The 70,343-nt window shown below is 35.6% G+C and overlaps 12 protein-coding genes and 3 non-coding genes across 15 annotated transcripts; 7 read left to right on the forward strand and 8 right to left on the reverse strand.

Annotated features, from left to right (window-relative positions):
• Nucleotides 1-13,234: 13,234 nt before the first annotated feature.
• LOC136412475 (probable chromosome-partitioning protein ParB) lies at nt 13,235-14,086 on the reverse strand. Its single transcript, XM_066395543.1, has one exon. It carries the CDS (start codon nt 14,084-14,086, stop codon nt 13,235-13,237), a length of 852 nt encoding a protein of 283 aa, XP_066251640.1.
• LOC136412476 (sensor kinase CckA-like) lies at nt 14,083-16,191 on the reverse strand. The gene is made up of 2 exons (XM_066395544.1): nt 15,223-16,191; nt 14,083-14,466 (listed from the first exon to the last, which is right to left on the reverse strand). The coding sequence occupies exons 1-2, from the start codon at nt 16,189-16,191 to the stop codon at nt 14,083-14,085; spliced, it is 1,353 nt and encodes a 450-aa protein (XP_066251641.1).
• Nucleotides 16,192-19,752: 3,561 nt separating this feature from the next.
• TRNAE-UUC (transfer RNA glutamic acid (anticodon UUC)) lies at nt 19,753-19,824 on the forward strand. Its single transcript has one exon. It is a non-coding gene; the product is annotated as a tRNA-Glu (tRNA).
• A 121-nt stretch (nt 19,825-19,945) lies between these two features.
• LOC136412477 (succinate--CoA ligase [ADP-forming] subunit beta) lies at nt 19,946-22,411 on the forward strand. The gene is made up of 4 exons (XM_066395545.1): nt 19,946-20,158; nt 20,234-20,375; nt 21,056-21,214; nt 21,282-22,411. Exons 1-4 carry the CDS (start codon nt 19,946-19,948, stop codon nt 22,409-22,411), a joined length of 1,644 nt encoding a protein of 547 aa, XP_066251642.1.
• TRNAP-UGG (transfer RNA proline (anticodon UGG)) lies at nt 20,749-20,822 on the forward strand. The gene has a single exon. It is a non-coding gene; the product is annotated as a tRNA-Pro (tRNA).
• A 1,656-nt stretch (nt 22,412-24,067) lies between the features above and the next one.
• LOC136412478 (putative NAD(P)H nitroreductase SH0546) lies at nt 24,068-24,625 on the reverse strand. The gene has a single exon (XM_066395546.1). The coding sequence runs from the start codon at nt 24,623-24,625 to the stop codon at nt 24,068-24,070; it is 558 nt and encodes a 185-aa protein (XP_066251643.1).
• A 3,312-nt stretch (nt 24,626-27,937) lies between these two features.
• TRNAV-UAC (transfer RNA valine (anticodon UAC)) lies at nt 27,938-28,010 on the forward strand. The gene has a single exon. It is a non-coding gene; the product is annotated as a tRNA-Val (tRNA).
• A 52-nt stretch (nt 28,011-28,062) lies between these two features.
• LOC136412479 (DNA gyrase subunit A-like) lies at nt 28,063-30,765 on the forward strand. Its single transcript, XM_066395547.1, has one exon. It carries the CDS (start codon nt 28,063-28,065, stop codon nt 30,763-30,765), a length of 2,703 nt encoding a protein of 900 aa, XP_066251644.1.
• Nucleotides 30,766-30,857: 92 nt separating this feature from the next.
• On the forward strand, nt 30,858-31,457 carry LOC136412481 (ubiquinol-cytochrome c reductase iron-sulfur subunit-like). The gene has a single exon (XM_066395548.1). The coding sequence runs from the start codon at nt 30,858-30,860 to the stop codon at nt 31,455-31,457; it is 600 nt and encodes a 199-aa protein (XP_066251645.1).
• Nucleotides 31,458-31,475: 18 nt separating this feature from the next.
• LOC136412482 (primosomal protein N'-like) lies at nt 31,476-33,800 on the reverse strand. Its single transcript, XM_066395549.1, has 2 exons — nt 31,787-33,800; nt 31,476-31,510 (listed from the first exon to the last, which is right to left on the reverse strand). Exons 1-2 carry the CDS (start codon nt 33,798-33,800, stop codon nt 31,476-31,478), a joined length of 2,049 nt encoding a protein of 682 aa, XP_066251646.1.
• Nucleotides 33,801-33,962: 162 nt separating this feature from the next.
• Nucleotides 33,963-35,747, forward strand: LOC136412483 (putative leucine-rich repeat-containing protein DDB_G0290503). The gene is made up of 2 exons (XM_066395550.1): nt 33,963-34,790; nt 34,956-35,747. Exons 1-2 carry the CDS (start codon nt 33,963-33,965, stop codon nt 35,745-35,747), a joined length of 1,620 nt encoding a protein of 539 aa, XP_066251647.1.
• Nucleotides 35,748-39,193: 3,446 nt separating this feature from the next.
• On the reverse strand, nt 39,194-41,004 carry LOC136412484 (3-oxoacyl-[acyl-carrier-protein] synthase 2-like). Its single transcript, XM_066395552.1, has 3 exons — nt 40,985-41,004; nt 40,504-40,743; nt 39,194-40,457 (listed from the first exon to the last, which is right to left on the reverse strand). Exons 1-3 carry the CDS (start codon nt 41,002-41,004, stop codon nt 39,194-39,196), a joined length of 1,524 nt encoding a protein of 507 aa, XP_066251649.1.
• A 1,890-nt stretch (nt 41,005-42,894) lies between these two features.
• LOC136412485 (ATP-dependent protease ATPase subunit HslU-like) lies at nt 42,895-44,385 on the reverse strand. Its single transcript, XM_066395553.1, has one exon. The coding sequence runs from the start codon at nt 44,383-44,385 to the stop codon at nt 42,895-42,897; it is 1,491 nt and encodes a 496-aa protein (XP_066251650.1).
• Nucleotides 44,386-56,564: 12,179 nt separating this feature from the next.
• On the reverse strand, nt 56,565-57,224 carry LOC136412486 (uncharacterized). Its single transcript, XM_066395554.1, has one exon. It carries the CDS (start codon nt 57,222-57,224, stop codon nt 56,565-56,567), a length of 660 nt encoding a protein of 219 aa, XP_066251651.1.
• A 4,516-nt stretch (nt 57,225-61,740) lies between these two features.
• Nucleotides 61,741-63,378, reverse strand: LOC136412487 (uncharacterized). The gene is made up of 3 exons (XM_066395555.1): nt 62,613-63,378; nt 62,118-62,417; nt 61,741-61,940 (listed from the first exon to the last, which is right to left on the reverse strand). The coding sequence occupies exons 1-3, from the start codon at nt 63,376-63,378 to the stop codon at nt 61,741-61,743; spliced, it is 1,266 nt and encodes a 421-aa protein (XP_066251652.1).
• Between the last annotated feature and the right edge of the window lie 6,965 nt (nt 63,379-70,343).

Below are 70,343 nucleotides of genomic sequence, written 5' to 3' on the forward strand. Positions count from 1 at the left end.
GTCTTGATTCTGCTTTTTTATTAATTTAGTGATATCTGCTGCAATATTTAATATATTCATTTTCTATTCCTTAGATTTTTATAAAGACTCTGCACCACCTATAACTTCAATTAAATCAGTTGTAATTGCTGCTTGACGAGAACGATTATAAAGCAATGCTAGTTTGTTCAGCATCTCTTTAGTGTTTCTGTTTGCTGATTCCATAGCAACCATCCTAGCACTATTCTCACTTGTTGCACTTTCAAGCAAAGCAGAGTAAAGAGCAATTACAACGTAATCTTGAACCAAAGATTTTAAAATAAATTCAATATTTTGTGGTTCATACTCATAGCCGTAATCTGTTGTTGGACCAGCCAGAGAGCTATCAATCAAGGATGAGTCTTTACTCCGTGGTTTTATTGTTTCCAACATTGGTTTTTGCGTGAAGGTATTATAGAATTTACTATAAAAAACTTTAACTTTATCGTATTTACTTAAATCTATACCATCAACCAAAGCTTCTACTTGCTTTAACGTGATTCCCTTACTATTTTCAATTTTTAAGATACTTTTAGAGTCAAATCTATTTTTACCTACATCAAAAGCTTTTTTACCAAGAAATACAATATCTACTTTTTTGCCATTTGCGATTGACTTATTTACACGCTCTTGACTAAATTTGACAATAGAAGAGTTAAAGTTGCCGCACAAGCCACGATCAGACGCAACAATGAATACTAGGTAAGAACCGTCGTTACTGACATTTAGAATTTTTGCCAGTAATTCTTGATCAACTGATAGCATTAATGAAGAAATAATGTTATGCAGCTTAGATACATATAATTTTGAATTTAATAACTTCTTTTGGCTTTGTAACAACTTTGCTGCAGAAACCATTTGCATTATTTTCGTGGTTTTCTGTACAGATTTAATATTCTTAATTCTTAAGGATAATTCCTTTAAGCTCTTCATTTTGTATACAACCCTGTTTTATTAAAATATATAATTGTTAGTGTCTAAAAGCAAGTTTTTTTGATATTAGAACCAAGTCTAACTAAAAAACTTGCAGGTTTATTGTTTGGAGATAAGGATTATATTAAGAAAGTGCTCTAACTTCAGCAATATCAATGTGAAAGTAGCCTAATGGTAATTTCTACACTTTGTGGAATTTTATAATATATAATAAACACAATTAAAACTATTACAACTTGAACACTTATGATCCCATTGTTCTAGTTCCCTGTTACAATTTTTACATTTCCAGCCTGGATCAGGCAAAGCTTCTGAGCCCATCTTGTTTAGCCAATAAATTACCTTGTCGTGTTCTTGCAATGTAACCTTGAGCTGTATTACAATAAAGTAGATTGACATGTAATTAGCTTTTTTCATAGCAGTGTCTAAATATTGACTTGTAAGATCATATTTACCTGAGCTCATTGAGGACAGAGCAAGTAAACAGTAACTAAAATAATAATCAGGGCGTAAGTTGTATAGTCTTTCAGTACCTTTACTATTTAAATTGATGTACATTCTAGCTGACTGAGGAGTAGGATTTACTGCATATTCTTCCTCTAGCACTGCAGAAGCTTTTCTGATTTTTCCAAGTTTAATATATAATTCTGCTTTTAAATAATTGATGGGCCGAAAGGTTGCATAATAACTTTGCGCTCTGAATAAAGACTTTATAGCCCCTTTAAAATCCCCTTTACTTTCATATTGTTTTGCCAAAGCACAATAAAAAACTGCAAACATTTCTTTATGATCAAAGGGGAGAAAAATATTGGACTTAACTGCTTCCTTCAACCTCAAAATTGCATTAATCCAATCTTCTTTCAATATGCAATGCTCTATTTGAAAGGGAATAGATAGCATTTTATCATTAATTGAACTAGAGCAATATTCTATAAATTTTTGAAAGACTACTTTTTCTTGTTTGAGGTGGACAATCAGCTTATTGGCTAGAAGTAGAGCTAAGTTACGATTTTTATTTGCAATATTTGTTAAACCGTTACTGAAAAAGCTGTAATTTCCCGTCTTACCTGAGTTAAAGAGCTTTATTAAAGACAACCTATCGCTCTCCTCACTCAGACTTTTAACTAGCTTTTGGGCATTCTCTATATTGTCTAAGTCTATGCTAAAGAAAGCTTCAAAGAGAAGCAATTCTTCCCTATCCCTTCTTCTATTTCTTATGTTGGCAAATGTTGATGAAATGGAGGAAAAAAAGCGTACAAGTGTAATTAATAAAAATAATAAAACTACACAAGTAAAAATAATGAAATATAGATCAATACTTATAGTGTAATTGCCTAATTCCAATTTTATTACTTCACCACTTACCTTGACCCATATACCAAATAAAAACGAAAAAGCGAAAATTATAAAATAAATCATGAGATATATTGTAATAAGTGATGATATATTGTTGAAATATTCTTAGAAGCTACAATAAAACCATTCAATTTATTCAGCCATGGCTTGAATTCTGAATGCGTTAAATTGCTTACTGTAACAGTTATATTTTGCCAATCATTATCATTTATTGACTCCTCAATTTCTGCGAATTTTGCCCTTAATGGGTCATTTTTATTTTGTATTCTAATCCAGTTTGAAATGATTTTTTTAGACAATGTACTTTTATTGTAGTTAATAACAGCAATGGTCTTCTCAAAAGATAACTTCAACTCACGTAAAGTATCTACCTCTTTCAAACTTTCCAATTCATTTACTGCATTTTCTATCTCTGGATCATCAAGCTCTGATATCAAAGGCTTTATTGAATTTATATGGTTATCAAATTTTGCTTCTCGCAATAACGAATTCTTCATTTTAACCACAAGTAATAGCAATTTTGCAAGGTTCTTACATCTTGAGTTATTGTCACCTTGCTCACATTGAGTATGCTGACTTCTCTTGAGGTCAAATATCTTTTTTTCTATTCTAGATTGATTAACTTCAAGCAACATTCTAAATTCATCCATGTTTTCCGTTAAAGCTTTCACATTGTTTTCACTCTCTTGCTGATTTATTTTTAAAAAGTTTATGTTATTTATTGTGATGTAACCGGTAAATAACAATACAATTAAGAACCAGCCTATGTACTTTTGCTGAGTATCATTCATAACGTAGTATCTCCGCAGGATCTTGTGCAGCTGCCCGCAACGCAGGAGCAATTGTCGCTAAAAATGATAAGAATAACGCAAGTGCAGAAATATTTACTACGTCTTGGGGTACTAATATCACTGGCAAACTTGAAAAAAAGTATATCATAGGATCAAACAGCTTGACGTTAGTAATGTTTTCTAAAAACACTCTAATACTTTCGATATTGAGAGAAAAAACGACACCTATAATACAGCCAAGACAAGTTCCCGTAAAACCGATTAATAGACCACAAGCACAAAATGTGCGCATAATGCTTCCACTTGTTGCACCAAATGTGTGCATAATTGCAATTGCGGATTTCTTTTCTTGCACTATCATCATTAAATTTGAGATAATATTAAACGCTGCTACAACTATAATCAAAGTAAGAATTAAAAACATCACATTTCTTTCAGTTTTTAAAGCACTAAAATAATGGCTTTGCTGTGATTGCCAACTTTCAGCTTCCATTCCTATTTCTTTTTCTATAGCATCTGCCAGCTTATCAGCTCTAGTAACGTCGTCTACAAGTACTTCTATATTTTTTATGCTATTTTTATAATTAAAAAAGGCTTGTGCTGATTTTAGAGGCATATATATCAAGGTATTATCATACTCAAACATACCCATATCAAATATTGCTATAACTTTATATTTTCTCATTCGCGGCATTTCACCAAGTAATGCATCAAATTCTTCAGATGATATAAACGTAATTTCGTCGCCATAGTCAATGTTCAAAGCTTCTGCCAATCGTGCTCCTATTATTACCCCTTCATCAAATTTTTTTACATCACCTATAATTACAATATTTGTAACGGCAGTACTATCAAGCAAATCTTTAGTTGACACACCTCGCACTACGCTACCTGCAATTTTACCATTTGCTACAATAATAACTTGATCATTGGTCATAGGAGTAGCTTTTAATATACCAGGAATTCTCTCAATAGATTTTGAAACTGCGTAGTAATCTGAATTTATGTTCCTATCAAAATAAACGTTAATATGGCCATCAATGCCAAGTATTGAGTCAAGCAACTTTGCTCTGAATCCGTTCATCACAGACATCACCACTATTAGTGTTGCAACTCCAAGGGCAATGCCGATAATAGAGAACAAAGTCATTATAGAGCAAAATCTGGCATTTTTCGCTCGCAAATAGCAAGCAGCCATAGTAATTTCAAAGGCAATGGACATTACAAAATATTTTGAGGTTAAACATTATATTTTTGAAACTTCATATAATTGTAGACTTTTCTTTATTTGAAAACTAGAGATTTTTGCTTCCTTAAATTTAGCAGGCTTATAGAATATATTCAATACCTTAACACACAGCTATACGAACATTTGTTTTTGTTAAGGTAATTCATACAGTAAATGGTGTCATGCCAGTGCTTGACACTGGCATCTACCGTCTTAAACATCAAGATAAAAATTATTGTTTTTTATCATAGTATTTAAACAAATGATGATTTTTCTCATTACAGCAACTAAAGCGACTTTAGCGGCTTTGCCAGAGTCAACTAAACGCTGCTTTCATTTTTTTATTATGACGCATTGCAACCACAGCAGACATGTATAATGCTTTTCGAGCATAAAATCTGCCACCTATGATCTGGGCTTTGCTCACTTTCCTTCCGCTTTCACTAGTTTTTGGTGCAACTCCAACTAGACAAGCTATTTCCTTATTATCTAACCTGCCAACCTCTATGAGTAGGATACTTGCGGTTTTCCGTCCAACACCTTTATAGCTAGTTAGCAGTTTGCTTTTTTCCTTCAAATCAGGATCAGAGTTTATTATATCTTCTATGTCTTGCCTAATTTGCTCTAATTGTTTTTTTGCAAATTCTATCTGTTTTTCTATATATTCCCTGGCTTTTCCTGTAACCTTATGCAAACGACACTTATTTGCGTGAACTTCATCGTTTAGATTGCGCTCAACTGCTCTTAGCTCTTTTAGTTCTTCTTGCTTTTGTGAAACTATGTATTCTACTACCTCGTCATTTTTTGTGATAAATTCAGCATATTTTTCTAGTAATTTTGCATCTAATTTATCTGTTTTTGCAAAGTGGTTGCAGGCTTTTGCAAATGCATATACCCGATTTGGGTGAGCTCTGTGAACAGCTATGTTATACAACTTTATGACAAGTTTTTCATAACCACCTGTTTACACATAACTTAACAAATACGTTAGCCATTTTTGACTTTATAAACTCAGATATAGCTGTCTCTACATTTTCTATACGCTGATGTTTATTGTTGATTGAGATATCAAGTGTTTCTTTTGAAACATCAATACCAATGAAAACTGTTCTAGCCATTTTTGTACCTATAAATATAATCAAATAATAATGTAACAGGATTGTGATTCGATCTTTTAGATCCCCCTACCGTTCGTACTCCATTTTTTAAAGCTAGGAGTGTACTAAGATGCCTACGATTTCTATCAATCAATCCAATTGATAGCTAGCTCATTATAGTCTTGCGACTTTGACTTAATATACAATCCAGGAAATTTTTGCTTGCAAATAAGTAAACTGATTTGGTAAGCGTAGAAAGCAGCTGATCTTATGCTGAATAAACGTTTTTGATGAGGTTGCATGAAAGCTGGATCCCAGTGTCGAAGCACTGGGATGACACCCTTCCCTGGTAGAGATTTGCCCTCAAATCACAATGTTCGTACAGTTAGTGCGACCCGAAAGTCGTGATTTTGTGATGGTAAAATTCCATCTTCCCTAGACATCGTGGGTAATGTATGTCTCACATTTTAGAGAGTGGCAACCTCTAGGATGCAAGCATGAGATAAAAGCAGGTAACACTAAACCTTATAGTGAATCCCTGCAAACAGAGTTAGATATGGTTACGAGAGGAACCAATGCCTGAATTGTCGTAACGAACGATATGCGAAATAAGGTTGGTTAACGCATAGACCAAAAGGTACGGAGAAAGTGGATAATTAGAACTTGACTGGTCTGATTAAGATGTTTCCCATCTCCCGGCAAAAAGTTGGAACCTAAGTCTAACATGAAACAATTTCATGGAACGGAGTAACATTATAGATGCTCTTATTCTTTAAGCAGGGAGCCACCCGTATGCACCTATAATGAGGGATTGTCTAAGAAGCCAAGGCCTAAAGTAATGTTTAGGATATGCTGACGTGGACACTGTAATTTGGAAGGTAAAGTTGTGAGTAGTGGTTAATATGTTATGAGCCAACATTAAGTGTTAGGTATGAATGAATACGACTTCTCTAGTAATATAGAGAATGCTGTATTTAAGCTATAAAAACAAATTTACCAAGCTTTGAAATGTTAATTACATGGAGAAGTATGTATGACAAACACCAAGTTAGAGAGAAGCCGGATGTGGTGAAAGTCACAAGTCCGGTTTTGAAGTCGAGTGGGGAGAGGTGACTTTCTCCACTTAGATAACTGACCTTAACATTAGAATTTCAAAATCTTCCATATACATCATCCAACCTCACTATATCATTATCAGATAAATGCTCTCCTATCTGAAATTCAACTATTTCAAGTGGAAAGCTTGTGCTTCTATTTTCAATCCTATGGGAAACTTCCCTTGGGATTTCTATCATATGGTCTTTTGCTATAGCATATTCTTTGTCTTCTAAACTAACATACCCAACTCCTGATAGCACTATATGGCATTCATCTCTATAGTGATGGAATTGCTTAGAAGTGCAGCTTAATGGATTGATAAAAAGATATTTTATAAGAAAATTTTCGCTCATTAAAATTATACTACAAAATCCCCATGGTTTAACTTCTTTCCTTATCACCTTTACTTTCTTAACTTTATGAATAAATGAAATTAGACTTTTGTTTGGTTGCTTACAAGCTCCACCCAATAAATTTTTATTACTTTCTGTCGTTGAAACTGGTTCTTTTTCTCTAATCACATGCTGAAATGATGCCGGTTCTTTACTAAACTTCTCACTCAATTCTAAAACTGAACTCCAAGTTCCAACATCCAACCAATCGAAATTAGCTTCTATCATTGCAACGTTTTTTGCTTTCTCCATCACCAAGTAATCAATGGATATGCCTTCAATTCCTGCAAAATCTCGTTGTTTTAAATACAGAAATCTCTCTTGCGGTGTGAAATGTTTAAAACATAAATTGTAAAGATTCGGGGCAGATTTTTTGATCTCATCTATGTAGCGTTTTGCTTTAAACACAAATATTCCAGAGTTCCAATAATGATCGTTACTTAACTTACGCTCGGGTTTTTCTGTAAAATCTTTCACTATATGATATTTTTCTTTCTGATCATAAACTGCATTTATATAACCGTATTCAGAAATGAATTCATTAGGCTTAACCCCAAAAGTGACTATAGAGTTAGTTTCAGAGGCTAACTTAGACGCTTTTTGAGTAGAAGCATAAAAACTATTCAAATCACCTATGAAATGATCTGAAGGCAGAATTAACATTGTCTCGTTTTCATTGCAGAGAAGCGCAGCAATTAATATTGCCGCTGCTGTTCCAATTTTCACTGGTTCAAAAATCACTTTATATTCTTGCAGTGCATGCAATTCCTCCATCACTAATGACTCGTACCGTATATTTGTAGCAATTATGGGCGGCATATAATCGCTTTTTAGCCTCAACAAAGTGTTGTGAAACATAGTGTTCTGACTAAATATTTTCTGAAATTGCTTTGGCTTAGATAAAGGCCAAAGTCTGCTACCACTACCACCACACAATATTACAGGGCGCATTTAGTTAAGATATTAATTAAATAATTAATATCTTATACTGAGGGCAAAATACATGCAAGTTTTTGTTGTGGAATAGTTAATAAAGAAAGTAAATGTTGATTTAAAGTAATTGCTAATGAGAGTGATCATGTGTAGCTCCTTGCCCTTGCTGTGAATTTCTTCTATTTTGTAATTCCTCAACATGACCTTTTCTTTTATCACTTAATATTTCATTACCCTTATTTTGTTCTTCCTCAGGACTCTTTAGTATTTCATTACTCTTACTAACTTCTTTATCATTCCCTTGTTTCTTTGGCCTTCTAGCGTTAAGCTCATCCCATGTGCCCACTAGTGAATCACGATTCCCATGATCCGGCTTTAGCCTTTCTTCATCTTTAATAACATTAAAGTCACTTTTTGCTTCTTCCCAACATTCTTTCAATTGGTGTTTCCACATAGTGAAGTAAGCATCACCATATTTTTTCTCATTTGCTACAAACAATAAAATTGGAGCCTTAAGTATGGTAGCTACCATATTCACTGAATTTTTTACTGCCATTGCAGGAGTAAATAAAAGATAACTAAAAGACTTTGCAATTGGGTTTTGTTTGCTTATTAAATGCTCCCCTAACTTTATAGGAAGAGAAGTCAACAATTTAGTACAAACTTTAGCTAAACTTGTAGCAAAAACGATAGGAACAGATATAAGACTTTTATCTAGCTCTAGATTACCATTCTGATCTCTAATTTCTGAAAAATGGGTGCTTAGCTTTTTGTCATCACTAGTGTATAATAATTCTCTATTTCTTCCTTTTTCATCAACAACTTCCTGAACTTTACCTTCTTTATTTTTTACCTCTTTAGTTAGCACAGAAGAGTTAGTTAATTCAAACGGATATTGAGGATTCTTAGTTTTTTGAGCTTCGAAAATTGGCACGTGTTTTTTCAAATCCATTCTCGAAAAGCCTAATGGCTCAAAGTATGACTTATTTAACCAATCTATAGGAATTTGCTTACCCTGATTGTCTATATAATTGATAGTAAAATAAGATCTATCATTATCTTCATTTTTGGTAACTAAAGATAATCTGAAACTTGGTTGTTTTCCATTCTCATCTTTTTGACCATACAAAAGTTTATAGGTTGGATTTTTATCTTTATCTAGTATAGGATTTCCACGCATATCCCTGTTTTCTATGATTTTAGCAGACTGTACAATTTGATCATAATTTTTTGGATACTGGCATTTCTTTCCATCATACATCATTACCTTTCTAAGGTCTTCGACGTAAACTTGAGATTCAGGTGAAGTAAGCAGACCTTTTGCTTTAAGTGTAAGATCTATTGCACCCTTTTTTAATGCTTCAAACATATTGTCAAACCAAAATCGCTATAATGCTATAGTTCAATAATAAAACTAGTACACTAATAATATATTAACACAGCACCGGTGATTTTACAAGAAAATATGCCTGTAGAAGATAAAGATTGTAAAAGCGAGGGTTATATAAGTAATGCTTGATAAGTACTTTATGCATGTAATTGTAAAAATCCTCAAAGGTACGCTGTGTATATAATCTTCGCATACTACCTGCATTCCAAGAACTGCGTGCCAAAAAATGCAAAACAACAATACAACAAAAAATAAAAGCTCTAAAGGGTGATTAATAAATTTTTCACTAAAAGACAAGGAGCTATCAGTATAAAATGCGCAAGAAAATGAATAGATGAACCAAGGAAATAGAAGCAGCAAAATCACTGCAGAAACACGCTGAACCCACCAATGATGTACTGAATTTCCAGATTGACTCATATAAACATAAATAAAAAAACCATAGTAGAAAGAAGTAGCGTTACTGTCAGCAGTATAGCACTCCTTGAAACGCCAGTAATTTCTAAATTAAGCCCAGCATCCCACAATAAATGACGAATACCATTAAGAAAATGATATACAAAACTTATAAAACATAAGACATAAGCTAATTTAGCAACAGGAGTGAATAATAATGCATTTAAGTACCTTACTATAAGTAACTCAGGAAAGTAAACATGTAATATGAAATACCAAGAAAGTATCATTAATAAAAGGAATAGCAAGATACCAGTCAATCTATGCATAATAGAGAAAAAACTAGTAACTTGTACTTTATATATTTGTAAATGTGGAGAAAGAGGTCTATCACTCATAAAATTCCGTTATCGGGAAATTAAAATAAAGTAGAAGTAAAGACAGCAGTATAGCACATAACAACACCATCATTAAAAATGGTAAGTTATGCGCAAAGCCTAAGGAGGTAATCCAGCTGCAGATTCCCCTACTGCTACCTTGTTACGACTTCACCCCAGTCACTGATCCCACTTTAAATAACTCCCTCCTTGCGGTTAGGTCGTTAGCTTCGAGTGAAACCAATTCCCATGGCGTGACGGGCAGTGTGTACAAGACCCGAGAACGTATTCACCGTGGCGTGCTGATCCACGATTACTAGCGATTCCAACTTCATGCACTCGAGTTGCAGAGTACAATCCGAACTGAGATGGCTTTTAAGGGATTGGCTTAGCCTCGCGACTTTGCAGCCCATTGTAGCCACCATTGTAGCACGTGTGTAGCCCACTCCATAAGGGCCATGATGACTTGACATCATCCCCACCTTCCTCCAGTTTATCACTGGCAGTTTCCTTAAAGTCCCCAGCATTACCTGATGGTAACTAAGGATGAGGGTTGCGCTCGTTGCGGGACTTAACCCAACATCTCACGACACGAGCTGACGACAGCCATGCAACACCTGTGTGAAACCCGGCCGAACCGACCCTATCCCTTCGAATAGGTATAATTTCCATGTCAAGGAGTGGTAAGGTTTTTCGCGTTGCATCGAATTAAACCACATGCTCCACCGCTTGTGCGGGCCCCCGTCAATTCCTTTGAGTTTTAATCTTGCGACCGTAGTCCCCAGGCGGAATGTTTAACGCGTTAGCTGTAATACAGAAAGTAAAACTTCCCATATTTAACATTCATCGTTTACAGCGTGGACTACCAGGGTATCTAATCCTGTTTGCTCCCCACGCCTTCGCGCCTCAGCGTCAGATTTGAACCAGATAGACGCCTTCGCCACTGGTGTTCCTCCTAATATTTACGAATTTCACCTCTACACTAGGAATTCCTCTATCCTCTTTCAATCTCTAGATTAGCAGTTTTAAAAGCAATTCCAAGGTTGAGCCTTGGGATTTCACTTTTAACTTACTAATCCGCCTACGCGCCCTTTACGCCCAATAATTCCGAATAACGCTAGCCCTCTCCGTATTACCGCGGCTGCTGGCACGGAGTTAGCCAGGACTTCTTCTGTGAGTACCGTCATTATCTTCCTCACTAAAAGAGCTTTACAACCCAAAGGCCTTCTTCACTCATGCGGCATGGCTGGATCAGGCTTTCGCCCATTGTCCAATATTCCCCACTGCTGCCTCCCGTAGGAGTCTGGACCGTATCTCAGTTCCAGTGTGGCTGATCATCCTCTCAGATCAGCTATAGATCATTGCCTTGGTAGGCTATTACTCCACCAACTAGCTAATCTAATATAGGCTCATCTAATAGCAATAAATTTTTCCCCCGTAGGGCGTATACGGTATTAGTTGCCGTTTCCAACAATTATTCCGTACTACTAGGTAGATTCCTATACATTACTCACCCGTCTGCCACTAAGTTATACCATAGCAAGCTACAATATAACTCCGTTCGACTTGCATGTGTTAGGCCTGCCGCCAGCGTTCATTCTGAGCCAGGATCAAACTCTCAAATTTAGACTTCAACCTATAAAAGGTTGAGGGTACATCGGATAAATCCGATAAAAAATAATTTAGCTTAATACTGCTGTCTTTATTTCTACTTTAGAAATATTTTAATCTCCAACTATTCAAACAACTTTAAGAATATTATTATGTGATATAATCACTATGTCAATATGTTTTTGCAAATCAAAAGCATTAATGTATAAATATATAACTATTTGGAATATTACCATGAAAAAATACATCTTTCTGCTTGCACTCGCGCCAATGTTAGTTGGCATCACATTATACTTATTGCACAATATTGATAACACAAAACAATCTATAACTGCAGGTGACAAGTTTTACGAAGTATTATTCTTAAAAAAAGATAATAAGCCGCTGCTAGAAGAAATAGATTCAAATTGGGAGTATTTAGCAAATTTTGAACGCGCATCCAATCATATCTCAGATTCAATGCCAACAGACACAGCATCTATTTATAATGATTTGGCAGATGATAAAGATGCTCCTGGTGTTTTGCGTGAGTTAGCACAATATTTAGAAGTAATGAGCTTACTTCACTCCAACGGCGAAAAAATAAATAAAGACAAAATTGATAATTTAGAATCAAGCACAGTATACCCTTATTCAAGCCAAGAAGCCATCGCTATAGTAAAGATACACAATAACGACGTTAAGGGTACAACTGAAATATTGCGTTCCCTATTAAATGATAGAAAATGCCCTATCCTAATCAAAGCTAATGCACAAGAATTACTCAGGATATATGGGAGTTAACTCATTGGACTTTTTGCATAGCTTTTGGCAGCGCATTGAATGAAACGAAAAACTTCCTTGACAAGCCTCGCCAGCTCCCTTATCATAAAACTGAAGCTATTTATTTATCTTCGCAATCTGTGCAGGTTAATGACAAAAAACTTAGGGTATTTGGCGTCTCATGTTTAATTTTTCGCACTACGTGCATCGCATGTCTTTAAAAATTCTGGGTTTTTACCTATATAAGCCGAAACGCGCTTACAAAGCGTTTAAGACAGCAAAAAACGTCAAATTGACAAGGGAGAATTTGAATGCTAGCTACTACGGGGTTTCTTTGCCTTTTTTCCTGCTTAGTAAATTTCTTAAACACTTGCGGTGTAGGTTAGTTGCAAGTTAAAAGCAGCTAAATCGCTCTTAATCAAGCGTTTTAGAATAAAAAAAACGCCGATATTTTAGTACATGGTAAATAGCCAACCACCACGGGGTTTCTTTTGCCTTTTTTTTCATTTGGTAAATTTTTTAAATATTTATGGCTAAAGATTGCACGAATGTTGCAATTACAAAAACGATTTCTACTAGGGTGTCATCCCAGTGCGTGACACTGGAATCCAGCCTTTATTATGTAGCCACTTGGTTGAAATTAAGTCTTCTGGATCCCAGTGTCACGCACTGGGATGACAGCTACCCTGACAATCGTCATCCCGCTGCTTGTTAGCGGATACCGCGGCGGTATGACGTAGAAGTTATACTTTTATGCTTACCAACTTAGTAAAATTCCTGGATTCCAGTGTCAGCTACTTTCATGACACCAACAGTTGATATTGGTTTGTTGCTTTGCTAGCCAACTACTAGCTATGCCTCAAGTTTCCTATTCAAAATTTTCAATATCAAATCCAATTCATTTGGATTATCATACCGTATCATAACTTTACCCTTAGAATTGTTGTCATTAATTTTGATCTTTAAACCAAGTTGAGAAGATATAGCGCCTTCTATTACTGTCATATCTTGATTTCTAGTATATCTCTGCTCTTTTTGATTGTTGTTTTGATGTAGGTCCTTTATCAGTTTTTCAGTTTGTCTAACGCTTAAGCCCTGAGAAACTATTTTTTCTGCAATACTTTCCGCATTTTCAACATTAATCAACGCTCTTGCATGACCCATAGACAATTTTTTCTCATTGATCATTGTTTTCACCCTATCAGGGAGCAACAACATCCGAATCATATTGGTTATGTGGCTGCGGCTTTTGCCTATAGCTGAAGCTAATTCCTCATGTGTATAGAAAAACTCATCTATCAGTTTTCTGTAAGCTTCACCTTCCTCTATTGGATTAATATCTTGCCTTTGTATGTTTTCAATAATGGATACTTCCAAGCATTCCTTGTCGCTCAGATCTTTTATGATAACCGGTGCACTATCAAGATTTGCAATCTTGCTTGCTCGCCAACGACGTTCTCCAGCTATTATTTCATAACCATCATCATTTGAATCTTTGCGTACCACGATAGGCTGTATAATGCCACTTTTCTTTATCGAATTTGCAAGTTCTCTTAATGACTCCTCGTCAAAATGTTTCCTCGGTTGAAATTTGCTTAGGTGCAGTAATGAAATAGGCAAATGCTCTTGTCGATCTTCTTTATTATCATAATTATCGCCTATGAGGCCGGCAAGACCTCTGCCGAGGCGTCTATCATCCTTCATACTACGCCCTCGCTTACTAGTTTCTTCTCCTTACAACTGCTCGCGTGCTTTTTTAAAATTTCCCTTGCCAAACTTATATATGCTTGTGCACCAGGACACTTAAGATCATACACAATAGCGGGTTTTCCATGAGAAGGCGCTTCTGATAACCGTACGTTACGTGGAATAACAGTCTCATACAATGGGATGATAGTTTTGTATACTTTATCATTTAAATACTGGCAAATATCGTTTTTAATCTGTTCACTGAGTTTGTTGCGCCTGTCATACATTGTTAACACTATCCCTTCTATTGCCAAAAAAGGGTTTAGGTTATTTCTTTTTATCAGCTCTACAGTTTTAACTAAATGGCTTAATCCCTCCAAAGCAAAAAATTCACACTGAAGAGGGACAATAATAGAATTAGCAGCAGTCAAAGCATTTATGGTTAGAAGCCCAAGTGATGGAGGGCAATCGATGATTATATACTCATAATTATCGCGTATCTTCTCTAATGCGCTTTTTAGCACAAATTTTCCTCGCTCAAGTTGCGATAATTCAATTTCTGCAGCTGATAAATCAACTACTGACGAAATTAGTGATAAATTTGGAATTTCCTTTATATTGAAAATTGCCGATTCTATCAATTTATTTTCGCTGCTTAGTAGTATTTTGTATATATTTTTTTCTTCCCTACTACGATAAGAAATCCCGAGCCCGGTGCTAGCATTTCCTTGAGGATCAAGATCTACCAATAAAGTGCTTTTTCCCACAGCAGCAAAGGCTGTCGATAAATTTATACTAGTTGTGGTTTTGCCAACTTCACCCTTTTGATTGACTATTGCAATAATCTTGCTCACGCCTTTTATCTTATGTATAAAATAATTCTATTGTATATATGCAAGAAACTTTTGCATTAGAAAATTTTTTTGTTGTTAACCACACTAAAATTAGACTGTCTTTTTTGCTTTGTGTAACACACTTTGAACCTTGTTTCCTAATTCATTCAGAGTGAATGGTTTTGGCAAAAAGTGAAAATCTTCTATATTGATGTCATCACTCTTTAAAAAAGCATCTTCTGCATACCCAGAAATAAAAATAACGTTGATATTTGGCCTATGGATCAATGCTTCTTTAACTATTTCTGGGCCGCTCACCTCTGGCATGATTACATCAGTGATTATAAGATCTATGTGTTGACTTTTTTTACTGATTATTTCTAGCGCCTCGCCGCCTATGCTTGCTTCTATTACATCAAATCCTTTCCTTTTTAGTGCTTTAGCAATGAATTCCCTTACTGAATCTTCATCTTCAATCAATAAAATTATACCATTACCTTTAATTTCACTTACTACCGGTCTTTCTATTTCTTCACTATCTTCCTCTCTCAGATTTTCATCTGATATGTAAACCATGGGCAAAAATATGCTAAATTTAGTTCCATGATTTACTTTGCTAGCAACATAGATGTATCCTTCAGTTTGTTTAATAATGCCATATACAGTAGAGAGGCCAAGACCTGTACCAGAGGTAATATCTTTGGTAGAAAAAAATGGGTCAAATACCTTTCCAATTGTATCACTTGTCATTCCACATCCAGTATCAATTACTTCAATCACAACATAATTTCCATGTTCGATCGTTTCCTTGTCTGGAGAAAACATATCCTGAGATGTAGAATTTAATGAGTCAATCTTTTGATTAAAGGTTCGTATAGTTAATTCCCCGCCCTTTTCCATAGCAGCACTAGCATTGACTGCTAAGTTAAGTATAACTTGCTCTAATTGTCCTTGATCAGCCCTAACAGCACCCAAGTCTCTACCATAATAAATGTTAAATTTTATATTTTCACCTATTAATCTTTTTATCATTTCATAAAGATTAGCTATAGTTCTATTTACATCAATAATTTTTGGCTGCAAGGTCTGTCTTCTTGAAAAAGCAAGCAATTGTCTTACTAAATTTGATCCACGCTTTGCATTTTGCTGTATCTGTATTATATCTCCAAAAGATGGATCACCAGCTGAATGCTGGAGTAAAAGCAAATCGCAAAATCCTATTATCCCAGTCAATATATTGTTGAAATCATGCGCAATACCACCTGCTAACTGCCCTATAGCTTGCATCTTTTGATAATGCTCAAGCTTTATCTCTAGGTTTTTGTGTTCAGTATTGTCAATAAAATAACAAAGTATGAAGATCATTTTATTATGAAGAAACTTATTGAAATATATTTTTATGTTATTACCGCCGTTGAGCTGTACATCAAAAGACGCATTATTTATTCTATTACTCGAAAAATATTCACGTATTTTCACATGATAACTATCCAATATCAACGTAAAGATTGAATTATTATCTGACCCTGCAAGCTTTATTAGTGCCGTATTTTTCTTTACAAAGTTGCCGTTTATGTTACATTGTGCAATAGCAATTGAAGAATTTGCAAAACAAGGGTGTAATTGATAATCAACAATATTTGATTCGGTTGGTGTTATAAAGCCATATATATAGCTATGGTTGTATTTATCACAAAATATAGCAGTGCTCATATAAGCCTTGAATGGAATACCACTTATAGTAAAAAACAAAATTTCATTATCGGTTGTTGTATTGTTATATTTAGATTGAGATATAAAATCACTGATTGAGCTACCTTTTTCCAGTTTTTTCAGTTCAAATATGTCTAAAAATCTTTTATTTACAGATAAAATCACCCCTTTGGCATTTGCAATGTAAGTTCCTATACTGTGTTTTTCTATTAACTCTTCATATATCTGCTCCTTGTTTATCTGTGTTGCTTTTAACACAAAATACCCATCTGGCCTTGCTATTGGCACTAATGATAAATTTAAAATCTTATTACTATTTATAGCAATTTGGGGATTATCTGGTATCGGCTCAAAGAGCAAAAGAAAGTTAGATACTCTATTCTTCTTGTTTAAGGAAATGCATACCTGTACAGAAGAGTTATTTTTTAGTGCATGATAGAGTACTTTTTTGTCTGCTTCTGAAACATCTCCTATTTCAAGAATCTTGTCTAACGTAATGTCATCATCTATATGATCTTTAAACCTTTCGTAGAACCTTGCATCAGCATAAATAACACCCTCATCTTTATGTAAAATAAGGCAAAATTCTGTATTATGATTTAGTGCATTTGCAAATATTGCATTTTGAAATTCTATAGTATTAAGTAGGTATCTGTAGCGTTTTACATTATATATCATAAAGAGAGTTGTTAGAATGCTAACTAATAAATTAATCTCTATATTAATATGCTGACTATATATATCAAAAAAGTAGAGTATCGATATTGCTACTGGAGGTAAGAGCATAATAACTGCCATCACAACAATTGACATTCCATAATTTCTTAGTATGAAATCAACCCTGTTCTCTTTTTTGTTATCTATGTATCTTTTATTCATTATTGTTACTTGGCATTGTTGTACATACGAAAATGTTCTATTATATTGATTTAATTATTATAGATTTATTAACGTCTTTGATAGATAATTATCATCCAAATCTAATTAAGTTCCTTAAATATCAGATATAACAATGTTAATAAGCTAGCAAGAGGATATTATGGAAAAACAAAAAACACAAGCATTTAAATGGTTCTGTGCACTAAGAGATAAGATTATAGAATCTTTCTTATTAATTGAAAAACAATCATCCGCAGAGCCAAAGATCGAAAAGAGAAAGTGGGATCGCCCAGGTGGTGGAGGTGGTGAATCTACAATTATTTTTGGTAATGTTTTTGAAAAAGTTGGAGTAAACGTTTCAAAAGTACACGGAAAATTTGCAGATTCAGCCATTAATGAGATTCCTGGTGCAAGTGAAAGTAACGGAGAGTTTTGGGCAAGCGGTATATCTTTAGTGTCTCATATGCAATCGCCCCTTATCCCTGCAGCACATATGAACACAAGGCTGATATATACTTCAAAACAATGGTTTGGTGGAGGAATGGATTTTACGCCGATATATAGAAATGAAGAAGATTGCAAGTATATTCATGAATCAATCAAAATGACATGTGATAGATTTGATACCGGATATTATCCAAAATTTAAAGAGCAATGTGACAATTATTTTTTCTTACAACACAGAAAAGAGCCACGTGGCATTGGTGGTATTTTCTATGATAATCTGAGTTCTGGCAACTGGGAAAACGATTTTGAGTTCACAAAAGCAGTAGGTGAAGCCTTTTTGGAAATTTATTTGCACATCATACGTAAACATATACAAAAATCTTGGACAAAAGAACAACGAGAAAATCAATTAATAAAACGTGGCAGATATGTAGAATTCAATCTGTTATACGATCGTGGCACAAGGTTTGGTTTAATGACTGACAGCAATCCAGATGCAATTATGATGTCAATGCCACCACTTGTTAAGTGGTTATAGAGAGCTGCTATTAGTAGAAAATAAATCATCATAGTTTAAAATTGTACCATGATAGTGAGCTTTTATATAGGGGGTATAATCATGGGCATAATAGATAATTTTTTAATTAAATCTGTCAAAAACAATAACATAAAAAATGTTAAATTTGCTCTAAGTCTCTACGATATACTAAATAGTTTTAGAAAATTCTTTTCAAAAACTATGTCTTTCAAGAATACAGGATCATTTGATATAAATAATAATCAAGCTTTAAATCAGGCTTTAGGACGTGCTACAGATCACAAAATAATGGAATTGCTGATTAATCGTGGAGCTGATATCCACTCAATAGATGAGAATGGAAAGAATGTTATAATTCGTGTTATTGAGAGTTTAGCAGAATCAAAAAATCTAAAATTGGATAGTGAGAAAAACTTACCAGCAGAGATAATTCTTCACCCCACAGTTTCCTTTTTACTAGGAAAAGGCGCAGAGTATTATTCTACAGATGATTTGAATGTTGAAGCTATACAACAAAAACCTCCTAGAACCTCTGAATATGAGCCAATAACTATGTACGCTGAGGTGAACAACAATGTAATACCACCTCAAAAACCTTCTAGAACTTTTGAGTATAAGCCAAAGAGCACTAATTATGATGCTTTGCCTTCAAAAGAGCCAATTTACGCTGAGGTATATGATGCTAAGGTTAGTAACTCATTAGGGGAGAATGGTTATTTGAGTATATCAGAAGAACCTATCTATGAAACTATAGATAATTTTTCAGAACAAAAAAAGCCTACTAGCCTAAAACAGAAAGAGCCAGAACAATCGTCAGAACCTATTTATGCTAGGGTAGATTTGTCCAAGAAAAGAGCAGAAAGAAAAGCAAAAGACATAAAAGCTAATTCTGGAACTTGCCATGGGTTAGTGCAAGATAAAGTGAATGATTGGCAAGTGAAGCTAAATGAGCTAAGTGCTAATAAGTCGATAAGTCAGCAACAGACTAATGATCAAAAAATTAAGACCAAGGCTGGCTTTAGTGTAGAAGAAATAAGGCAGAAATATGAGCGTAGAGATTCTGGCTACGATTCTGGCTATGATTCCGATACAAAAGTTGAACAACAATTAGAATTAGCTCCTAAATCTGAGATAGGTTCAGTGAGTATTGAGCATGGAGTAATAGGAGGCTGTCGATATAAGATTACTGATATATCCCTCTAACTATGTGATTCAAAATAATTGAATTGACTTTATATATGTAATCGATATAACCTAGTTAGATTCAAGTTGACTCTTTCGTCTAGTGGTTAGGACACCACCCTTTCACGGTGGTAACACGGGTTCAAATCCCGTAAGAGTCACTCAAGTAGAATATAATTAAAGTTTTGAATGGGAAAAATTAGGCTCTATGTTGAAGAAGCTTTATCACAAGGCGTGAGTTTAGCACTTAATCCACAACAAAGTCACTATATTTGCAATGTAATGCGGCTTAAGAAGTATGATAATCTCTCTCTTTTTAATGGAAAAGATGGAGAATGGTTAGGAGAAGTAGTTAATATATTGCGTAAATTGACAGAGGTTACACCCAAAGAATGCACTAAACAACAGCAATATGAGGAAAATTTATACCTGTATTGTGCCATGGTAAAAAGTGCTGCTTTGAACAACATAGTAAGACAGGCAACTGAAATGGGAGTAACCTGCATTCAATTTATTTCAACGGAACGTACAGTGGTAAAAAATATTAACCTAAGTAGAGCAAAATTACAGGCAATCGAAGCTGCGGAACAATCCGGTAGGATAAGTATACCAGAGATTTTGCCTCCTATTAACTTTTGTGAGTTACCTGATTCCCAGAGTAAAAATTTTGTTTTATGTGATGAAACAGGTAAAGCTGATAAAGTGCTGAAAGGTAAGAAAAATGTTGCTATTATTGTTGGCCCTGAAGGTGGTTTTTCATCTTATGAACTTGATCTTGCCGATAAGTTTTGTCAAAAATTGAGTCTAGGAAAAAGAATTTTAAGGGTCGATACCGCTGTGGTTGCTGCACTCACTTTCACCAATTGGTGTAGCTAGATTTTTAAATATGGCTAAGATAAAGAAATCTGGTTCAGTGTTGCGCGCACAAAAACTCTGTAGACTTTCTACGAAGCAGTCTGTTGTTAAAGAGGAGCTAATAAAAAACATATTCTAATATAATATTAAATCTCATATTATATTTTTTCTAAAGTAAACAAATGAACCTTGCATTTTGCCTGAGTTATTGATACTCTGAATAAAGAAGTCGGGGCGTAGCGCAGCCTGGTAGCGCATTTGGTTTGGGACCAAAGGGTCGGGAGTTCAAATCTCTCCGCCCCGATGTTAGTATAATTGTAAGAACGCTGTAACATAAGAGCAATCTCCATCAGTAAGCAAGTAGCTGACACTGGAATGACATTATTTACTATGTAAATTATGGCATGTTACATTTTAACGCTCAAGTTTATAAAATAATTGACAATGTTAATTTTCTAATTTATAAATAGATTTTGAAATGATTACCGAAGGAGGTATAGAGTTTGATAGAAGTATCAGTCCATTATGGTGATGTAGACAGAGCTCTTCCAGTATTGAAAAAAACAATTCAAAAGGAAGGAAGAGGGTTGAAAATGAAAAAACAATATCATGAAAAAAAATCAGAAAAAAGAGCTAAAAAGAAAGCTGAAGCTAAAAAAAAGAGATACCAACAAGAGTGCAGAAGGCAGCGTTATGGTTGGTAGTTTGTACTCAAGTTAATAGTTTATCATTGGTTATTTTATGAATATTCACGAATATCAAGCGAAAGAAGTTTTGCATAAATTTAATGTCCCAGTGCCAAAAGGTTTTGTTGCTACATCCGCGGAAGAAGTAAAGACTCAAGTAAGTCAATTAAAATCTGAAGTGTTTGTAGTTAAAGCTCAAATTCATGCAGGTGGTAGGGGTAAAGCCGGTGGCGTAAAGCTAGCAAAGTCAGCTGAAGAAGCTCAACAGTTTGTAAAGGACATGATTGGTGTGACTTTAGTTACTCATCAAACAGGGCCAAGCGGGCAGCAAGTAAGAAAAGTGTACGTTGAAGAAGGCTCAAGCATTAAGAAAGAGTATTATTTAAGCCTGGTAATCGACCCGAAGCTCAGTAGGCCAATATTCATATTTTCCTCAGAAGGTGGAGTGGACATCGAAGAAGTGGCAAAAAATTCTCCTGCAAAAATTGTGAAATTTGATATTGATTCTGCTACAAGTTTTGATAGCAGCAAGTTAAGCAGCAGTTTTCATTTGAGTCCAGAACAAATAGAAAAGATATCGAACATTGCAAAAAAAATATATGATGCGTTTATTGCAACTGACGCGAGCCAAATTGAAATTAATCCACTGGTTGAAACAAATTCTGGAGATTTTATTGCGCTCGATGCGAAAATTAATTTCGATGATAATGCTTTATATCGTCACCCAGAAATTATGGAACTTCGTGATTATGATGAAGAAGTGAAAGAAGAGATAGAGGCTTCAAAGTATGGGCTCAGTTACATCAAAATGGATGGCAGTATTGGTTGCATGGTAAATGGTGCAGGTCTTGCTATGGCAACAATGGATATAATAAAATACTACGGAGCAGAGCCTGCTAACTTTTTGGATGTTGGTGGTGGAGCGAGTAAAGAAACTGTAACTGAAGCATTTAAAATCATATTGTCTGATAGCAACGTAAGAGGAATTTTGGTTAATATATTTGGTGGTATAATGCGTTGCGATATTATCGCAAGTGGAATTGTTGCGGCTGCAAAAGAAATGAGTATTAAAGTTCCTTTAGTGGTTAGGTTATCAGGTACTAATTTTGAGGAAGGAAAAAAAATCTTAGAAGAGTCAGGATTAAATATTATTGCTGCAGATGAACTGGGTGATGCTGCGCAAAAGATAGTAAAAGAGGTAAAATAAAGCATGTCCGTTTTAGTAAATAAAGATACAAGATTAATATGCCAGGGTTTTACTGGTGCACAAGGTACGTTTCATTCAGAGCAAGCTATTGACTACGGGACGAAAATGGTTGGCGGTGTAACTCCTGGAAAGGGTGGTAGCACTCACCTTAATTTACCGGTTTTTAATACTGTAGTAGAAGCCAAAGAAAAAACCGGTGCAAATGCTACAGTTATATATGTACCTGCTAAATTTGCTGCTGCTGCAATACTTGAAGCAATAGATGCAAAAATAGAATTGATAATTTGTATTACAGAGGGCATTCCTATACTTGATATGGTGAAAGTTAAGCGTGCGCTTATCGGCTCAAAAAGTCGATTGATTGGTCCCAACTGCCCGGGAATTATTACCCCTGAAGAATGCAAAATAGGAATTATGCCTGGCCATATCCATAAGCGTGGACACATAGGAATTATGTCTCGCTCCGGAACTTTAACTTACGAGGCAGTAGCACAAACAACCGCTGTTGGTCTTGGTCAATCCACGTGTATCGGAATTGGGGGGGATCCAGTTCATGGTATAACATTTGTCGACTGTATGGAGCTCTTTTTAAAAGATAACGATACTCATGGTATTGTAGTTATTGGTGAAATAGGTGGAAACGAAGAAGAAGATGTATCACATTTTGTGAAAACAGAAAAAACTAAAAAGCCAATCGTTGGTTTTGTAGCAGGCCAAACGGCACCTCCAGGAAGACGTATGGGACACGCTGGAGCAATCATCTCTTCCAGCGGTGGAAGTGCTGGTGCAAAACTAGAAGTTATGCGAAGCGCTGGAATTACAATTGCAGAGACTCCTGCGGTGATTGGTAAAAAAGTTTTGGAAGTAATGCATCACTAGAATTAGGGTTACAAAAACCCTATATCACCGGTCATGAATACGTTATTTGCCCATTCGATTAATAACTTTCCTCCTGGTAAATTTACTGAAGTCTGTTGGGTAGCCAGATATCCACGTAGTGTGGATGCAACAAGCGTTGCACAAGCTGCACTACCGCATGATGCAGTAATGCCTGTACCTCTTTCCCAAACTCTTAAAGCTATTTCTCCAGACTTTTCAACTTGTGCAATACTAATATTAATTTTCTGAGGAAATAATTCGTGATTTTCCAGCTTTGGTCCTAAACTTTGCAATGGTATTTCATTTACGTTATCAACAAAAAAAACTATGTGAGGATTACCAATATTTACTGCAACTGGCTCTTTCAGCATTTCAAGCTCTATAGGTAGATAAAGGGGATCGCATTCACAAGAAAGAGGAATTTCATGCCATTTAAGCAGTGGTTTACCCATATTGACCTTTATTGATTTATCACCCACTTTAAAACACTCTAAAATGCGTTTGTTTACCAGCTCAATAGTGATATACTCAGTACCTTTTTTTGACATTAGCAAATATCCAACGCAACGTGCTGCATTTCCGCACATTTCAGCTTTGCTACCATCAGCATTATAGATATGCATAAAGCAGTCTGCAGCATTAGACATTGTTATAATTATCACTTGATCACAACTGCTTTGATCAGCAATTTGTCTATGGTTCCAGTCTAAATTGTTTGTTGAACGTGAGTCTATGATAACGAAGTTGTTACCAGTGCCGTGCATTTTGATAAAATTTTCAGGACCTTGGCCACTCATCACAAAAAAATATTTCTTCTATTGGTCTCCTTTTTTTCTTACTTGTTTCAGCGCCCTCTTCTTCGTAACCAACCGCTATCACTGACATTACATTAAAATCATCGGATATGTTGAATCTTTCTACTATTTTATCTCTATCAAATCCACCCATTTGATGAGCCATTAAGTTCATAGCTGCAGCCTGTAGCATAAGTGCATAATTTGCTGCACCAGTATCGTGATTAGCCCAAAAATTTTCACCTTTACCTTGTTTGCGGAAGTTTTTAGCACTTAAAGATATGATTAACACTTGTGCATCTTTTGCCCATTTTTGATTAGATTCATCAAGGCAATTGAGCAATTTTCCCCATGCGCTTTGATTGTTTTGTTTGTTGCATATCACATATCTCCAAGGTTCATCACCAAAACATGAAGGAGTCAGCCTTACAGCTTCTATTAAAATATCCATTTCTTCCTGAGATATTGCCCTTGTAGGATCGTATGAACGTCCGCTGTGTCTTGCTTTCATCAACAATAATAGATCTTGTTTACTCATCATTTTTAATTTAATAGTGCATAAATAATTCATTGTAGCACAATATGAGCAAAATTTAAATTGCAAAACCTCTTATACACATATATTATATTTATAAGTTATTTTTATTGGGAAAGTATGTTTATAACACAATCTAGCAGCAGGTCAACACTGGCTGAAATATTGTCTTGCGTTTTACTTTTATTCTTGATGGCTCAAATAAGCATACCATTGCAGTCTGTGCCTATCACATTGCAAACTTTAGGAGTGATGCTTATTGGGCTTAAATTTAACTGCAAAACAGCATTTTATTCTGTGCTTACATATCTATCACTTGGTGCAGCAGGATTGCCTGTTCTTGCGAATTTTTCTGGTGGTTATCACATTTTTCTCGGACCAACAGGTGGATATTTAATTGGCTGTTTAGCTGCTGTTATGGTAATGAGCAAAGTAAATGAATTACTGAACTCTAAGTATAAATCATTTGTGTGTAATTCTTTAAGTTGTCTGGCTGGTACAGTTATAATCTTTATTTGTGGTGTTAGTTGGCTTGCTGTTTACTTGGGTCTGGAACAAGCAATAATGGTGGGTGTTTTGCCATTTATCCTTCCTGGTTTGGTAAAAATTTTTCTACTTGTAGCGGCTTTGCAATATTTGAAAAGATGATAAAATTTCGCCCTCATCATTTTATGTGCACTCTCGCGTTTCGGGGATATGGGTATTCTCAGGGTTTTGTAGAAAATTATAGGAAGATAGCAAGTGAAGTGGTTAGTACTCAAATCAAAGTGGTCGGCAATCTTGATAGTATTTGTAGTGCTTGCCCAAACCAGACTAAACAAGGTAAATGCACCGAGCAAGCTAAAGTTTTAGAGCTAGATAGAAGGCATATGGAAATTTTAGGAATTAAAATTGGCGAAACTTTGACCTGAAGTGAAGCGGTAGAAAAGATTAGAGAGAAAATGTCTTTAGAGAAATTCGAGTACGCATGTGAGGGGTGCAACTGGCAGCCATACGGAATATGTAAAAATGCCCTTTTAAATCTACAAAGGTAGTTGACAAAATGTTAAGATAAATTGAAGCATTTTTGTGGAAATAAAGCGAAATATGGAAGACAAAAGATAAATGCATTCTGAAAAGCTACACAGCATGTTCGTCCCGCTAATTAATAATATCTTTATTATTGTATGAGATAGGTAATTTAGCATTTATGAATTTGTAATGTGTTACGCATAGCTCAAAGAAATAAGGTTTACTGGTTACACGCTGCAGCCAATGCCACAACACTAGGACCTATGTTTATCTGCATGTTAATTTGCGTTGTGATTTTATGGAGGTCTTCTGTTACCTATGCTAGTGAAAATTTGGAGATACAAAAGGCCTTCGATAGTGTTGTCAAGCATATAAAAGCTGATAAAAAATATAAAGATCTTGATGTTATTGAGAGAAAAAGTGACAAATTTAATATCAAAATTTCGCAGAATTCTGGCAAGAGTTTTGACATATACTCTACTTTAAAAAAAGCAAAAGATTTCTTTGAATCAGGAGATAATGAAGCAGCTATTTCTCTCCTTAATCAGATTATCGCAAAGTTTCCTTATCATAAAAATGCTTTAATTGGATTGGGAAATATTTATTACGCTAATAAAGAATACAAAAAAGCTGTAGAGATTTACACAAGACTGTTAAAAGAACACCCTAGTAACCCTTACATATTAAAAAATTTTCTGACGATAATCTCACAATATGATCCTGATCTGGCGTTGAGTGAAATGTTAAAATTGTATGATATACATAAAAATTATGCTCCTTTATTAGCAAATTTAGGTCTGATCTATATGAAAAAGGAGGATTATGTAAAAGGTAAAGAGTATATGATAACTGCTATTTCCCTCGATGAAAACAATATTTTTTATACTTATAATTTAGCTGTTATTTTAGATAAACTTTCAGATTTTCAAAATGCTACAATATTCTACTTAAAGTTGTTAAACATGGCTACAACTTCGAAAGATGTGAGTGAAAAAATACCTTTATACAAAGTGACAGCAAGACTAAAATTTATAAAACTTCACAGCACGCACCCAAAGATTTCATAAAAGCTTATAGCTTACCTAAAGCTAATTTATCGTATCTGTTCAAGGGAGTGGCTAATGTGCAAATATTGAAGCAAAGTGTGTGACACACAGCTGTACGAACATTTGTTTGCAAAGGTAATTTGCACAACAAATGCAGTTATCTAAGTGGAGAAAGTCACCTCTCCCCACTCGACTTCAAAACCGGACTAGTGACTTTCACCACATCCGGCTTCTCTCTAACTTGGTGTTTGTCATACATACTTCTCCATGTAATTAACATTTCAAAGCTTGGTAAATTTGTTTTTATAGCTTAAATACAGCATTCTCTATATTACTAGAGAAGTCGTATTCATTCATACCTAACACTTAATGTTGGCTCATAACATATTAACCACTACTCACAACTTTACCTTCCAAATTACAGTGTCCACGTCAGCATATCCTAAACATTACTTTAGGCCTTGGCTTCTTAGACAATCCCTCATTATAGGTGCATACGGGTGGCTCCCTGCTTAAAGAATAAGAGCATCTATAATGTTACTCCGTTCCATGAAATTGTTTCATGTTAGACTTAGGTTCCAACTTTTTGCCGGGAGATGGGAAACATCTTAATCAGACCAGTCAAGTTCTAATTATCCACTTTCTCCGTACCTTTTGGTCTATGCGTTAACCAACCTTATTTCGCATATCGTTCGTTACGACAATTCAGGCATTGGTTCCTCTCGTAACCATATCTAACTCTGTTTGCAGGGATTCACTATAAGGTTTAGTGTTACCTGCTTTTATCTCATGCTTGCATCCTAGAGGTTGCCACTCTCTAAAATGTGAGACATACATTACCCACGATGTCTAGGGAAGATGGAATTTTACCATCACAAAATCACGACTTTCGGGTCGCACTAACTGTACGAACATTGTGATTTTGGCCCATCAGATCCCAGTGCTTGACACTGGGATCCAGGAATTTTATTAAGTTGGCGAGCATAAAAATAGCTGTTTTATGTAAAAATACAACGTTTTAATGATTATGAAAAAGCTGGATTCCAGTGTCAAGCACTGGAATGACACCATTCTTTTTTCTGGATCCCAGTGTCGGCTACTTGGATGACACCATTTATTGTAAGGACTTACCTCACATTTACTCTATGATTATCTTTTTAGATCACCTTGTCTACCTATTTTGCCACTCTGCTGAACGGATACAATTTATTGCTATTTTTGTTTACAATAATAATATTGAGCTATAGAATTAGATCTAAAGGGGCAATTAGCTCAGCTGGTAGAGCATCTCGTTTACACCGAGGAGGTCGGCAGTTCAAGTCTGTCATTGCCCATTTGCTTAACTGAATGTTAGTATTATTAATTACTTCAATTAAAGTATAGAAAATGCAGGATAATATAGTACCAATCTCAATAGTAAAAGAGCTGGAAGATTCTTATCTTTCCTACGCAATGAGCGTTATCATAAGCCGGGCTATACCTGACGTGCGGGATGGATTTAAACCTGTTCATAGGCGCATATTATATGCAATGTCAAGAGCTGGATTCGATGCCGGTAAGCCATATAAAAAAGCGGCTCGTATAGTTGGGGACGTAATGGGGAAATATCACCCACATGGTGATGCAGCTATTTACGATTCCTTGGTTAGAATGGCCCAAGATTTCTCTCTTCTTTTACCACTTGTTGATGGGCAAGGTAACTTTGGTTCGATAGATGGAGATCCACCAGCTTCAATGCGATACACAGAAGCAAGACTTCAAAAAGTGTCGCACTTTTTACTGAATGATATTGATGAAGATACAGTTAATTTTAGGCCAAACTACGATGGAAATGAAACAGAACCAGTTGTGCTGCCTGCAGAGTTTCCGAATCTATTGGTAAACGGTGCAAGTGGTGTTGCAGTTGGTATGGCAACCAATATTCCTTCTCATAATCTTGGAGAAATAATAGATGCTTGTATATTATATGTAAATAATCCTGAAGTTACTTTGGATGAGTTACTTGAAGTGATGCCAGGGCCGGATTTTCCAACTGGGGGAACAATTCTTGGAAGGTCTGGAATAAGATCAGCATTTGCAACGGGTCGTGGATCAATTGTTGTGCAAGGCAAGACTCATATAGAAGATCTGCCACAAGATAGGCAAGCAATAGTGATTGATGAAATACCTTACCAGGTAAATAAAGTAAAATTAATTGAGAAGATAGGTGAGCTTGTAAAAGAAAAAAGAATTGATGGCATAACAGAAATTAGGGATGAGTCCGATAAGTCTGGTATTAGAGTAGTAATTGACCTCAGAAGAAATGCTGAAGCAAGTTTTATACTTAATCAAATATTGGGACTAACTCCACTAAGAAGTAGTTTTAGTGTTAACACTTTAGTCCTCAACAACAACAGGCCTGCTTTGATGTCATTAAAAGAAATCATAGCTGCTTTTGTTGATTTTAGAAAAGAAGTATTAATCAGGAGAACAGAATTTCGTCTAAGAAAAACGAGGGAAAAAGCTCATATATATATAGGGCTCTACATTGCGGTCCTCAGCATAGATGAAGTGATAAAAATCATCCGCGGTGCAAAAGATCCTGCGGAAGCAAGTAGAAAACTTTTAAATAAAGAATGGAAAACTTCGAATGAAATCAACACTATTATTGAGTTGATTTCAGATAGCGCAAGCTTTTTGAAAGACGGAGTGTATAGATTAACTGAGCTACAAATTAAGGCTATCCTTGATATGAAACTGCAGCGTTTAACAGGCCTTGAAAAAGACAAATTAGAAGCTGAGCTAAGTTCAATGATCAACCTGATAAAAGAATATATCGCTTTTCTTGGCTCAGGAGAGAAGTTGATGAAAGAAATAAAAAACAATCTACAAGAAATAAAGAACAGATTTGCTGTGCCGCGAAAAACTTCAATAGAGGAATCAGATACGGACATTGAAGCTGAAGATCTAATTCCACAAGAGGATATGGTGATAACCGTAACTATGAATGGTTATATCAAGCGTGTAAAACTTTCTCACTACAGAACTCAGCGTCGTGGTGGAAAAGGAAAGCTAGGACAGGGATTAAAAGAAGAGGATGTAATCACAGAATTATTTGTTGGAAATACCCATACTAGCTTTTTATTCTTTTCTAACATTGGTCGAGTTTATAGATTAAAAGTTTATAAGTTACCTCTTGCAGAGCCAACCGCACGTGGAAGAGCACTTGTTAACATATTTCCGCTTAGCGATGGTGAAACTATAACTAATATCATGCCATTGCCAAGTGAAAATGACGAAAATCAAAACATAGTTTTTGCTACTGCCTATGGAAACATAAGGCGTAACTCCTTAGCGGACTTTCACTATATTCCAAGCAATGGAAAAATAGCAATAAAGCTCGATGAAGGAGACAAATTAGTATCGGTTAAGGTATGTAATGAAATTGACCATGTTTTACTTTCAACAACGCTTGGAAAAAGTATCAGATTTGTTGTAAGTGATGTGCGTCAATTTAAGAGTCGCAATTCAGATGGCGTAAGAGGTATCAAACTTGTAAAGAATGACAGCGTGATATCCATGACCATATTAAATGGGATAGGTGTAGCAACAGAAACAAAAGAACTTTACTTAAAAGTTCCACTTGCAAAAAGACTGGGGACTGCAATTAATAACTCCATTGATTCTAAATTGGAAAAGACTTTGAATGATTTAGGAATAGATAACGAATTATTCTTAAAACTTGCAGTGAATGAGGAGTTTATATTAACTATTACTGAAAATGGCTTTGGTAAAAGAACTTCTGCGTATGAGTATAGAGTAACTAACAGGGGTGGTGTTGGTATCACCAATATTCTTACTACTAGCAGAAACGGTAATGTTGTTGCTAGTTTTCCAGTTGAGCAGGGTGATAATATAATGCTTATTACAGATAAAGGAAAGTTAATTCGCATTTCGGTCAATGAGATTAGAATTGCAGGACGCAGCACTCAAGGAGTCACTCTGTTTAAAACAGAAAGTAGAGAAAAAGTGGTGTCAGTAGCGAAAATTGAAGATCCTGATTCCACTGAAGATAGTATTTTTGAAGTTGAAAACTCTATCGCTTCTTAACCGTAGTATAGGTTAAACAAAAAGCGCAAGTTTTTGTTGATTAATACGCAGTATTTAAGTTAAAATATATACTTATGGCTAAGTAAAGATCAATGGACAAAAAATTAACTAAAAATAAAAAACCACTGGCAGACAAAGAGGATAAAAAAACACCTCCTGTTAAAGATCTTACTAAAAATAAGAGTAGGAGAGATTTTATAACATTAACTACATGCGCTATGGCAGGTATAGGAGCTGCAAGCGGACTTTGGCCACTGGTTAAATCTATGAATCCTTCTGCTGAAGTTCTAGCAACTTCCACAGTGGAGGTGAATTTGTCTGGAATTCAGGAAGGACACGGAGTAAAAGTAAAGTGGCAAGGTAAACCAGTATTCATTCGTAGACGCACAAAGCAAGAAATTGAGGCTGCAAGAGCTGTGAATGTGAAGAGCTTGAGGGATCCTCAATTAGATGAGCAGAGAGTATACGAAGGAAAAGACGAATGGTTAATTATGCTTGGAATATGTACACATCTTGGGTGTGTACCGGTTGACCACGCTACAAGAGATGGTAATGGTTGGTTCTGTCCTTGCCACGGTTCATATTATGATACATCAGGTCGAGTAATTGGGGGTCCTGCACCGAAAAATATGGCTGTACCTGATTATTTTTTTCCCAGTGAGAATGTTGTGGTAATTGGCAAGAAGGCTTAACGAATATAAATAAACTCATTAAAAAAAACTCACAGGATCAACATCTATTATCACTGCAATACTCGAATTCAAGTTACAATTTTTAATCCAATATTTCAGCTTTTTTTGTATGGATAGACTATGCTTATTGTGTATTTTTAATAATACCCTATACCGATACTTATTATTTAAAAAATTTATCGCTGCTGGTGATGGGCCAAGAATTTCAAATTCCTTTTTGTCTACACCTACATTTTTTTCCTGGATACAAATAGTTGAGCTACTTGAATGACAGGGAAGAGATTTTACTATTTCATTCGCTGCTTTTTGTGTTGCAATCTGATTCTTACCACAGATTATAAGCGCTATTAATCTGCTAAATGGTGGCATTTTGGCTTCGCGTCTTGACTTAAGTTCGATTTCATAAAATGAGTCTCTTTTTTGATGCAGCAATGCTTTTATTATTGAACTTTCAGGATTATTGGTTTGCACTATTACCATTCCTTTTTCATTAAACCTTCCTGATCTGCCTGCAACTTGGTGCAATAATTGATACGTCTTTTCTGCTGCTCTCAAATCAGAATTTTCGAGACTCAAATCTGCATTCATTACTCCAACCAAAGTTAATTTGGGAAAATTGTGCCCTTTAGCAATTATTTGTGTGCCGATTATAATGTTCACCTCTTCTTTCAATATCAAGTCAATTACGTTACTAACCGACTTCTGATCGCTGCTTATCATCGCAGTTTTTGCGTTTGGTATTAATTTCACCATTTCTTCAAGCAACCTTTCAATTCCTATGCCGTAGAGGGACAATGGCTGTTCACTTTGGCAATTAGAGCATTTCTCTGGAAGTTTTAATTGATAAGAGCAATGATGGCACAAAAGAGCATTTTTTTTCTTGTGATATGTAAGCCAAACAGCACAATTTAAGCAGGAAATTTTATATCCACACTTTTTACAAATTGCCAGTTGTGCATACCCTCTGCGGTTTAGAAAAAGCATAACCTGCTGTTTTTTCTCTATGGTTTGTTTGATGCTTTCAAAAAGCTCAGAGGAGATCCATTGCTTGTTGTTCCTCATATCTACTACTTTAATGAGTGGCAATTCTGCACCACCAAATCGTTTAGTTAGCTTTACATGATTGTAATTCCCGTTTTTAACATGATGAATCGTTTCAAGCAGTGGAGTAGCTGATGATAAAATAATCGGAATATTTTCAAATTTGGCTAAGATTATCGCCATATCTCGAGCATTATATATAATTCCCTGTTCTTGTTTAAAAGATGAGTCGTGCTCTTCATCAACGATAATCAATTTTAGGTTTTTATAAGGCAAAAAAAGCGCTGACCGTGCACCAATAATTATCTGCGCATTTCCATTTGCTATATTGAGCCAATTATTCCGGCGAGTTTTTGGAGTGAGCCCTGAGTGCCATTCAACTAAGTTTTTTGATATCTGACCGCGAACACGATTTACCAATTGTGAAGTTAAAACAATTTCAGGTAGGAGGATTAAAATTTGTGTATTACCTTCTCCTGATGTCATTTCAACATATTCTGGTGTCATACTAGTACGTGGCAAAGACGGTATGCTAAATGTTACAGTGGGTTTTGCCTTGAGTATAAAGGTGTCATTCCAGTGCTTGACACTGGAATCCAGGAATTTTGATTGTAAATTAGGTATTGGTTTTAAGTTAAAATAAACATTTGTAATGAGGTTATATGAAAAACTGGATCCCAGTGTCAGGCTACTCGGATAACACCCTCTTGGTAGACCCAAATCATAATGTTCGTACAGTTGTGTCTCTGGGCACTGGGATGGTAAAGTCTGAGCAGCATTTGGAACGGCAGTGTAATTCTTAATCAATTGTGCAATCACAGAGAGATAAACTTCGGTTTTTCCAGACCCGGTCTCACCGTCAAGCAAAGTCACTGAATATTCGTTCAAATTGCTGATTATTTTATCACTAGCTACCTGCTGTTCAGGGCTCAATTGGCAACTTATTTCACTTATTTCCTGCTTCTGCTTAGCACAAACTAATTTATCTATGTGATTTACTTTTAACACTCCCCCCATTATCACTTTGGCAAGCATACCAACAGGTATTAAGTTGTATTGCGCAACCCACTCTGCAAATGCAATCAATTTTGGTCTAATATTTGGTAAATCGATTTTTTGCTCAATAAATTTTAATTCTCGGTTACTTTTATCACTGTATTTCCAAACTATTCCGATTAAGCGTTTTTTGCCAAATGGCACCACTACGTAATCTCCAAGTAAAATCTCAGTATTTTCCTCAATTGCATATGAAAATAACTGATCAATTGGAAGTGGTAGTAATACGTCAACTGTTTTTGCCATAGTGATTGAGTTTAACATTGTTTTAAAGAGCTTGTAACTTTATTAAGCTTGGCAATATAGATGAATCGGTACAGAGAAAATCTTAACGTTTAACACATTTTTCATAGTACAGACCGTATGATTGATAAATGAAATGATTTATAGAATTTGTGGAGGCTACCAATGGTCAACGACAAGATTACTTTGAACTTTGAAATAGAAAAAGGCGAACCTATAGATCGATACTACTTTTCTGCACATATAAAGCTTACAGATGAAAGCAAAGATCTTTTGCGGGAGAAGCTTGGCAGTACAATTCAATTCGATAATCTAGATGATCACTTCAATCTTAACCATGAGAATTTTTATATCTACTACAACAAATATAGTGAGCACAATGGTAGAAGTGAGCTACACGTTAGGGATGATAACGGTAAATATTTAACCTCCAATCTTCCACTTAATTACTATGGATTCTCAATGGAACTATCACCTGACGGAGCGTCAATTGCAGATTATGGTTTTTATCCTCTGTATGCAATCTATAACCCAAATCACTATGATAAAGCAAAGGAAAAAGTATTTGATGATCACGGTGAATTGTCACCAATTGCATCAAATGTGTTAGATAATTTTTTAAGCAACACAAATAGCTTAACCACACAAGATATATTACAAAATGTATTCTCACAACTGCAGAAGAAAGCTGATGAAGAAGCAGAAAGATTGGCAAGAGAAAGAGAAGCAGAAAGACAAAGGGAGGAAGAGTTAAATGAAAAGAACGAGGAGTTAAAAGAACTTGTAGAAAAGGATGAGATTAAAATATTCAAAGTGGTAAAAGGTAATGATTTAGGTAATGGGCATTCAGCAGTAGTTTTACAACTTGATGGGGAAGAAGGTGACAAGATACCTCTCGACTCTAGTAAATACTACATAGCAGAGTATAGACACCACCCAGAATGGGAAGGCGATGAATATTTAAATTTTGTTAGCCCTGATAGTGATATACTGGTTAATTATGAAAACTTATTTTTTGTGCTCAATCAAAGCTCCTACTCAGACTTTGAAAGTGGGTTTTATTCAGAAAACAGAACCGATCCCCATAATTATGCTAAATATTCAAAGGAACCATATTTGAGTGGTGACCAGCTATCTGAAAAATTATCTAATGAATAGGAGGAAGATAGCAATCAGATAGGTACTGAATTTACAATTGATGATGAGCAAGTAGACGAAGAAGTTGTGGTAGAGAGTGAAGCCAAGTCTGGGGAGAAAGGAACGGTTGGTGAGGATAACGCAAAAAATACTATACAGGAAGAAGAATCTAACTATATAGATCAAATGCAAGCGGATGATAGCAGCAGTTATAAACCAGCTTTGCAAAGCAATCGTGATGATTATGCTGATACGAAAAAAGCTCTGCAGGAAAAATTACATGGAGATGAAATACACAAGCAAAGTAATGAGAAAGCTCAAAAAGATATAGAAGTAAAAAAAGTAACTATGGAAACTGACAGTAGCAGTAATAAGACTGAAAAACAAACAAAACCAACAGAAGATGAACAAGAAACTGTTATGGCAAGTGTGATAGAAAATATGGATAAAAATTCTGATATTGAAGCAGAAACTTCTAACAGTGTTGCAAATTCACAACATCCCTTAAAAATAAAGACAGGAAGTCCTCTTGAAGTGGGAAAGTATAAGGTGGAGCTGCAAGTGACATATGATGATGTAAAGAATTTTTATGATACTGTACGTGGTAAATATCATGCTGGCGATGGATATAACTACGAACAAGTAATGGTTTTATATAATGAAATTGTTAGGCCCGCTCACAATCATCATTACGAGCTGTTTACTCTTGATGAAGCACATGTTGCTAATGATCACCTGTTTATCAAGGGTCAGGATTTTGGAACTCTAAATGATTTTAATGAGATGTTCTATAAAAGTGATGAGTTAATGTGATGTAAAAAGCAAGATTCAATCTGGTGAACGAGAGTTAACTGACAGAGGAGATTGACACGTATGCCTTTATCTTTAAGATTGTTTATCAAGTATAGACATCAGCTCGCCCCATTCTCTTTTACCAATATTACTTTCTTCTCTAGTAACGTTTTCCCCTTTAATTAATTTGCGAATTATTTCTAGACCAGTTCTTGAAATACAGGCTGATTCTAGGCAATATTCAACAAAGGCATTGTAGGCCAGTGGAACCCATTTTTTTATTATATCCAGCATAACTTCTGCATAAACTCTGATTTCATATTGGGCATGCTTATCAGCTCTAAGCTTCAAAAAATGAAGGAGATTATGCAGATCTATTTTCCAATAAAATTGCGTGTAGTAATTAAGCATTAGGTTAGTTCTGGCAATTTCTCTTGCAAGCCCCTGCTCAATAAATTTTTCATAATGAGAATATACTAAATTAGAGTCATTTGTTAGAGAATCTATTATTTCCTTTGAGGTATCTGGATCAAAAGCTTCCCCGCTACCTTGTTTATTATTGTCAGATTGTTTTGCAACTTGTTCTGGTTTAGGTGTATAAAATTCATTATCAAGTATTGAATACCTTGCTGAATATTCATTCACATTTGCAGTTCTATGCCTTATCCATTGCCTTGCAACAAAAATTGGAAGTTTCACGTGAAACTTAATTTCACACATTTCAAATGGAGTTGTATGATGATGTCTCATTAAATACTTTATAAGTGCTTCATCCTGACTTATCTGTTTTGTTCCCTTGCCATAAGAAACACGAGCAGCTTGAACTATAGCGCTATCAGAGCCCATATAATCCACTACTCGAATAAATCCATGGTCTAATACCTTATGTTCTTCATATAAGATTGCATCTATTTCTTTTACTATAGTTCGTTTGGTTGCTTCATTCATAAAATATCCTCAAGACGAAATGGAGATATCAGCTCCACATGAATTGAGTTTTTCATGCATTGCTTCATATCCTCTCCATAAATGATGTGAATTGTTTATTATAGTTTCTCCACCGGCTACCAAAGAAGCAAGCACCAAAGCTGCTGTTGATCTTAAGTCAGTAGCATATAGATTAGCTCCAGATAAGCTTTTTATTCCACTTATAGTAGCTTTGCTTTTCTCGATGCTGATATTAGCACCTAACTTTCTCAATTCATCTGCATGTGTAAATCTGTTTTCAAAAATGTTCTCTTCAATTACTGATATCCCATCAGCAATGCACATTGCAGACATCAGTTGTGGTTGCATATCACTGGGAAAATTGGGGTATGGATCTGTCGCAACGTTAGCAGACTTAATAGAGCCATTTTTTCTGGAAATAACAATGCCTCCATCATACAGTTCAACCATAGCTCCTATAGTCTCCAACTCATTTGTAATACACCTTATATCAGATAGATTTATTCCTTCCAACTCCAACTTACCACCGGTTATTATAGCAGCTAGTGCATAGGTGCCTGCTTCTATGCGATCTGGTATTATTTTATGAACACATCCATTTAGTGCTTCAACTCCTGTTATTATGACCTTTGTATTATCAATTTCAATATCAGCACCCATTTTCTTCAGAAAATCTATTAAATCAAGAACTTCCGGCTCAGTTGCAGCATTGTTTATTGTTGTCACTCCTTCTGCAAATGTTGCTGCCATTATTACATTTTCTGTTGCGCCAACACTTATTTTCTCAAATGTGATTTCTTTTCCTTGTAGCTTTCCTTTCACTGTTGCAATTATATTATAGCCGTCAATTTCAATTTTAGCTCCCATTTCTTCTAATGCTTTAATATGCATATCAACGGGACGCTTTCCAATGTTGCATCCACCAGGAAATGCTGTTCTCGCTTTGCCAAATCTGCTAAGCATTGGACCCAATATTAGAAAAGAAGTTCTTAGCTTACTTGCGGTTTTATATGGCATCACGTGATTGTTGATATTGCTGCAGTCAATTTTCAAAGTATGGTTCGCTTTATAATTTTTATTGTGCATAAAGTTCACTTCTGCTCCAAGACTTTCAAGCAACTTAGACATTAGATGCACATCAATTAAATCAGGTACATTATGCAAAATTACCGGGGAGCTACTTAATAGACTTGCTGCCATTATTGGTAAAACAGCATTTTTTGAGCCATTAATCTTGATTTTTCCGACCAAAGGTTTGTAGTTATTTCTTATTAATATCTTGTGCATTTAATTAGATATAAAGTATAATTCATTAGTTTATTGAAGTCTTACTAAGTATAATAGATTGACCGTAAAAGGCAAAATTTGCTTTTTCTTCCTCATCATCCCAGTGTCATGCTGCCTGCATGACACCTGATGCGAATTGCCCCCGAAATTTTATACTATGAATTACTCAAATGACGCTCTCGAGCTTTATCAAACCAAATAACACCAATTGCAACAATGAAATAACCAGCTGCTCCTAATGTAAGGCGAATTACTGCATCGAAAGTTGACAGAGGAGGAGACGGCATTAGAATGCTTAAAACACTATACACAAGATTATTTGTTGCATGAGCAATAGTTACTGGCCAAATCGAGTTGTCTTTTTCAAACAACCAGGTAAACATTATAGACATTGCACAAATATAAAGGGTATAAGCACAAATAGTCGGGAATGTAAAGCCATCCTTCCACAAAGCTGAGCCAGCAACCACATAAGTTGGTATGTGCCATACTGACCAAATAATACCGACAATAATTGCTCTGATATAAAAATTTGATATTTTGCTTTTAAGATTTTTCAAAAGATAGCCACGCCAACCGATCTCTTCACCAAGAGACATAATGATCCACATCACAAAGGTTGATAATAAAACAAATAACATCACTAATGGACTCAAAACTGCACTCAAATCCTTTACACGGTCTAACGTAAAAGACTCTCGGAAAAATGAAAAACCGCAGTAAATTGACAAAAGACCATTGGAAATTAGCATACTTACCAGAATAAGTATAAACCCTAATAGACAGTTTTTTTGGCGAACTAAGTTTAAAAAGATCCCTTACCTTCTGTTTATTATAAATGGTTAGCAAAATTGCAACTGAAGCCGGAACAAATGTTGTTAATAATGTTATGTCTTTGAAAGGTAAGCACCAAGCTATAATGCACGTCAAAAAATATGTAATTACAACAAATAATGTACAATTAATAGTGGTTAAATTCATGCATACGCCTATCAATTCCTTTTCTGCATTATTGATCTTTATTCATAAATTGTCAATAAAATACTTCTTCAGGGATGAATAGAATATTTTTTCTTTTTGAATTGCTATTGATAGTTTAATTTTTATATGTATTCCCTTTCACAACCGTTTGTCATCCCAGTGTCACGTGCTGGGATGACAGTAGGAGAGCTGCTTGCATGACAAGAGGAGGGTACTGGAATGACAAGAGGAAGACACTGGGGTGACATCAACTAAACTTGTCCAAATATGAGCGATGCATTAGTGCCACCAAAACCAAACGAATTAGAAAGTGCATATTGAATTTTATGCTCCTGAGCTTTAAACGGTACAAAATTTAAATCACATCCTTCTGAAGGCTTGTGTAAATTTAAGGTTGGCGGAATAATTCCATTATTTAACGCAAGAATACTGAATATTGCTTCAACGCTCCCTGCAGCACCAAGTAAATGTCCTATAGAAGATTTAGTTGAAGAAACAGGTATTTTATAAACGTAGTCACCGAATAACTGTTTCATTGCTATTACTTCAATTTTATCTCCAAGTGGCGTTGAAGTTCCATGTGCATTGATATACCCTACTTGATTGGGATTAATTTGTGTGCTCTTTAAAGCAAGCTGCATTGCCTTAAATGCGCCTCTTCCTTCTGGATGTGGTGCTGTAATGTGGTGCGCATCTCCTGTGAGTCCGTACCCAACCAGTTCAGCATGTATTTTTGCCCCCCTTTTTTTTGCATGTTCGTATTCCTCCAGCACCAATATACCTGCTCCTTCACCCATGACAAATCCATCGCGTTCTTCATCCCATGGCCTTGAAGCTTCTTTGGGTTTATCATTGAATTTAGTTGATAACGCTTTCATAGATGCAAAACCTGCAATTCCAACTCTACACAGTGCACTTTCTGCTCCACCTGCAATCATAACATCTGCTTCACCAAGTTTTATAGTTCTTGCTGAGTTTATGATTGCATGCGCACCTGTTGCACATGCGGTTACTGCTGAATCGTTTGGACCTGTAAATTCGTATTTAATAGAAATATGGCCAGATATCAAATTTATTAGACTTGCAGGGACAAAAAATGGACTGACACGTCTGGGCCCTTTTTCCTGCATGGTAATAACATTTTCCTGAATTGATGGTAGACCACCTATACCAGAGCCAATAGTCACACCAATACGCTCCCGATTGATATTTTGGCTTTCCAAAATTAATGAATCATCTACTGCCTGAATAGCTGCTGCAATACCGTAATGGATAAAACGATCTGTCCTTTTTGAGTCTTTCTCAGAAATATAATCTAGTGGATTGAAATGGTGCTCAATGTTGTCTGATTGTAACGGCACCTGCCCTGCAATTTTGCAAGCAAGATCAGAAGAGTCAAATCTATCCGTATTGATTGCTTTTATGCCAGACTCACTTTTTATTAGCCTTGACCAAGTGTTGTCAACATCTGCCGCTAGTGGAGTGATTAAACCAACACCAGTGACTACTACTCTTCTGCTCATTTAACACTAACTATTAGCCTTTTTTATTATTAATGTACTCAACTATTTGCTCCATAGTTTCCATTTTTTGTGCGTCTTCATCTGGAATTTCTATTCCAAACTCTTCTTCTGCTGCCATGATGATTTCAACTGCATCTAAGCTGTCTGTACCATGCTCCGAAAGCTTTGAAGAGCTGTTGAATTTCTCTACATCCTTACTAATGTGCTCTAGTATAATCTTTTTCACTTTTTCTTCTATGTCTTCTCTAGTGCTCTTTGCTAGTTCGCTATTCACATTTCTTACCAAAAAAATAACCTATTCTTTGATGTTATAAAAAATTTTTATGTTTGCAATATCTTTTATAACTGGTAAACTACAGTAAAGTTTTCTACTGCCCTAGCTGGCTAGCGTTACGTGCTAAACAATTAACAATTCAAAAATGCTAGACGAAACAACAAAAAATTTGCTTATTGTAGAAGTAAATAAACTCTTACCCGAAAATAGCGAGAATAAGCTTATATCAGCTATGCGTTATATACTCCTTGCTCCTGCAAAACATATACGCTCCTTTTTAGTCGTAGCTTCATCGCGAGTGTTTAACGCGGAAGCTAAAAAAGTAATATCAGTTGCTGCAGCAATTGAATTTGTTCATGCTTACTCTCTAATTCACGATGATTTACCGTGCATGGACAACAGTGATACTCGCAGAAGCCAGCTAAGCTGCCATAAAAAATTTGATGAAGCAACAGCAGTGCTTGCCGGAGATGCACTACTTACTCTGGCTTTTGAGGTATTATCTTCGTTAAATGAGAAACGCTGTGAGATCATAAAAGTTCTTTCTCAGGCAATAGGAATTAGGGGAATGGTGGGAGGACAGGCTTTAGATATTAACAGTGAGCATATAGATTTTAGCCCCCAACCCTCTGTCATGCAAGTAGCGGACACTGGGATCCAGAAGGCTTTGCCTACAAGCATTTCGTGCAAAAAGCCATGCGATGGTGGAGCTGAACATGAAATGGATTCCAGTGTCAGCTACTCGCATGACACCCTTTCTACCTTAAAACTACAACATTCGTACGGCTGTATGTATGACGCTGGAATGACGTCGGGCCAAGCTGATAAAATAAAAGAAATTCATTTGATGAAAACCGCAAAACTATTTGCAGCTTCATGTGAAATAGGTGCTATAATAGGGGATGCTACAGACAAGCAACGTAAAGCGTTATATAACTATGGAATAAATCTAGGGCTTATCTTTCAAGCTAAGGATGATATTGAAGACTACGAACAAGATAAAACAAATAACCTAATGTCTGTGCTTGGTAAAAGTGAAGTAGAGGACTATATAGACGGCCTCTTTAAACAAGGCTTGGATAATTTGAGTGCGCTTTCAGGGGATACTAATTATTTATATGATTTATTGAATCAAGTAAAGAAAGATGGTTAGAAAAATTATATTACAAATGCTTATTTCCGTAGTAACGATTCTCACTTTAACTTCTACTTTTGTGTTTACTATTGTCTATATAAACAAAGGTAAACCGGAAAAAAAAGACAAGCTTTATGAGATAAATGCCACGCATGGTGGTTTGATACAGACGATAGCATATTACCTAGTGAAGCCAATACTTGAATCAGCACTTGACCGCTATATTGAAAAGCATGGGCTGACAGAATATTTAGAAGAAATGACGCAGCAAAAAGAAGAAGATTCAATAAATTTTTATGAAATTACTGAAGGCAGTGGCAGCAAGGCTTTTTGTGGCCTGGAAGTCCTATTGCAAATATATAAAATTTCTAATAATAACTTAGCAACACTCCCTAGCAAAGTTTCTGATGTTACTTTGAAAATAGGTCAAGATAACCTAAAAGAAGTGAGTTTAGGGGTAATAGGTATGAAAGAAGGCGGAGAGCGTGTAGTTACTATTGCCAATGATAACAAAATGAATTTTAATTCTTATTACGTCAAACTGATCGAAGTAAAGGATAAATATCCCGACTCAGTAAATAATCTGATGGTTTTTAATGACTTAATTAACAAGACTGGAAAACAAGTAAGGTGCGGTGATGAGATATCGGTTAAATATAGCGTAAAGGAGCATAATGGAGAATATATAGCCAAAGATCAAACAGTGCAATTTAGGGTTGGCGATAAAAAAATACCACTTGCTATAGAGCTTGGAGTTGTGGGAATGAGAGCTGGTAATAAAAGAACTATTCTTTCTCCGCCTGACCTTTTGACTATTACTGACGATATGTTAATAAAAGACATAGATTATGATGAAGAAAATATCTCAATAATTGACTTAAGCTTAGATGTTAAGCAAGAGGTCGCAGCACACCATTCTACTATTGAAAAACAGCCTAAAGAATATAGCTGAAATTTTAGGTCTACTGGCTGACCTTCTGAACACTTTCTATACTACTTAAAGTAGGCTTTTCGTTTTTTCTAAAGTATAAACTTAGATAAATCCAACTGCTTCGAAATTGACTCAAGTTTATCTTTCACATACTTGCTGTCTATAATGAATTCTTCGCTATTTTTCTCAGAAGCAATGAAACTTATTTCATCTAAAAGCTTCTCCATGACAGTGTGAAGCCTTCTTGCACCTATATTTTCCACTTGCCTATTAACTGTAAACGCTATTTCAGCTATGGTTTTTATACCATCATCAGTGAACTTAAGCGTCACATTTTCTGTTTTCATTAAAGCTATGTACTGCTTTAACAAACTAGATTCTGGTTCCTTTAATATTCTTATTAAATCCTCTTGAGTAAGTGCCTTAAGTTCTACCCTGATCGGTAATCTGCCCTGCAATTCCGGTAAGAGGTCAGATGGTTTAGACTGATGAAAAGCACCAGATGCAATAAATAATATATAGTCTGTTTTTACATGGCCATACTTAGTTGTAACAGTTGTTCCTTCAAGTAATGGTAACAGATCGCGTTGCACTCCTTCTCTGTTTACTTCACCTTTTACTTCTGTACGCGCTGCAATTTTGTCTATTTCATCCAAAAATACTATACCGTCATTACTAACAAGATCAATGGCTTCTTTGATTATCTTATCTTCATCCATTAGCCTTTCACTTTCTTCATTAATTAATATTTCACGCGCTTCTTTTACCTTCACCGTAATAGTTTTTGTTTTTTTGCTCCCGTTAAACACCTTGCCCATTATTTCTGTTACATTCATCACACCAACTTGCCCACCTGGCATGCCTGGTATATCGAAAGTAGGTAACATACTCTTGCTCTCTCTGACGTTAATAGAAACTTCTCCGTCCTCAAACTCTTTATTCCTCAACCTTTCTCTAAAAATTTTTTTACTCTCTTCGGTTGCATCTTCGCCTACCATAGAGTTTACTATTGTTTTCTCAGCTAAAATTAAAGCCTTTTTAGCTAAGGCTTTACGGGCTTTCTCTTTAACTAAAACTATTGCTGCATCAACTAAATCACGTATTATCGAATCAACGTCACGTCCAACGTATCCTATTTCAGTAAACTTCGTTGCCTCAATTTTTATAAACGGTGCACCGGCAAGTTTTGCTAAGCGGCGAGCTATTTCAGTTTTACCAACCCCTGTATGACCGATCATCAATATATTCTTAGGTATGATTTCATCACGCAATGGAAATGGAACCTGATTGCGACGCCAACGATTTCTGAGCGCAATAGCAACAGCACGCTTTGCATCATCCTGTCCGATTATGAATCTGTCCAATTCTTTAACTATCTTCTGTGGTGGCAGGTCATCTAACAAAACTTGAGTACTGTCATTAACTTGAACATCGCTGTCATTTGAATCAAAACCACTCTTAGTATCTTTATAGAGGTCATTTTTTTCATCGTAGGTGTCACTACTACAAGACCGTCCTTCTGAAAGGGTTATAGGCTGATTGGAAAAATTGGTGCATAAAGTTTTTTGCTTGGAAGACATATCACTCCTCTATTTTTTCAATAATCACATTATGATTTGTATAAACACATATATCAGCAGCTATCTTCATAGCCTTTTTCGCAATTTCCTCTATTGATATTCCTTTAATGTCAATTAAAGCTCTTGCTGCAGATAGAGCAAAATTTCCCCCAGAGCCAATAGCTGCGATTCCATCTTCAGGTTCAAGAACATCACCTGTTCCCGTAATTACTAATGAAATAGATTTATCTGCAACAATCATCATAGCCTCTAATTTTCTTAGATATTTATCCATTCTCCAGTCTTTTGCAAGTTCAACACATGCCCTCATTAATTGCCCTGGGTGCTTGTCAAGTTTAGATTCTAATCTTTCAAAAAGAGTAAATGCGTCGGCTGTTGCCCCGGCAAATCCAGCAATTACGGAATCACCAGAAAGACGCCTAACTTTTTTTGCTCCAGATTTTATAACAGTGTGGCCCAGTGAAACCTGTCCATCACCTATTACTACTACGCTTTTATCTTTTCTAATTGACAGTATAGTAGTTCCATACATTTTATTGTTATCGTGTTGAATCATTTTTCTATCACTTTAAATAAGAATCCCATTATACTTTAATCTTTAGTCAAATTTGCTAAATATGTTTAATTATAGCTTATAATATAATACCTTCCTTATAACATTTAAAGTGTAGATGCAAAACATAATTCACCCAGATTTGGAAAAAAGTATAAATAATTGGTTCGAAGCAAAATTTAATGGCCTTACATCGCCATTTTATAGCTCTATAGATCTTAGAAACTCCAGCTACAAAATTGCCCCAGTGGACGCTAATTTATTTCCTGCAGGATTCAATAACTTAAGTGAAGAATCAAAAACAATGGCAGCAAGATTGATAAAAAGCTACTTTAAAAGACACCAATACAAAAAGGTTCTTATAATACCGGAAAATTATACACGCAATAAAATGTATATAGAAAACGTATTTGTTATAGAGAAAGTACTGCAACTCGCAGGTTTTGAAACTAGAATTGGCCTTTTACATAATGAAGTATACAATTTAATAGAACAGTATGAAACTGTTGTGAAAGAAAACTCTCTGCTAAAGACAACTTCAGGATTTGTGCCTGATGTTATTATACTGAACCATGATATGACAAGCCACATTCCAGACACGCTGAAAGACGTAAAGCAAGATATAGTACCAAGCCCACTATACGGTTGGCATAGCAGGCAGAAATTTAAGTATTTTGAAATCTATCAAGAATTAGCATCTGAGTTTTGTGGCGAATTTAAAATAGACCCATGGCTAATTTCTGTGCTTACAGAGAGCTGTGATGGAGTTGATTTTGATGATGATTTGTCACTAGGAGCAGTAGCAACTAAAGTTGACCAAATATTATCTCTAGTGCAAAAAAAATATGAGGAATATGAAATAAAAACACAACCTTACGTTTTTATCAAAGCAAGCAATGGCACATATGGGATGGGCATTATAACAGCAACAAGTGGAGAGGAAATATTAAACCTCAATAAAAAAAAGCGTCATAAAATGAAAAAGATAAAAGAAGGAATAGCAATCAATAGCGTTATTATACAAGAAGGTGTACCAACCATTGACATGTTTAAAAGCAGTTCTGCAGAACCGCTAATATACTATATAGGAGATACTCCAACATGTTACTTATACCGATGTAATAGCAGAAAAGATGTATATTCTAGCTTGAATGCCACTGACTGTGAGTTTCATGATGTTAGCCAGGTTGTGGAAGGTAAAATTCTGTCACTTTGGAGTATTGTTAGCAAATTAGCAGTACTAGCGTTGGCAGTAGAAATAAAATCTTTTCACCTCTAATCCTTACATTCCCACAGCGTTACCATCGGGCAGATCATTACCATCATTACCGTGCTGAATATGGTTATGGCCAGCACTATCAAGTTCAGTGGAAGGATCATCATTGACAGGTTGTTGAAACAATTTGTCAAGCTGAACTGCCAGAAATACTGCACTATATATTATGCTGACTGTTACGCTTGAGTTGAAATTATAGATTATACCACTACCCAAGTTTATTGGTATAGTTGGAGTCTCTATCCTTCTTAATATGAAGTTTAATAAACCTAACGACAAAGTTAATGTGCTGATAATAAGGTCCTGCTTACACTTAGCAGACTTTTCAGGATCCTTATTATCTAGGTATTTTCTCCATGAATAATAGTAACTTATAGGTTCCGAAATAAACAGAAATAGGATCGTTGATGTTAAGTGAATGTGACTTATTACGTCTGCATTACTCCTAGTAAAAAAATAGATGACTTTCAACATCATCAATGCTTCTATGATGCTGCTTGCAAGATTAGCCGATTTACCCACAATTTTTGCCAGCTCTTTTTTACTCTCAGGGTTTCTGTAATCCTTAATTAGATCCTGTAGAGTAAATGCAGAATGGGCAATGTATAGAATAGATGTCGGAAACTTTACTAGTCGAGCAACATTCCGTATAAGAAAGATATTGGATCTATTATTGTCAATGAACTCGCAGCAAAATTGCAGTGAAATCTTACACAATAGGGCTGTTAAACCTGTTGTGATGCAGATTACCTTCCTGAAATCATGATCATAAATATCATGCACCTTTTGTGCGAGTATGTTAGATTTCTTTTTTAGCTTGTTTGGCATGAAATAGTTAATAACTTTCTGTTATTCTATCACATAAAATCCTAAAAGAAAAGCCGTATAAATCAGGACTTTAAGGGAGATTTATGCACAAATCGGCTAAGCATTTTATAAACAAGGGATCGGTACTGAGAGTTGGCACACGAAAATAATATCCACCCTTGATAATTGCTTTATATTCTACATCAAGTTCCACAAGTGTTTCTGAATGCTCAGAAACAAAAGACATAGGTGATAGAACTACAGGTACACCATCAGCTTTTGCGCGTAATAGCTCACTTCCAGTGCTTGGCTCTAGCCATTTTACAGGACCTATCTTACTCTGATAACATATTGACCAATCTAAGTTATTGATAGCTAACTTTTCTACTATTAACTCTACGCTTCTTTCTACCTGTGAAGCGTAAGGGTCGCCTTTTTTAATAATACTAAGAGGTAAGCTATGGGCTGAAAATAGGACTCTTGGCTTATCGATTCTGCTGGCTAATTTGTAATGCTTAGCTATTAAATTAGCGTGAGCTTTAATAAAGTCTTCGTTATTATAATAATGGTGAATTATTTTTATATTGCACTTTAGACCATGGTTTTTAGCATTTTTTTGCCAATTTTCGATGGATGATAAAGTTGTGGTAGTTGAATATTGAGGGTATAGTGGCAGCAAAATTACTTCATCAGGATCAAATTGTTTTACACTTTTAATAACTTCGTCAGCAAATGGATGCCAATAGCGCATGCAGATGAATACTTTTGTTAGTTTTGCAGCGCGTGACGCTGGAATCCAGTTTTTTTTTCTAGATCCCAGTGTCTGGGCACTGGGATGACAAAAGACAGGTTTGTTAAGTTCTTGTTCAAGCGCTTCAGCTTGCATTTTTGTATTCTCCAGAATTGGCGATTTACCTCCAATTTCCTCGTATATTTTTTGTGCAGTATTTTCTCGTTTTGCAGATATAAACTTTGCTAAAAGAAACCGAAAAGGGTTTGGTAGACTTATTATTCTTCTATCATAAAAAAGGTTGAATAAAAAAGGACGGACCGCATTCAGTGAGTCAGGTCCACCAAGGTTAAATAAAATGACAGCCTTTTTCATTTGGTCTTTTGCAAATAATTGTTAAAACTACAAGGTTACTTTTTGCCGTCGTTCCAGCGCGTGATGCACAACAACATTGTGATTTGAGGGCTATTTCTACTAAGATGGTGTCATCCCAGTGCTCCGACACTGGGATCCAGGATTTTACTAAATTGGTAAGTATAAAAGTGTTATGTGAAAACAACGTCCTCGATGAAATTGTGTGAAAGTGCTGTATTCCAGACTGGAATGACAAAATAGAATACACTTAAATAACAGAAAAGAGGCACATTCAGGCTCCGCAACAAGTTTCTTTTGGGGTGCCTATAAACTCATCAAATTTAGTTATAGGCACTAAATTTCTTACACTTGCATACAATAAATGACCTGATCTCTGCAGGTTACTCTTGGTGAATGTGAAGCTCCAATCGAAAAACGTATCGACAAGAAGACTTGGCACTACTTCAAGAAGTTCAACAGCAGCTAAAGATAGCATTATACAACTTTGCAGGACCTTCAAAAGAACCTTTAGAGGGAAAAGTAAAACTTTAACGAAAAGAGAGGTGCTACTTGTTTCATCCAGTAGTCGCCCTGAGTTAGGCGAATTATACTCGGTGTGTTTTCTATTTTGATCAAAGATAGGAAATTTTATAGTATCTTTCTTAAATTCCGCGTCTATTTCTCCTCTACTATGGTTGGTGATTTTTTCCATTAACTTCTCACGCACATGCCAAGTTCTTACAACAAAACATGTAGCAACCATCAACGCAGCGCATATAAGTGCGCATTGCATGAGGCTCATACTGCCTAGCATAGCTGGCAGCGCAAAACAAACAAATGGCACTATGATAGCCATTTCAAGCAATGGAATAGTATTCCTTTTCATTGCAAAGGCAGCAGTATCTCTTAAAAATTTGTGTTGCTGGTTAAAGTTTTTTTCTTTTTGCTCTATTTCTTGTGTAGCAAAATTGCCATCTGTATCCTCAGCAAGTGCAAGCTTGGAAGCCTGTATGTTGTTACATCTTTCAATATTTTCCTTTTGTTGTACATGAGCAGATGAAGTGCATTTATATATGCTATATTCCAAATAACTTAAAAAGGCCAAATTAAAAGTTAAAAATCCTTTTGTTCCACAAAAAAGTGATGACTTAAAGTTACTTACTAATTTTTTAGTAGTAGATTTAGCTTGTTTTTTAGTGGTAGGCTCAGCTTGTTTAGTAGTGTTATTTTTACAACATTCACCCATACAATACCTCCTTGATGGTTTATTCTTAACTATAAATAAAAAACTACTTTTATCAAATCAAAATTTGCAATAAAATGAATCCATAAATATACAATCTTATATAAGGAAATAATATGGCAATTGAGAAGACACTTTCGATATTAAAACCTGATGCAGTAAAAAATAATATTACAGGCAATATAAATTCCTACATCGAACAATCTGGGCTGAAAATCACAGCACAAAAAATGATGTTACTAACAAAAAAACAAGCAGAGCTGTTTTATGAAATTCATAAAGATAGGCCTTTTTTTGGGGAATTAGTAGAGTTTATGACCTCTGGTTCTGTGGTAGTTCAAGTTTTAGTTGGTGAAAATGCAGTAAGTAAATACAGACAAATCATGGGAGCTACCAATCCAAAGCAGGCAGATAAAGGCACAATCAGGGGTGATTTTGCTGATGATATTAGTGAAAATAGAGTTCACGGCTCAGATAGTCTAGAAAATGCTCGTAAGGAGATAGCTTTCTTTTTTGCTGAATGTGAGTTGGTGTAGTCAACTCAGATTGGCGTCATCCAAGTAGCTGACAACATAGAAACGAAAAAACTTCCTTGACAAACCTCGCCAGCCCCCTTATCATGAAACTGAAGCTATTTATTTATCTTCGCAATCTCTGCAGTGGATTAATGACAAGAAACTTAATGTATTTGGCGTAAATCATGCTTAATTTTTTGCACTATGTGCACCTCATGTCTTTATAAAACTTTTAGGTTTCTACCTATACAAGCCGAAACGCGCTTATAAAGCGTTTAAGACAGTAAAAGACGTCAAATAGACAAGGGAGAATTTGAATGCTAGCTACTACGGGGTTTCTTTGCCTTTTTTCCTGCTTAGTAAATTTCTTAAACACTTGCGGTGTAGGTTAGTTGCAAGTTAAAAGCAGCTAAATCGCTCTTAATCAAGCGTTTTAGAATAAAAAAAACGCCGATATTTTAGTACATAGTAAATAGCCAACCACCACGGGGCTTCTTTTGCCTTTTTTTTATTTGGTAAATTTCTTAATATTTATAGCTAAAGTAATTTAAAAGTCCGTGAAGGGTGTCATGCCAGTGCTTGACACTGGCATCCAGTTTTCCATATAATCTCATCAAAAATGTTTATTTTCTAGCTACTTTTATACTTATCAACCCAGTATGCTTACTTACAATTAAAATTTCTGGATCCCAGTGTCTGGGCACTGGGATGACAGCTAGCCTGACAACCGTCATCCCGCTACTTGTTAGCGGCCGAGATACCGCGAATGAATCGCGGTATGACGGTTCGCGGCAGTATGACGTAGAGCTCACGTTAGCTATACTTTTATGCTTACAAACTTAATAAAATTCCTGGATCCCAGTGTCTGGGCACTGGGATGACAAAGGAGAGCTACTCGGATGATACCTTTTTCTACTTAGTTTGGGTTATGCAAGAAGTCTATTATAATCAGGCTTTAAGTGTGCGGAAGTAATTTTTTGCGTTAGAGTAAAAAATTTTTTCTATAGCTAATCAAAGTGGATCAAGAGAAACTTACCACTTTCTTTACAAAGGGTTTGATGTTACCATTTGACTGCCTATTCTGAATTTATTGAATGAACGTTAACATAAAGAATCTAGTTCATGCTTTCTCTAAATTGCCAAGTTTAGGGCCATCATCATCACGCAGGTTAGTTATACATTTACTTCAAAACAAAGAAAAAGTTATGCTACCACTTGCATCTTTGATTAAAGAGCTAGCAGATCTTATAATAGAGTGTGAAGTTTGCGGAAATCTAGATACTAAATCACCTTGTTCTATTTGTACTAACCCAAAACGTGACACTAAGTTACTGTGTGTAGTAGAAGAATTGGGAGATTTATGGGCGTTTGAAAAAGGAAATATATATTCAGGTTTATACCATGTTTTGGGGGGCAGATTGTCTGCGATAAATGGCATAGGTCCAAAAGAACTCAACCTTGATACTATTCTGAAAAGAGTGACAGAGTCTAAAATTGAAGAGATAATTATCGCAATTAATCCGACATTAGAGGGTCAAGTTACTGCACAATATATAATTGAATTGCTAAAAAATTTGGATGTGAAAATATCACGTCTTGCTTGCGGCATACCAATGGGCGGAGAAATTGACTATCTTGATGAAGGAACGCTGAGGATAGCACTTACTTCAAGACAAGAATATGAGTTAAATATAAAATAAGACATGTGCTTAAAAAAACTTATATCGCTAATAACATTCAAAAAGAAAGGAATAGCGCCACCACTTAAAGTGGTGGCTTGGAAAAATGACCGCCTAAACTATAAGCAATTTACGAATAAGTTCAGCACTATAGTAAAAACGATGGATCAGTCTTTTACAATAATATCTTTGGAAGGATATAGTGGATGGGGCAAGACGTTTTTTTTGAAAGAATGGGTAAAAGAGTTAAAACAGCAAAATGAAATTGCAGCTTATTATAGCGCATGGGATATCAATGCATTGGACCAACCACTTCCTTCTTTTTTAAATTTTCTATTTGAAGATTTATTTGCATCGTATGAAGTAAAAAGAAGCGTTATACAACAGTTCAAGAACATAAACCAAGAGCTATTTTCTCTAAACACACTAGGAAAGCTGATCAGTAAATCTCCACTTGCTATGCTTTCAGTATTTCTTGATGCTGCAAAAGAGGCTGATAAAAAAGACATAGGTTTTGTCTTGAGTGAATTAAGTCTTCTCCAAAGAAGAAAAGAGAGTACTAGAGATTTTAAAACACAGTTAGCGGATGTGGTTAATAAAATCAGAAAAGACAAAAACATTTATATAATGGTGGATAATCTTGATGTGTGCCGTCCTAAATTCGTTGTCGATTTTTTGGAATCTATAAAGTATATGCTTGATGTGGAGGGGCTGGTTTTCATTATTCCTGTAAGTAAAGATAAGAGTAATGTACAAAGAGCAATCAGCACAATACTTGGACCAAATTTTGACCTAAAATCTTTTACTGATCTCTCTTTACATTTGCCAAAACAACCGATAGAAAAATTTACAAAAGAACTATTTGAAAATATTAAATTACCGAAAAAATCAAAAAGTTTAATTATAGATAGTTTTATATTTTATGCAGAAAGTCTATTGCTATCGCTGAAAACAATAGAATACTGCGTGAAAAAAATAAAACTATGTCTTCTGAATTATGTAAAGGAGGAATTACCTGATCCGAATTTGTTTTCATTTTTGGTAATACTGCAATCGATAAATATTGATATATATGAGGAATTAGGTTTTTCATATCAAACAGCATTGGAAAAAATTGAAAGTGGATATAAATCTTTAGTTCTAAATGGTCAAGAAGAATGGGAAAAACTTAAAACCTCTCTAGAAACTGCTTTTGCAGAGAGGGAGTCAAAAATTAACAAAGCTATAAAGGATATACTATTTTGAAAAGATAGGGAGTGTTAAATAAACTGTGTCAAACCGAAAAACAAAGTAATAATTGATATAAAAAAATGGAGGTTTGACATGAGTCAAAAAATAGCAAATAGAACTAACGGATTGGTAGATTACAAAGAACTAGAATCAAATATTTTATCATCTATCAGAGAAGGTAAACCGCTAACAGGAAGGGGTGGAGCATTAACACCATTGATAAAAAGGCTGTTGGAGGCAAGCTTGGAAGGTGAAATAGAAAATCACTTATCAAATGAAGATGAAGAAATGCGAAGACTTTGCGCACAAGTGCAGGGTCGTTTGAGCTTTTAACGCCAAGAGATAGAGAAGGAAGTTTTGAACCGCAAATAGTCAGAAAAAGACAAACAAGCCTACATCCAGAGCTTGAAGCAAAGGTATTAAGTACATTTGCCAGTGGTATGGGCTATAGAGATATAGCGTCACATGTCGAGGAAATTTATGATCACAAAATATCGGCAGCAGAGATATCCAGCATTACTGATAAACTGCTACCAGTAATCAATGAATGGCGCAACCGTCCGCTGTAAGCGATTTATCCAATAGTTTTTATGGATGGAATGTTCTTTAAAGTGAAAGAAGATGGACGTTGTGTAAGTAAATGTATGTACAATATATTAGGTATAGACCAGAATGGCAGAAAAGAAGTTTTGGGCTTTTATTTAGCTGAAAGCGAAGGAGCTAACTTCTGGTTAGGGGTGCTAAATGACCTCAAAGAAAGAGGGGTAGAAGATGTTCTAATTGCATGTGTTGATGGTCTAAAAAGCTTTCCTACAGCAATAAACAGCGTATTTCCTAACGCAGAGGTACAGCTATGTATCGTGCATCAAATAAGGAATTTACTAAAATATGTATCGAGCAAAGATGTAAAAGTTTTCATGAATGATTTGAAAAAAATATATCGTGCTACAAGTAGAGAAATTGCTGAGAATTACTTACTTGAGCTGGAAGAAAAATGGGGAGAAAAGTATCCATTGGTTGTAAAATCGTGGCAGAACAATTGGGAAAATTTGTCTGGTTATTTCAAGTATTCTGGCCCTGTTAGAAGCCTAATTTATACTACCAACCCAATTGAGGGGTTGCATAGACAGATCAGAAAATTCACTAAAACTAAGGGTTCATTTACCAGCACAAATGCCTTGTATAAACAGGTATATTGTGCTATAAAGAAAGCAGAGGAAAAATGGACTATGCCTGTACATGACTGGGCGTTAACCATCTCTCAGCTTGATATTTTCTTTCCTGGTAGATTGAAAATTGAGTTGAATTAAAAATGCGGTTTGACACACTTTATTTAACACTCCCACATGTTTTTAAATTTTTGCCAAAATCCTGATTTATTATCATTAACCTTTGTAAATGTTATATTTAAACTGTATTTCGGATCATTTGGCACGTCGTATTTTATGCTAAATGTTGAAACTTTATCGTTATTGTAAATATGCACATCATCATATGATAGCTTCGTTGTGTAACACTTTACATGCTGTTGCTTATCATACACTAAATTGCCTGACTCCCTTTCTAGTTCCACAAATTTCGTTTTTTTCTGACATTCCTTTATTTTTATTAAATCCTTATCTAGTGATATTGAAACTGGCAGCGTACTTCCAGCATATTCTTTAGCTAAAAGTTCACTTCGAGGATACATTTTTATTTCCCTTCCAAAATGTGAGTCTATAAAATTATTACTCCAAAATTTATCGCCAGAATGCACGTACTCATCAGTAGCATACGGTACCCCACCATAACTGCATTGAACTTTGTAATCTCCAACACCATTGTTTTGAAAAAAATCATGAACGGCAGTGTAGCTACCGGCAGCATCATTTGTATAATCCATTACTTTATTCCTTAAACTTTTGGTTTATTATATCATAATCATTATGCCAGTCAATCAAAAAAGCTCTCTCTTGCTGTTTTTAGAACTGATTTTAAGCAAGTGCTTTTGATTAGTTGGGAGCATATTTATAAGACTGTGACATTCGTGCCTCCCAGTTTTTCACATACTGCTGAATCAATTCAGGATAATCTGTAATAATTAATAAATTTTCAGCATTTCCTTTTTTAGCTGTCTTACTCAGGTTAAACGACCCTGTGATAACTTTTTGATTATCAACAATCATTATCTTATTATGAGCAATTTTTGGCTTATCATCGATCCAAACTGGTACTCCACCTGAAAATAATTCATTTATAACACTATATTTTGAGTAGAGTTGCGATTTATCTAAGATGACTTTAACATCAACGCCACGTTCTTTAGCATTGATCAAAGATTTTGCAATTGTTTCAAGAGTAAATGTATATTCTTGAACTAGGATAGATTTTTTAGACTGATCTATTACACTGATTATCGGCACAGCACAATCTTCTCCAGGTGAAAAGCAAACCGTAGCTTTTGGGCAGGGCGAAAATATAAAACCCGCATAGTAATACAGAGAAAAACACATTAATAAGAATAAAAAGTGAAAAAGCCTCACAATAACCCACCCCAGGATATATGGCGATAGGCTACATTATAGTTTAATCACCTGTCAATAGACTTTTTGCATAGCTTTTGGCAGCACGTTAACAGCTGTCAGAAACGAAAAACTTCCTTGACACCCTTCGCCAGCCCCCTTATCATGAAACTGAAGCTATTGTATTTGCTTTCGCCAATCTGCAGATTAAAAGGTAAGGATTACTTAATGTATCGGCGTCTTATGTTCAATTTTTTGCAGTATATAGATACTGTATGTCTTTACAAGACTTCATCTACATCTAGATTTTTATCTAAATAAGCTGAACGCGCTTATAAAGCGTTACAAGACATCAAAAAATGCCAATACTCGACAGAGATAGTAAAAGACTAGCTAACTCGGGGATTCTTTGTCTTTTTTTCTGCTTAGTAAATTTCTTAAACATTTGCAGTGTAGGTTAGTTGCAATTAAAAGCAGCTGAATTTCGCTTGTCAAGCGTTTAAAACATAAAAAACGCCAATATTTTAAAGCGGATAATAACCCCAGGGCTTCTTTTGCCTTTTTTTTCATTTGGTAAATTTCTTAACGTTTGTAGCTAAAAGAGCCCAAGAGAGGTCAGTGCTCCTTTTTTTGTCATCCAAGTAGCCTCCTATGGTGTCATCCCAGTGCCCAGACACTGGGATCCAGTTGAGCTATTTCAACAAAAATACTGCATTTTGAGATGAACGTTTATTTTCACCAGATTATTTACAAGTATAACAATTAAAGTCTGGATTCCAGTGTCAAGCACTGGAATGACACCGTCTTGGATGGAAACCAGTGTCGGCTACTCGGATGACATCATAGGGGCGCTGGAGTGACAACCGTCATCCCGCTACGTGTTAGCGGGATCTAGAGATACCGCGAAGGGATACTGCGAATGAATCGCGGTATGACGGGCATGACGATAAGGTTTATACCTTGTCATCCCAGTGCTTGACACTGGGATCCAGCTTTCTTTATAAATTCACCAAAAGTGCTTCATTCTATAACGCAAAACCCATACTCACCAAATCCAATGCATTACTTGCAATTAAGTTTCCTGGATCCCAGTGTCTGGGCACTGGGATGACACCATCATAAAGGAATCAGTGTCAGCTACTTTCATGACACCATTCTTTTTCCTGGATCCAAGTAGTCGAGCTACTTGGATGACAGCTAGCCTGACAATCGTCATCCCGCTACTTGTTAGCGGATGAGATACCGCGGCGGTATGACGGTTCGTGGCGGTATAATGAAGCTTGAAAGCGGATCACCTTTCACGACCCGTGTTTACTTCATTCACTTTAGGAGTATTAACAGGCGTTATTGCCGGGTTCTCAAGCTTTGTTGCCTGCTTCAAACCCTCGCTTACACTTTTGTCCTTTGAAATTTCATCAAGCTGCTTACTCTTTTGTTGCTCTTCGTTATTTGACGTATCTCTTTGAGCATCTTCTTTCATGCCACGAGCATTCTCTACATCCTTTTCACCTTTACCTAAAAATTTTTCTAATATTTTCTTAACAAAGCGCTTCAGAAGACTCAAAAACCCTTCTTCTTTTTGATTTTCTTGTGGTTGAGGCGTGGTATCTTTTTTGTCCGGCTCAGTGTTGAGCTTCTCTTTTATAGAACTCTTGCTCACTGAGGGATTAACGGTTTGTGAATCGTGCTCTGATGCTGTTTGCACAGAAGCTTCAGTAGTCTTTTTTTGTGTATTATGTTCAAGGTCTTTAACTGCTGTTGTAGTTTTTCTCGGAGTGTCTTGGAGTTTTTTGTCACTTTTTGGCTCTGCAACTTTTTCATTTGTGAAGATGCCCTTCCCTTTATATTGTTGGTCAAGCTCAGCAATTCTTTCAAAATCTTGACGTACTTTTTCATCTGCACGTCCTTTTTGACTTTCAAATTTCTGACTCAATTCTGCAACGTTTTTCATTTTGTTCTCAAGCTCCTTACTTTTCACAGCTTTTAGAGCCTCTGTTCCTTTTGCGATATAATTAACCTTCTCTTCTAAGAAACTCTTTCTGCTAGTAGCTCTTTTTTAATCAAGACATAACCAAATTCACTAGCTTTCTTGCTTAGAGTCTTCACTATTTTTTCCTTATATAACTTTTCATAGTAATCAATGCCCTTCTCTACATATTCCTGTCCATACTTTAGCATACTATAAAAAATGCACGCCAATTTCCTAGCCGTAGCGGTAATCGCTTTCGGTGCTCCTAGTCGTTTTTTTAACCTTCTGCAATATGCACCAATCCCACCGTTGCTTCTTGACACACACTGGGCAGCCATCCTAAAAGCATTTGCAGCACGAGCAATAACTTTGCGAGTTCTCGTCCCAAATACTTTTTCCCCTGTAACTTTATTAGCAGGACTTAGCCCCAACCAAGAAGTAAAGTGCTTCTCTGATGGCCATTTATCGTGGTTCAAACCAACTTCTGAGATAATTGTTTGTATAGTTAGCACATCAAGCCCAGGAACTTTAGTAAAATCAATACCGGTTACTCTATACAGTTCTTCGTGTAAAGGAAAGTCTGGTCTGTTTTTTGAAAACCTATTCTTTATTTTGCTGCATCGCTTATTCTCGTCAGATTTTGTTTCAAATGTTTTGTAATATTGTTCGATGCTTTTGTCGCATTCTGCTATTTTTTCCTGATAAATATTATACAATTCAAATTCTTGCTTTAACACAAATAAGAGTTCCTTTCTGTAGTCGCCTTTTAGCGCTTTTGCCATGGTAGATCTATCATTTCTTATCCGTACATCTCTCAATTCTGATAATTTTTCAGGATTCCTTTCACCTTCAATTATTGCTTTGATAATTTGCATACCGGTCACTCCAGTAATATCACTTATGACTTTGTGTAATTGAACGTTCATTTGAATTAACGCTTTTTGCATACGTAGAATATGTGTGGATGCACTTTCAATCAGGTTGCTACGTTGCCTAACGTAATTACGCAACACACACATTTGATCATCAGGTCTAAACGACCCATGGAGTAATCCATAGCTGTGTAATTGTTGTAACCATTGACAGTCTTGAACGTCGGATTTTCTACCAGGCACGTTCTTAATATATCGTGCATTTACCAATTTTACCTCAAATCCATATGACTCAAGTATTTGAAACAAAGGAATCCAATATACTCCTGTTGATTCCATAGCTACTGTTCTAACTTTACATTTCTTTAACCACCCTGCTAAGTTATGAAGATCAACTGTAAAGCATCCAAATTTTTTGACACGTTGTTCATCTCTTCCTTCAGGTACACATACATAATGTACAGCTGAGCCGATATCAATTCCTGCTGTATCAGGATTCACTATTTCTAGTTTACTTTTTGCCTTTATCATGGTAATTATCCTACTATAACTTATAATGGAGAAGCACTTAAGCTTGGGACGGTTAGATTATACAATCTTCTAATCGAGGTAGTCATAATAGACTCCATCAGTGGTTTAACCGTTCCTCCAAAACCACGCTCCTAAACGGGCACTTAAACACCATTGATCAGTCGGTTATAACTGCAGAAGTACTTCTTGATAAATTATATATAAAAATTGCTATGGAAGTGAAGAAATAGTTTCTTTCCGGTTTAACAAGATTTTTTTCTTGTTCGACGCTTCTAATGAGGTACCTTCTGGAAAAGCACCTGGAGAACGTTCAAAAACATCTTTAAACTTTTTTTCAACACTTTCTTTAGATGTCTGGGCCATACCTGTTACCTATTAAAACATATCATATAACCAGTATATTAGCTAATTATATAAAAAACAGTTAACATAACTTGTGGTAAAAAGTGTTTATCAAGGGCGTCCTATTTATATCTTTTTCATTAAAATGCTATTTACTTATTAAGTTAAAATGTATAATTATGTAAGAAATGAAAGATAGCCCATTAGCAGTAGTATTCGATTGGGATAATACCTTAGTTGACACTCAAGATAACATTTTTAATGCTATTAAGCATACCATAAACTCAATGGGGTATAGTAATAAAGCTGCTGATAGAAATTCCCATGAGTCGAGAAAGAGCTATAGGGTCAATTTGTTTGGCGATCAGTGGAAAAAAGCAAATCACATATATCAACAATACTTAGATAATGCGCTATTACAAAACATTGCTCTGAATCAAGGAGTAGAAGAAATGTTGCAGACACTGAAAAGCCACAATGTTTATCTAGCAATAGTAAGTAATAAGAAAAATACTAATTTACGTGAAGAAGTTACCTATTTTAAACTAGATTCTTACTTTGAAAGAGTGGTTGGGTCATGCGATACTGCAGAAGATAAACCATCTGCAACCCCACTGCTATTTGCATTAGAAGAGAGTACGTTGCCTATAAATAGAGAAAATGTGTTTTTCGTTGGTGATAGCATCACAGATGTTCTGTGTGCACAAAATGCCAATTGTTTACCTATTATATACGGTCAATCAATAAGCGGTTATGAAGATTTGTTATGTTTTCAACATCTTGATAAACTTACAGATTTTGTAATAAAGTATTTAGAAGATAGGTAATGACCGCTGTTACAGAGATTGCCAGTATAACAAGACGCTTTTGCGCGTATTTAATAGATGTAGCAATTTTATTAATTCCAACTTTATTAATTATACTGCTATTAGAGGATTCTCCGTTGATCTTACATCTATCATACATGTGTGTAAATTGTAGTTACTTCACATATTTTATATCTTCAAAGGCCCAAGCAACTCCCGGTCAACAGTTAATGAATATGTATACTATCAATTTAGATAATTCTAAAATAGACTTGCATTTAGCGTTTGACAGAAGCTCTTCCCAGTTTTTTCTTCCTTTGTTAAACAGTGTAGTAGTTGTCCTTACTGAATTTTTGCGAGATCAGGAAGTATTAGTGAATGTCTTGAGTGCATTGAAAGTAATTATAGTGCTACTCACTCTCTGCTGGTATCTAGTTGCTTGCTTCTCTAAGAAAAAACAGACATACCACGACATGCTATTTAATACGGTTGTTATCAAAGGAACTATTAAATGAGTTGCTATAACTATCGTTATCATATAAATTATGCTGATGAATTGAACTAAGGGAAGATTATGAATGAAGAGATAGTAAAACATTTGAACAAATTATTGACCAATGAGCTGACTTCTGTACGCCAGTATCTTTTGCATTTTGCGATTCTCAAAAACAATGGAATTAATAGACTTGCAGAAAAGGTAAAAAATGAGCTTAACGAAGAACTTGAACATGCAAACAAGTTGGCAGAAAGAATTTTGTTATTTAAAGGAGTCCCAAATTTTCAGGATACAAACGAAATATCAAAGTATGATGGAAAGTTTACAAAAGACACAATACGGAAAATCTTAGAAGCTAATTTGAAATTAGAGGGAAAAGGTATTAAGGATATCAAAGAAACGATTTCTATCGCTGAGAAAGAAAAGGATTTTGTTAGTGTAATGTTATTAGAAGAGATGTTAAAAAATGAAGAAGAGCACTTTCATTGGATTGAGAAACAGATCGATCTTATTGAACTAATGGGTGTTGAAAACTATTTAAGAACACAAATATAGAGTGTTAAAAAAGATAGTATTTATTTTAATTATACCTTGCTCACTTCTTTTTTTATTAGGGTTATGGCAAATATTCAGATTGAACTGGAAGAATAATATTATTAAAAGTATGAGTCTTCCAGTGGTTCATCTATTGCCCAATAACGACCTTGAAAAATTTAACTATAGGCATGTCAAGATTGATGGGATTCTAAGTGATATAGAACTATATGTTTTTGCAGGGCAACACGGCTATCACGTGCTGTCTCCTATGTTGCTTACCACTGGACGTTACATGTTGGTGAATAAAGGAATAGTCAGAGAAAAAAAGGAGAAAAAAGTAAAAATTGAAAAAGTAGTTGCAGATGGAATTTTATATTGCGATAGCAATAAAAGTAAAAATTGGTTTATCAAGAACGATACTGCTTCGAATACATGGTTTACCCTGAGTACAGAAGAAATTTCCAATGAGTTAGGTATTAAGCTAGAGAAGTGTGTATTGTGGCCGAACAATTTTGGCAGCAAAGTAGCTATACAGCCAATGAAGCATTTGGAATATGCAATCACTTGGTTTGCACTTTCCTTAACTTGGTTGATTATGTGCGTAATTTACTATAGGCAAAACCTCAATGTATCTGTTCAGCAGGGTGGCAAAATAAGGTAGACGAAAAAAGACAACTATAGGAACAAATGGGTGTCATGCCAGTGCGTGACACTGGCATCCAGTCCTTTTGCACAGTTCCATCAAAAACGTTGTAAAGCGCTTTCGTGTTTACCAACTTAGTGCCCAATCTGGATCCCAGTGTCACGCACTGGGGTGACAAGAAAGGGAGCACTAGAATTTTTATTTCAGCATTAGCCATGCATCTGACCTCAACAAAGCTTGAAGCTTTCTGTACATAAAATTAGAGAAGTAGTTATTCATCTTTATCACTACCAAGGTCTTTTAACATACTATAATTGCCTTTTCTAAATCTACTTTTTAAAGACGTAACTCCACTTTCGCTAATACCACTAAGGCTCAGTGCAGCTCCACCTAGCTGCAATCCTATCTCAGATGTTTCAGGAATAATTTTACTAGCTCCTAGATCTCTATAAACCTCCACATTACTCAGATCTGGTAAGCGTATTACAATATTTACATGCGGAAAATTTGCTGCAACTAAAGAAACAACTTTTTTTATAGTAACTTCATTCTTTATTGAAATAACGAGAGCTTGAGCTCTTTCTATTCCTACCGATTTTAAAATTTCACATCTTGTAACATCTCCAAGATATATAGGAAAACTATCACTTTTTCCTTCTTTGACTATTTTCGATTGAATATCTACAACAACGTAACTTAAATGCTCTGCAGTAAGCATTTTTGTTACCATATATCCCACTCTACCAAATCCAGCAACTATCACATGGTTATAAAGATCTTGTGTATCTGTTTCAACAGCTACATCATCTAATATTGTTTTCTCAGTGCTAAATGAGTTTGCTATCCAATCTCCAAGCCCCGATAAAAGAGGAGTGAAAGCCATGGTTACTGTAGTTACCATCATAAGTACTTGAGCGATTTCACTTGGTAGCACATTTAGCTCATCTGCTAAGCGAAATAAAATAAACGCAAATTCACCGCCTTGTGAAAGCAGTAACCCAGCTTGTATAGCAGGTGCACTCTTAAACCCAAAAAATCTACACAATATATATATGATAGATGTTTTTAAAACGATAAGGATAATCGATAATAAGGTGATTAGTGGTAACTTATTGAGTAAAAGTTCGGTATTGATGGACATACCAACAGTCATGAAAAATAAGCCAAGAAACAAATCTTTAAATGGTAGTACCGCGTGTTCCACTGAGTGTCTGTATTCTGTTTCTGCAACTAACAATCCAGCGACAAATGCACCTAATGCCAACGATAAATGGAATTGCTCAGTAATAAATGCTGCTCCTAATACTATTAAAAGCGTTGTTGATATAAAGACCTCATTACTTTCCATTTTAGCAATAACCGAAAATAAAGGTCTAAGCAATAATCTACCAGTTATAAATATCAGCACTAATGCAATAGCTGCTTGCACCAATGAACCTGCCAATGAGCTTATCAGGCTGTGCTCAGAATTGCCAGTAAGTAAAGGTACCAATACTATTAATGGTACCACTGCAAAATCTTGCATTAATAGCACTGCTATCGACAATCTACCAACCTGACTTGCTTGAGAACCTTTTTCTTGCAGAACCTGCAACACTATTGCTGTTGAGGATAGCGCAAGCCCACCACCAATAACTGTTGCTATATTCGTATTCACTCCGAAAGCAAGAGCGATGCACCATATTGCTACCATGGTAACTATAACTTGAAGAGAACCGAACCCAAATACATGAATACGCATAGCGATCAGGCGTTCAAATGTCAATTCAAGGCCTATAATGAATAATAGAAAAACTACACCAAATTCTGCAAGATTATCCATTGCTTCAGCTGAGTGTATCAGATTAAATCCGTGAGAACCAATAACTGCACCTGCAACGAAGTAACCAAGCACTGGACTAATATTCATTTTCCAAAATGCTATGACTATAAACACAGCAGCAGAAAGTAAAATTATAATATCAAACAAATGCTGAGAGCCACTGTGCATGATATTTAACCTGTAGAATTAGACCATTTAATTGAGCAGCCAATACTTGATTTTTGGTCAATTGGAGAATTACCAGTTTCTGCAATAAATTTCATAGCTTGAAATAAGTCACTACTTCCTACTTCATAGCTTTGAACCTTTTCTTTTTTTGTGTCGTTAAAACGTCCACGATAGCAAAGGTTTAAATTGGAATTAAAGCCGAAAAAGTCAGGAGTGCAAACAGCCCCGTATTCTTTAGCTATTTTCTGTGTACTATCAATTAAATATGGAAATGTAAACTTATTTTCCTTGGCAAAATTAATCATATTTTCAAAGGAATCTTCTGGATATTCATTTACATCATTTGGCATTATTGCAATGGTGTTTACCTGATAATCTTTTTTCAATTGATCAACATCGCTTACCAGATTGCTAATAATTGACTGAACGTAAGGACAGTGATTGCATATAAACATTATAATAAGACCATTTTTTCCACAACAGTCACTTAATGCATAATATTTATTGTCTACTCCCAAAAGATTAAAATCTTTTGTAGTAAAACTAAAATCGACTTTAGGAGTATTCAGAGCAACCATAGACTATTATTATACCACATGTAATTTACGGTCTTATTATTTAAATGTCAAACGGTTTCTATGTATACTGTTTGCATATTCTTTTTTAGTATTATAATTATAAAACTTATGTTCATAACTTTCGAAGGAATAGACGGCTCTGGTAAAACAACACAATCTAAGCTACTTGCAAATCATTTTAAGCAAATTCGCGGCGAAAATAATGTGGTATTGACTCGAGAACCAGGTGGCACTAACTTTGCAGAGAAGGTAAGAGGAGTATTGTTAACGAATAATATTGATTCTATTTCTGAACTCTTGCTACTTATCTCGATGAGGCGCGAACATATGAAAAAATTAATATTACCAGCTCTTGCAGAAGGAAAAATAGTGATTTGTGATCGGTTTATTGATTCAACTATTGCATATCAAGGATATGGGTTTGGAGTTGACTTAGGGCTAATAAGGGACATACATAAGCTAGTGGAAATTAAATGTCCAGATATTACATTTATTCTAGATATTGATGTTAAAGTTGGGTTAAATAGAGCAAAAGACAAGAATAAATATGAAGAAATGGATGTTAATTTTTACAATAAGGTCAGAAAAGGATTTCAGGAAATAGCCATAAAAGAGCCCGTTAGGTGCAGTGTTATCACTGGAATTGAAACAAAAAATGATAATCACGTACACAATGAAATTATTGATAAAATCACCTAGCTTGTGATAGAAAATTATCAATTTCAGGTAACATTATTTCATATGAATAACTTTTTGTTTGAGTAGCTAAAAAATGGGAGTGTTAAATAAACTGTGTCAAACCGAAAAACAAAGTAATAATTGATATAAAAAAATGGAGGTTTGACATGAGTCAAAAAATAGCAAATAGAACTAACGGATTGGTAGATTACAAAGAACTAGAATCAAATATTTTATCATCTATCAGAGAAGGTAAACCGCTAACAGGAAGGGGTGGAGCATTAACACCATTGATAAAAAGGCTGTTGGAGGCAAGCTTGGAAGGTGAAATAGAAAATCACTTATCAAATGAAGATGAAGAAATGCGAAGACTTTGCGCACAAGTGCAGGGTCGTTTGAGCTTTTAACGCCAAGAGATAGAGAAGGAAGTTTTGAACCGCAAATAGTCAGAAAAAGACAAACAAGCCTACATCCAGAGCTTGAAGCAAAGGTATTAAGTACATTTGCCAGTGGTATGGGCTATAGAGATATAGCGTCACATGTCGAGGAAATTTATGATCACAAAATATCGGCAGCAGAGATATCCAGCATTACTGATAAACTGCTACCAGTAATCAATGAATGGCGCAACCGTCCGCTGCAAGCGATTTATCCAATAGTTTTTATGGATGGAATGTTCTTTAAAGTGAAAGAAGATGGACGTTGTGTAAGTAAATGTATGTACAATATATTAGGTATAGACCAGAATGGCAGAAAAGAAGTTTTGGGCTTTTATTTAGCTGAAAGTGAAGGAGTTAACTTCTGGTTAGGGGTGCTAAATGACCTCAAAGAAAGAGGGGTAGAAGATGTTCTAATTGCATGTGTTGATGGTCTAAAAAGCTTTCCTACAGCAATAAACAGCGTATTTCCTAACGCAGAGGTACAGCTATGTATCGTGCATCAAATAAGGAATTTACTAAAATATGTATCGAGCAAAGATGTAAAAGTTTTCATGAATGATTTGAAAAAAATATATCGTGCTACAAGTAGAGAAATTGCTGAGAATTACTTACTTGAGCTGGAAGAAAAATGGGGAGAAAAGTATCCATTGGTTGTAAAATCGTGGCAGAACAATTGGGAAAATTTGTCTGGTTATTTCAAGTATTCTGGCCCTGTTAGAAGCCTAATTTATACTACCAACCCAATTGAGGGGTTGCATAGACAGATCAGAAAATTCACTAAAACTAAGGGTTCATTTACCAGCACAAATGCCTTGTATAAACAGGTATATTGTGCTATAAAGAAAGCAGAGGAAAAATGGACTATGCCTGTACATGACTGGGCGTTAACCATCTCTCAGCTTGATATTTTCTTTCCTGGTAGATTGAAAATTGAGTTGAATTAAAAATGCGGTTTGACACAGTTTATTTAACACTCCCTAATCAAGTATGCCACACTCAGTAATACACCCTCCTTTTCTTATAACACAGCAATTGAGACAACCATGATACATTGATAACAAAGAAAAAAGACGTATTATACTTGTACCTCTATCTTTCATTTCCTCGAAAAGCTTCCTATCATTTATTAATTTGTGCAAAATGTAATCCATAGCAGGACCTGATTTGCGGAAACGAAACATATTATTCTTTTCAAAAATGGCCTCAGCTAATTCGATAGACTTTTTATCCTCATCTATGAAAGCCTTTTCGTTTCTATTTAACTTTATGATCTCAGCTTTGCTATTGCTGCGTAGACTAGTTTGCCCTATTAACCTCTCAAATATTTCTGTATTCATATATATCTTATATTAATTAAAGTAAATATTAATGATATTTACTTTTTAAATAAAAATAAATGAAAATTTTAATAAATATTGTAGCTTTTTAATAGAATGAAAGTATCTGTTCAGATGCATGGCTAATGTACAAATATTGAAGCAAAGTGCGTGATACAGTTATCTAAGTGGAGAAAGTCACCTCTCCCCACTCGACTTCAAAACCGGACTTGTGACTTTCACCACATCCGGCTTCTCTCTAACTTGGTGTTTGTCATACATACTTCTTCATGTAATTAACATTTCAAAGCTTGGTAAATTTGTTTTTATAGCTCAAATACAGCATTCTCTATATTACTAGAGAAGTCGTATTCATTCATACCTAACACTTAATGTTGGCTCATAACATATTAACCACTACTCACAACTTTACCTTCCAAATTACAGTGTCCACGTCAGCATATCCTAAACATTACTTTAGGCCTTGGCTTCTTAGACAATCCCTCATTATAGGTGCATACGGGTGGCTCCCTGCTTAAAGAATAAGAGCATCTATAATGTTACTCCGTTCCATGAAATTGTTTCATGTTAGACTTAGGTTCCAACTTTTTGCCGGGAGATGGGAAACATCTTAATCAGACCAGTCAAGTTCTAATTATCCACTTTCTCCGTACCTTTTGGTCTATGCGTTAACCAACCTTATTTCGCATATCGTTCGTTACGACAATTCAGGCATTGGTTCCTCTCGTAACCATATCTAACTCTGTTTGCAGGGATTCACTATAAGGTTTAGTGTTACCTGCTTTTATCTCATGCTTGCATCCTAGAGGTTGCCACTCTCTAAAATGTGAGACATACATTACCCACGATGTCTAGGGAAGATGGAATTTTACCATCACAAAATCACGACTTTCGGGTCGCACCAACTGTACGAACATTTATTTGCAAAGGCAGTATGTTAAGTGTTATAGCCGATTTTGCCTCAAACACAAAGGTGTCATCCCAGTGCCCAGACACTGGGATCCAGAAAAATTGTAAACAAATGCACTATACAACATTTTCGATCAAAAGCTGGATCCCAGTGTCAAGCACTGGAATGACACCATTTATTGTAAGGACTTACCTCACATTTACTCTATGGTCTTGCCGCTATCCTGAACAGATACGAATGAAAGTCTTTTTATATTTGTCTGAGCATCAAAGAGGTTTGATTGGTGTGATACGTTTTCTATCGTGCCTGGCTGCAGTGCCCAGCGTCAAGATCTGATGAACAATGTTCGCTTGCCAGCTTTCGCTTCAATATTTGCACAATTGTGCTAGATCCCCTGCATAACCTGCTTTAAAATTTCCTCCTGCTGCTGAGTGTGAACACTAACATAACCACATGCAGGAGATGCAGCAGCAGGTCTTGCGATACACTTAGGTCTTTTTGCTTGAATATTGAGATTGGATAACACTTCCTCTATCAATGGGTTGACAAAAAACCATCCTCCCATATTTTTTGGTTCTTCTTGACACCATATAATTTCAGCGTTCTCGTATTTCTCAAGTTCACTGCTTAGTTTATTGGCCGGAAACGGATAGAATTGCTCCAAACGTATTACTGCTATATCGTTTATTTTTTGTGCTTCACATACTTCAATTATGTCGTAGTAAACTTTACCACTGCATATTACAACTTTACGTATTTTATCATTTAGAACCAAATCTGTTCTATATTCTGGGATTACCGTGAGGAATTTTCCTTCAAAGTCAGATAGGTTAGAAACTGCTCTTTTATGACGCAATAGTGATTTAGGTGTAAATACTACTAAAGGCTTGCGAAAGTCTCTGTGGATTTGCCTGCGTAAAGCATGAAAATAATTTGCTGGAGTAGAGCAATTAACAACTTGCATGTTATCTTCTGCGCAGAGTTGCAAAAATCTCTCTATACGCGCGGAGCTATGCTCAGGTCCCTGTCCTTCATAACCATGAGGCAGCAACAAAACTAGACCGCTTGATCGCAACCACTTTGTTTCTGCAGATGCAATAAACTGGTCGATCATAATTTGTGCACCATTTGCAAAATCACCAAATTGTCCTTCCCAGAGCACCAGTGAATATGGGGAATCAAGGCTATATCCATATTCAAAGCCCATTACAGCATACTCTGATAAAGCGCTATCTATGACCTCAAAGTGAGCTTGCTTTTCATTTATATTGTTTAGCGGAATAAACGCTTCTTCTGTTACCTGATCAACAAGCCTTGAATGACGGTGCGAGAAAGTTCCACGACCAGAGTCTTGTCCTGATAAACGCACTCCTATTCCTTCTGTGAGCAGTGATGCAAACGCAAGACTTTCGGCAGTTGCCCAGTCTATATTACTACCGGAATTTATGCTGTCTATTCTGCCATCAAGTATTTTTCTAACCTTATTGTTAATGTTAAAGCTACTTGGGATGTTGCTATTTATATGTACACCTAATTTTTTCAACTCATCTGGCGGAACACCAGAATCTGTATAGTATTCGCTCAAATCGTTCAACCTTGCCTTTCTTAATTTTGACCATACTCCACAAAACCAGTCAGCTTTTTTTGGAGTATAAGCCGCTGATTCAGCAAGACTTTTATCCAATCTTGCCCTGAACTCACTGCGCAATTTATTTACCTCATCACCACTTAATACTTTCTCTGCGATCAACTTCTCTTCATACAGTGTTCCTGGAGTTTTATGCTTTGATATTACCTTATACATGAGTGGCTGAGTGAAATTCGGTTCATCACCTTCATTATGGCCATATTTGCGGTAACATATTATGTCAATCACTACGTCCTTTTTAAATTTCTGCCTATATTCCATCGCCAGACTTGTAGCAAAACTCACAGCTTCTGGGTTATCTCCATTAACGTGAAACACTGGAGCTTCTATTGATTTTGCTACATCAGTACAGTAAAAAGAGGATCGCGCACAACACGGATTAGCAGTAAAACCAACTTGGTTATTAATAACAATGTGCACAATGCCATCTACCTTATAACCTTCAATATTGCTTAAGGTTAGAGTTTCAGCAACCACTCCTTGGCCGATGAAAGCCGCATCACCATGAATTGATATGCCAAGCACAGATCTTATATTCTGTTTTGCTCTTATTCTTCCAGCCAAAACCGGATTTACCGCTTCAAGGTGAGATGGATTAGGGCATAAACTTAAATGTATTTTCTTACCACTGGCAAGTGTTTGATCAGAAGAGTAACCAAGGTGATATTTAACATCACCGGACACCTCAAGACCACCTGGATATGCAAGATTGCCTTGAAATTCAGATAGCATTGCCGCATATTCTTTGCCCATAACTTTGGTTAGAATATTGAGTCGTCCGCGGTGAGCCATGCCAAGAACTATTTCTTCAATACTAAAAGCTGCAGAATCACTAATGATTCTCTCAATTGCAACGATAGCTGATTCCCCACCTTCGATAGAAAAACGTTTATATCCAGGAAATTTCATATGGAGAAATTGCTCGAACATCTCAGATTCAATTAAGTGCCTCAGTATTTCCTTTTTATCTTGTGAACTCAGCGTATAGGTTTGATTTTCGGTCTTTTCCTGCAGCCACATCCTCTCCTCATAAGAGGAGATATGCATAAATTCAAAACCGATGTTCTTGCAGTAAATATCTCTATAGATTCCAGCGTCACTTGCCGGATATAGATTCGAATATTTCTGATAATCTACTTCCTTATTCACATTGGGTGATAACGGATTAAGATCCGCAAAAAAATGACCGTAAGATCTGAAAAAATTTGCTAAACTAGAAACTGAATCATCCACCTTAGTTACATGTTGTGCACCGCAGGTCTCCGCTTTATTAACTTCTAAATTGCTTGAAAA

The sequence above is a fragment of the Euwallacea similis genome, chromosome 12 (assembly GCF_039881205.1).
Source record: "Euwallacea similis isolate ESF13 chromosome 12, ESF131.1, whole genome shotgun sequence".
Taxonomy (NCBI): Eukaryota; Metazoa; Arthropoda; class Insecta; order Coleoptera; family Curculionidae; genus Euwallacea; species Euwallacea similis.

Bases quoted from the DNA above. Each gene is read 5' to 3' on its own strand.
- LOC136412475 (XM_066395543.1), bottom strand. From the start codon at position 14,086: ATGAAGGATGATAGACGCCTCGGCAGAGGTCTTGCCGGCCTCATAGGC.
- LOC136412476 (XM_066395544.1), bottom strand. From the start codon at position 16,191: ATGCAAGCTATAGGGCAGTTAGCAGGTGGTATTGCGCATGATTTCAAC. The intron at 14,467-15,222 runs GTGAGCGGCCCA...GTCCCTCTTCAG, and splicing joins CTGATGTAATCATGCCAGAG to TGTGAATTTTTTGCTTTGGA.
- LOC136412477 (XM_066395545.1), top strand. From the start codon at position 19,946: ATGCGGCTTAAGAAGTATGATAATCTCTCTCTTTTTAATGGAAAAGAT. The intron at 20,376-21,055 runs GTAAGAAAAATG...ATGGTGATGTAG, and splicing joins AGCTGATAAAGTGCTGAAAG to ACAGAGCTCTTCCAGTATTG. The intron at 21,215-21,281 runs GTTGGTAGTTTG...ACGAATATCAAG, and splicing joins GTGCAGAAGGCAGCGTTATG to CGAAAGAAGTTTTGCATAAA.
- LOC136412478 (XM_066395546.1), bottom strand. From the start codon at position 24,625: ATGATGAGTAAACAAGATCTATTATTGTTGATGAAAGCAAGACACAGC.
- LOC136412479 (XM_066395547.1), top strand. From the start codon at position 28,063: ATGCAGGATAATATAGTACCAATCTCAATAGTAAAAGAGCTGGAAGAT.
- LOC136412481 (XM_066395548.1), top strand. From the start codon at position 30,858: ATGGACAAAAAATTAACTAAAAATAAAAAACCACTGGCAGACAAAGAG.
- LOC136412482 (XM_066395549.1), bottom strand. From the start codon at position 33,800: ATGGCAAAAACAGTTGACGTATTACTACCACTTCCAATTGATCAGTTA. The intron at 31,511-31,786 runs GTAAGAATCAGA...CGAGTATTGCAG, and splicing joins AATAGCGCTTATAATCTGTG to TGATAATAGATGTTGATCCT.
- LOC136412483 (XM_066395550.1), top strand. From the start codon at position 33,963: ATGGTCAACGACAAGATTACTTTGAACTTTGAAATAGAAAAAGGCGAA. The intron at 34,791-34,955 runs GTTAATTATGAA...TCTAATGAATAG, and splicing joins GCCCTGATAGTGATATACTG to GAGGAAGATAGCAATCAGAT.
- LOC136412484 (XM_066395552.1), bottom strand. From the start codon at position 41,004: ATGTTTTGCAGGAGCAAGGA. The intron at 40,744-40,984 runs GTATATAACGCA...TTTTTTGGTAAG, and splicing joins ATGTTTTGCAGGAGCAAGGA to AAATGTGAATAGCGAACTAG. The intron at 40,458-40,503 runs GTACATTAATAA...TTAAATGAGCAG, and splicing joins ACTATGGAGCAAATAGTTGA to AAGAGTAGTAGTCACTGGTG.
- LOC136412485 (XM_066395553.1), bottom strand. From the start codon at position 44,385: ATGTCTTCCAAGCAAAAAACTTTATGCACCAATTTTTCCAATCAGCCT.
- LOC136412486 (XM_066395554.1), bottom strand. From the start codon at position 57,224: ATGAAAAACGTTGCAGAATTGAGTCAGAAATTTGAAAGTCAAAAAGGA.
- LOC136412487 (XM_066395555.1), bottom strand. From the start codon at position 63,378: ATGAATATTAGTCCAGTGCTTGGTTACTTCGTTGCAGGTGCAGTTATT. The intron at 62,418-62,612 runs GTATGTCCATCA...TATTTCGCTTAG, and splicing joins CTTATTTTTCATGACTGTTG to CAGATGAGCTAAATGTGCTA. The intron at 61,941-62,117 runs GTGATAGTTTTC...TACGCTTACCAG, and splicing joins AATAGTCAAAGAAGGAAAAA to ATCTGAGTAATGTGGAGGTT.